The 67,225-nt window shown below is 43.9% G+C and overlaps 2 protein-coding genes and 1 long non-coding RNA gene across 5 annotated transcripts; 2 read left to right on the forward strand and 1 right to left on the reverse strand.

The window, feature by feature from the left end:
* The first annotated feature begins 3,934 nt into the window (after window positions 1-3,934).
* On the forward strand, window positions 3,935-20,929 carry COMTD1 (catechol-O-methyltransferase domain containing 1). The gene is made up of 7 exons (XM_081956533.1): window positions 3,935-4,082; window positions 8,968-9,110; window positions 10,509-10,614; window positions 12,501-12,619; window positions 13,301-13,355; window positions 16,544-16,677; window positions 19,861-20,929. Exons 1-7 carry the CDS (start codon window positions 3,998-4,000, stop codon window positions 20,011-20,013), a joined length of 795 nt encoding a protein of 264 aa, XP_081812659.1. The 5' UTR covers window positions 3,935-3,997; the 3' UTR covers window positions 20,014-20,929.
* Window positions 20,930-30,290: 9,361 nt separating this feature from the next.
* Window positions 30,291-60,623, reverse strand: VDAC2 (voltage dependent anion channel 2). Of its 3 annotated transcripts, XM_081956531.1 has the most exons (10): window positions 45,667-45,942; window positions 43,927-43,988; window positions 41,597-41,668; window positions 39,867-39,916; window positions 38,627-38,779; window positions 38,490-38,542; window positions 37,444-37,671; window positions 35,542-35,692; window positions 32,614-32,671; window positions 30,291-30,849 (listed from the first exon to the last, which is right to left on the reverse strand). In XM_081956531.1, exons 2-10 carry the CDS (start codon window positions 43,961-43,963, stop codon window positions 30,758-30,760), a joined length of 894 nt encoding a protein of 297 aa, XP_081812657.1. In that variant the 5' UTR covers window positions 43,964-43,988; window positions 45,667-45,942; the 3' UTR covers window positions 30,291-30,757. The 3 variants fall into 3 exon arrangements, with proteins under 3 accessions (XP_081812657.1, XP_081812656.1, XP_081812658.1); XM_081956530.1 differs by lacking the exons at window positions 43,927-43,988; window positions 45,667-45,942 and adding an exon at window positions 60,404-60,623; XM_081956532.1 differs by lacking the exon at window positions 43,927-43,988 and having other exon boundaries at window positions 45,667-45,939.
* LOC309393928 lies at window positions 45,295-47,888 on the forward strand. The gene is made up of 3 exons (XR_014175659.1): window positions 45,295-45,468; window positions 46,307-46,432; window positions 46,770-47,888. It is a non-coding gene; the product is annotated as an uncharacterized lncRNA (long non-coding RNA).
* Window positions 60,624-67,225: the final 6,602 nt, after the last annotated feature.

Here is a 67,225-nt window from a genome sequence, read left to right on the forward strand (position 1 = left end):
ACAGAGAGATAGACACCCTTCTCTCTTCCCCCAAATGAAGGTTTGGTTTGCTAGAATGTCACTAATCTCTCTTTTCTACTTGGGATATTTTTGGCTGTCACACATTTTTCATTTTTATTTCTAGTTTTCTGATTGCTCAGAATAGGTCAAATGATGTACAGATCTTAATGATAAAATCCAATTTTTGTCAGCGGAAAAGTTGGCTCCTTTAGAAATCAGACTGAACATTTTTTTAAAAGAAAACCCTAATAAAATATAATTTACGAAAATATACCAATGGGTGTGTGAGGAGAATGTATAGTTGAAGAACATTTGTAAAAACCATTTTAAGAAAGCTAATGCTGCATGCTACAAACACAAAAACATGAATTAGGCACACCCATTAATCAAGGCTGCAAAAATCATGCTGGCCACAAGATGTCAGGAAAACCCATCTTTTTCTGTACTTTGGCTGGATTTTGACCGCTCTTCTAGTCCTCATGAAGGAACATGTTTATAAATAATGTTTTTTTTTAAATAATCTAACGGCACAACCCAGCAATTAAATATTTAGCTGCCTCATTAGGGAGGGAGGGAGGGAGGGAGGGAGGGGGGGAATTCCTAAATATCTCATACTGAAATGTGGGGCAGGGGAGTAGCTTTTGCCTGAGCCATATTCGTCATATAAATTACAAGATAATATCTAAAGAAAATGGTTCTGCTTAGCCTGATGTCTCAAAAATATATTTTTTCTTCTATAAGGGCTGTAAATTTTGTTGGTAGGGCAGTATTCCAATCTTTAATTTTCCATTCATCGATCATTTATAATTTTATGCAAAATCCTTCAACGACTCAGCCAATTTATTATCCAATGTATAAGATCAGCTTTCAGGGATTAGAGTAATATATTGCATAAAAGGTTATCAATTTTTTTTAAAGCAGGGGGAAGGCTGGAAGACTGCGAAGCCTTAAAGTACAGTTGGAAAAAAAAATATGAAAAGCAGAATGCAGCCACCCACCAAACAGCAGCTTAGCGTTGAGGCAGAGATGTCGGCATTGGTTATCTGAGGTAATCTTCTTTCAAAAACAAGATTTGCCTCCATTGGGGACACGGGAGATCGATTTATAGCTCTGTTCTCGGACTTCCCATAGTTCAAGAACAGGCCACGGCCTCCATTTTGAATGTGGCCATTTCTAATCTCTCTCTCTATATATACACGTGTGTGTGTGTGTGTGTATGTGTGTTCCAGCATAACTCTGGAACGCCTCGAGCAATTTCAACCAAACTTGGTACACAGATGACTTATTCTCTGGAGACAAATACTATGGGGGTAAGACACCCCTCACACCCCTTGGGGTGTGTGTTCTGTTAAGATACAGCCTGTTGTGCTTTTCAATGACTTCTACTGTACAGCGCAGTAGAGTTGCCATGGTAACGGCTTCACAGTACTCCACGAGGGGGCTCTCCCTGTTAAGGGGGAAAAATCCAACATTAGAAATTGCATTTGGTCTGGACATTTCCCCCCTATAAATAAATACCTGGGTCATCAGCTAGTTATCGGCTAATAACAGATAGAGGCAGTGTGGTGTAGTGGTTAAGCTATCAGGCTAGAAGCCCAGAGACTGTGAGTTCGAATCCTGCTTCAGGCAAGAAGCCAACTGGGTGGCTTTGGGCCAGTCACACTCTCTCTGACCTAAGAAAGAGGCAATGGCGTACCACTTCTGAAAACCCATGCCAAGAAAACTTCAAGGACTAGAAAACGATCAGTGGGGCCAAAAAGGTCATTGCCCTAGACCAGGGGTGTCCAAACTTGACAACTTTAAGACTTGTGGACTTCAACTCCCAGAATTCCCCAGCCAGCTGGCTGGGGAATTCTGGGAGTTGAAGTCCACAAGTCTTAAAGTTGCCAAGTTTGGACACCCCTGCCCTAGACCATTTCAGACAAATAGCTGTCCAATCTCATCTTAAAAACCCCAAGTAATGGAACACCCAGACCCATAAGCCATTCCACTGATCACTTGTTCTCAGTGTCAAGAAATTTCTCCTAAGTTCTAGGTTGCTCCTCTCTTTGATCAAGCTTCCATTGATCACTTCTTTGTCCTGCCCACTAGTGATTTGGAGAAAGGCTCCATCCCCCTGTAATAGCCCCTCAAACCTTGGAAGACTGCTAACATGTCTCCTCTAGTCCTTCTCTTCCTTAGACCAGACATGCCCAAATCTTTTTAAAAAATCTTGTATTTTGTAAAATGAATGAATAAATAAATAAATAAATAAAATGGGGTGCAATGTAAATATGCAGCCCTCCCCCTTCTCTGCCCAGGTTAGCTTTCCAGTCTAATCCAAAAATTCCAGATAAGCATATTTTAAAACCCAGAGGGAACAATTCCAGGCCCTGTTCCATCTCCTTCTTGGGTCAAAGCAAAGTTCAGAAACCTACCCACAGGAAATCCTGCGCAGAGAGAGAAAAAGAGTTCAGGTAATCCTCAACTTATGACCACAACTGAACCGAACACTTCTGTTGCTTCCGTAAGAAACTTAAAACCCACCTGTTCAATTTAGCCGGCCTGGCCTAATCCCAAATTTTAGTCCCTCAAGTCTGCATTTTTAAATTTTTAGGGGTTCGCTTTTTAGATGATTTTAACTTTTATTATTCTGTACAGCTGAATTTAGGTTTAATTCGTTTTTAAGGGTATGTAAGGGTATTTATTTTTTTTATCTGTTTTTAATGTAATGCCTGTACACCGCCCCGAGTCCCTTCGGGGAGAGGGGGCGGTCTATAAATTTTGAAAAATAAAAATAAAATAAATAAATAAGTGAGAAATTTGTTCAGTGAGTTTTGCCACATTTTAACGACTTTTCTTGCCACATTTGGGCAGAAGTTGCCCAACAGAAATTGCCTTCAGAAGTTATGGGAGCTTCATCACTGGAAGCTTTTAAGAAGAGACTGGACTGCCATCTGTCAGAAATGGTGTAAGGTCTCCTTCATGGGCAGGAGGTTAGACTAGAAGACCTCCAAGATCCCTAATACCACTCTATAAAAGCCCTTGTAAAACCACACCTAGAGTACTGCTCCAAGTTTTGGTCACCATGGTATAAAAAAGATGTTGAGACTCTAGAAAAAGTGAGAAGAGCAACCAAGATGATTAGGGGACTGGAGACTAAAACATATGAAGAACAGTTGCAGGAACTGGGCATGACTAGTCTAGTGAAGAGAAAGAACAGAGGAGGCATGATAGTAGTCTTCCAATATTTGAGGGGCTGCCACAGAGAGGAAGGGGTCAAGCTATTCTCCAAAGCACCTGAATAATGGATGGAAACTGGCCAAGGAGAGATTCAACCTGGAAATAAGGAGAAATTTTCTGCCGGTGAGAACAATCAATCCATGGAACAGAAGTTGCCTTCAGACGTTGTGGGAGCTTCATCACTGGAAGCTTTCAAGAAGAGACTAGACTGTCATCTATCAGAAATGGCGTAGGGTCTCCTGCTTGGGCGGGGGGGAGGGAGGGAGGTAGGTTTGGACTAGTTGACCTACAAGGTCTGTTCCTACTCTGTTAATCTGTTAACTTCAAGGACAAAGACCCGGTTTTGCTAGCAAGTATCTTCCTCCCATCCCAGGCTCGCCAGAAATACAAAGTTGCCAAGGAAGCTCCGCGCAAAAATCCACCTGCAAAGTCGTACTTCGTCTTGAATCGGTCACCAGGACGCATTCAGACGTTCTTCTAGAACCAGGACATGTCACCACCTTCTGGGCTGCCCCCCCACCTGGACCCATCTGGGAAGAGGCCAGTCCGGGATATCCCACATTCGGCGGATCTCCCCACCCACCCACTGCACCCACTGCGCAGGTTACTAGTCCTCGTTGCGCAACGGGGTTAACATTCAAGTCCCAAGTTAATTCAAGTCCCAGGTTCAGCCGCCTGCAGGGGCCGCTCGCCACCCTCGGGACACGTGACGGGCCGGTCTCGCGAAAGCGGCCAAGCTTCGCTGCGGATCCCGCTTTGCCACCTTGCTCGGGGCATGGCTTTCTCCGGCTTCTCCCGCGAGACCCTCCTGGGGGGCACAGCGGCCGTCGGGGCGGCGCTGGCGGTGGGCTTCCTCGCGGGTAAGGCGACACGTGGGAAAGCCTCCTTCCGGGCAAGGGGCAGTCCCGGGCGATCGCGGACACGGGGGAAGGGGACGGGGAGGATGGGAAGCGGCAACCTGGCGCCTGCGTGGGTGGAAGAGGGAGCCCCCCCCCTCTCCTAGCGCTAGGGGGTGGGGGTGGGAGGTGGGAGGGCAAGGGGAATCCCCACCTGAGAAGGACTTTCCCATCCCCGAGATGAGCTCCCCCCCCTCCCCCAGCTTGCCCCGTTCACGACTTTGCTTCCCACAACCCTCCCAGTGATCGTCCGGGTTTAGGGTCGCTTTGGGAATGGGACTGCGTCCGTGGGCCACCTGATGGAGAAAGGAGGCTGGCAAGCAGGCAACTGTCCCCCTGCCGCCTAGCGGCGCTCGGGAGAATTGCAGCCTAGAACTGGCCAGCGCTGAAAGCGGGGCTGGTTAGAAAATAGTAGGATAGGATAGGATAGGATAGGATAGGATAGGATAGGATAGGATAGGATAGGATAGGATAGGATAGGATAGGAAAGGAAAGGAAAGGAAAGGAAAGGAAAGGAAAGGAAAGGAAAGGAAAGGAAAGGAAAGGAATAGGAAGTAGAATAGAATAGAATAGAATAGAATAGAATAGAATAGAATAGAATAGAATAGAATAGAATAGAATAGAATAGAATAGAATAGAATAGAATTCTTTATTGGCCAAGTGTGATTGGACACAGAAGGAATTTGTCTGTGGTGCATATGCTCCCAGTGTACATAAAAAGACAAGATACATTCATCAAGAATCATAGGTATCGCACTTAATGATAGTAATAGGGTACAAATAAGCAATCAGGAAACAATATCAATATAAATCATAAGAATAGAAGCAACAAAGTTACAATCCTGCAGTCATAAGTGGGAGGAGATGGGTGATAGGAATGAAGAGAAGACTAATAGTAATGCAGCCTTAGTGAATGGTTTGTCAGTGGTGAGGGAATTATTTGTTTAGCAGAGTGAAGGCATTTGGGGAAAAACTGTCCTTGTGTCTAGTTGTCTTGGTGTGCAGTGCTCTATAGTGTCATTTTGAGGGTAGGAGTTGAAACCATTTATGTCCAGGATGTGAGGGGTCTTTAGATATTTTCACAGCCCTCTTTTTGACTCGTAGAGTGTACAGGTCCTCAATGGGAGGCAGGTTGGTAGCAATTGTTTTTTCTGCAGTTCTGATTATCCATTGAAGTCTGTGTCTGTCTTATTGGGTTGCAGAGCCAAATCAGACAGTTATGGGGGTGCAGATGACAGACTCAATAATGTCTCTGTAGAACTGAATCAGCAGCTCCTTGGGCAGTTTGAGCTACATGAGTTGGCGCAGAAAGAACATTCTTTATTGTCCTTTTGGGGGGCAAGGGAAGGGGTCAGGACCTCTCCGCCTAAACTGGGGAGGAAGGGGGGATTAGATTGCAGGATCTCCAGCTTTTTAATTCTGCAGCCCCAGTCCAAAATTATCCTAAATCTCTGGCTGGGAGAGAATTCTGGGAGTTGAAGTCCGTCCCACATTAAAGTGTCCAAGTTTGATAAAAAGTGGGTGAGGGGATTTAAACACAGTGGGGTCTTCTTCCCACCATCATTTCCTGTCTCATAACTGTCTCTGATTCGAACTGTGTCCTGGAATTTCTCAGCTGCGTGATCCAAACAAGCTCAATCATCCTTTGGAGAGAGATACCTAACTAACTTTAAAAATTTAAGCAAATAATAATAATAATAATAATAATTTTATTTGTTAGCCGCAACCCTCTCCCGAAGGACTCGGGGCGGCGTACAATCAAAACAAATAAAATACAGATAAAGACAAACATACATACATAAGAACAAAGACATATACATGTGCATGTGCATGGAGGAGGTAGACTACTGAGTGAGCACAATTAAAAAACACAATTTAAAATCCCATTGAATAAAATTACCGAATTAAAAAAAACCGTCAGGAGCGTTATGAAATTATGGTTGAGCCAGGCCAGCTATTTGGAATAGGTGGGTCTTGAGCTTTACACGGAAGGAGCGGAGGTCAGTGGTGGTCCTAATATCCGGAGGGAGGTCATTCCACAGGGCTGGGCCCGCCACAGAGAAGGCTCTGCTCCTAGGCGCCGCCCCTTGGCACTGTCTGGTGGACGGCACCTGGAGAAGTCCCTCTCTGTGCGAGCGGATGGGTCGTAGGGAAGTGAAAAATAAATAGAAGTGAAAAATAAATAGGGACTAGTGAAATAAAGAATGTATGTTAAGATAGAGAAGTAAACAATATGATGATGATTATATATGATTGTTAAAAGGACCATAATATAATTTTATGTTTTCATTAGAAGATGTGTTAAGCGGGGGAAATGAATAGAGTTATTAATTAAGATTATTAATATTGTAAGATTAGGGAATTATCATTAATGCAATGAATATTGTAAATCTTGACTGTACAGGGACATTTGTACGCAGACGACACACTGTTTAATGGATAATGATGTGTTCAAATTTAAAAATAATTAAAAAATAATTTTAAAAAAACTTAAGCAGGATGGGAGACCAAGAAATGCAAGGCCTTTAGGGCCAAATGGAGCCATCTTTAAAATGCCGGAAGACGTTTAGGGGAAACCACTTGGGTATTTTTGACGAGAAGGTGCATTGTTGTGTCTGAGTAGCCATCAAAGCCGAATCAGATCAAAAGAAGCGGGTTGTTGGTGTTGTTTTTTGCCCTTCGGCAAGTGATAGGAACAGACTTTTTGACAAGGGTGCTTTGGGGCAAGCTGTGATCAAAACGTCACGGTGACAGGAAACTGGGCCTATGCTTAGGAGGATTGGAGTAGATTGGGCTAAGCCCCAATTAGTCTACTTAGTTCCCTAAGCCAAGATTCACCGATTCACCATTGTCCCATCCATCTTAATCTTCTGATAAGGCAGGGGTGTCAAACTCGATTTCATTGAAGATGAAATTTGAAAGATGAGTTGTGTTTGATCTGGGGGGGGAGGTGGGAGTGGCCAGCTCGACATCACTCATGTTGGGGGCACCCGTGGTGGCCCGAGCACTCTGCCAGTGATAAAGGGCTCCCAAGGGAGGGCCCTTGTCAGCTCCATTTTGGCTGCCACAGGCACTGCGGGCCAGTCCTTTACTGTTTCCATGGCGGCCTTACGGGTCTGATCTAAGCACCACATAGGCCGGATTCCCCCCCCCCCCAGCCTTGAGTTTGACACCCCTGTGATAAAGTTTTTTCTTCTGGGCAGGATGACATGTTCAACATACATGTTTTTAAGCGCTCATGCGTACCTCTAGCAAAAGATTCACACAGCATGCTAAGCTTGGTGTTAGTTTTGGTTAGGTTTTAACAGCTTATTGTCATGGATGAAAATGTATTGTATTGATACAACAAACAAACAAACAGGGGAAAGTGAGTTAATTTATTCCAGATTGCTGTTTTGTTTTGTTTTTTTGGACTCATACCTTGAGCAAGGGAGATTTCCAAGATCTCTTCCAGCCCTATGATCTATGACTTTCAACTCCGTCCCCCGAGTAAATTTAGAAACCAGGATATAAGTATGTTGTGTGAACAAGGAGTGATGTTCCTGACAGCCCCTCTTCTGAGCTTATTTCAATGTGTTCTTAGCAAGCATTTTAAAGATAGGTACAGATACAGATTAACAGAGTTGGAAGGGACCTTGTAGGTCATCCAGTCCAACCCCCTGCCCAAGCAGGAGACCCTACACCAGTGATGGCAAACGTTTTTCTGCCCGGGTGCCAAAAGGGTGTGCAATATCGCTTGTGTGTGTGTCCACAACCATAATACTATGCCCTTCCCCTGCACATGCACACACAACCCTCTTGCGCTCCCCCCTCCCCCGTGCAAGCACACAGGCCTCACAGAAGCCTCTGGATTTCCGGTAGGTCCATTGGGCCATTTATCACCCTCCCCAGGCTTCACAGGTTTTCGAGGAGCCTGGGGAGGGCAAAAAATGGCCCAACACGCAAACTGGAAGTTCAGGAACAGACTTCCGGATTGGCCATTTGGCCATTTTTCGTCCTCTGGAGGCTTCCCTGAAGCCTCTGGAAGGCAAAAAATGGGCCCAACGGGCAAACCAGAAGTTTGTTTCCAAACTTCCGGTAGGCCCGTTGGGCCCATTTTTTGCCATCCACAGGCTCCGGAGGCTTTCCTGAAGCCTGGGGAGGGCAAAAATGGCCTCTCCCCACCCTCTGTGTCACGATGTTAAAAAGTTTGCTAGGCCTGAACTGACATTCAAGAGTTAAACTAAGAAAGCTTTATTGCGCAGGTCATAAAAGTTCTTATCTGAAAGTGATTTATTGCGCATGCATCACACATTCCAGAGAACTAATTCCCTTCTTCTTTGTTCGGCTGCCAACTTGGCAACCAGAACTTTTATTATCAAAATGTAACCAATTAGTTATTTTCTGTTTCATTTACTTTTATTATTTTCGTATTAAAGTTTGTTTATTAATTAGAATACTTTTTAAAGACTTTTATTTCTTTTCTTAATATCTCAAAAGATATGCGGAAGGGAATCAGCCTCGGTCCATTGATCTCAGATTTCTCCAGGGTGTTTTTCCCCTGACACTCTGGAAGGTCAAAAATCAGCTGGCCAGCGTGCACATGCACACTGGAGCTGACATGGGGCAAGGCCTCGCGTACCCTCAGATATGGCTCCGCGTGCCACCTGTGGCACGTGTGCCATAGGTTTGCCATCATGGCCTTACACCATTTCTGACAGATGACAGTCCAGTCTCTTCTTGAAAGCTCCCAGGGATGAAGCTCCCAGAACTTCTGAATGAAAAGCTGTCCCATGGGTTGAATTAAATATTAACAAATATTAAAAGCATTTATTATATGGCTGAGGATGGATTGATTTGCTTTCGAAAGGCAGAAGATACCGTGGGTCGGATTTATTTACCTTTGGCACCTCCGGGCATTCCTGGAGCTTCCTGCAAGGGAGTGGCAACCTACACAAATACGTCCTGGATCACTCGGTACGAGAGCACCCTCTTTTGAAGAAGCTGAGATTGGTAAGTCCCAGATGTCAATGGATCATTAAATAAAACTAATGCCCCAAACTAATGCCTGTATTGTGTGCCTGGCGTAGACTTAGTTTAACTTTTTTTTAATTGAGTTATATAAGATAAAACAAGATACAAAATACCAAAGTAAATAGGAGAACGGTGGGAAGGAAGAAGGGGAAGAGAAGTGAGAAAGGATAGGGGGAAAAAGAAAACACACATTGACTTCCGACACTCTCTGTTGTGGTAAAATAAGGCATTAACATCTAATCACAACTTTTTTTTTCTCAATAATATAAAGAAGTCATTTCTATAAAGATCTATCAGTCTAATCGGTAAAACCCAAAATGAGAATTTCATGCTTTTCCACAAAGTTTAGACGCCGTCTCCATATGGAAACAAAAATACTTATATTCTTTTCTTGGATCAGAATTGTCGGTTTTGCCATTTCAGCCAATTCCATCAACCATTTGTCCAGGGTGAAGATCAAAGTGTCCTTCCATTTTTGTCATGGTGTAGACATATATATAGGGACGTGGTGGCTCAGTGGCTAAGATGCTGAGCTTGTTGATCAGAAAGGTCGGCAGTTCGGTGGTTTGAATCCCTAGTGCGCTCTGTGCACCTTCGACATTGAGTCATGCCAGCCACGTGACCACAGAGATGTCTTCAGACAGCACTGGATCTTTGGCTTAGAAACGAAGATGAGCATCACCCCTAGAGCTGGAAACAACTAGCACACATGTGCAAGGGGAACTGTTAACCTTTACCTTTAGACACATATATATGAACCTGCCCTCTCCCTTCCCCCTCCCATGTATTCCTCTTTCCCGCCCTGTCTACGATCCTGGAACTTTGCCCCAAATCAATCAGGCGCTTCCCCATTGGTCCACTGGAGAACGAACCTCATGGCTGGCTTTTCAGAGGAAGCTGCGATGGAACTGACATCACAAACAATTGCCGCTCTAGGATGCCGCACTCACTCTCCTGAACGGCCCAGGCGTTCCAGGGTTATGCTGGAACATACAGACACAGACACACACAGGGGTGTCTTACCTCACCAGTATTTGTTTCCAGAGGGCAAGTCATCTGTGTACCAAGTTTGGTTGAAATTGCTCCAGGTGCTCCAGAATTATGCTAGAACATACATACATACATACATACATACATACATACATACATACATACATACAGCCTTTTTTTTTTCAAGAGAGAGAGAGCCCCCGGTGTGGCCTGGGGCTCGAGGTCTGCATTAAACAATAGATTGAATTGTGGGATAGAGAGAGGACATGCAGGAATTCTCAGTTTCCAGAGGTCCTCCCTGCCAGACATGCTAAGGCTCTTTCAGGAATGGCATTCATGGAATTGCAGAAGAGTTTCTCATGTGGGCCCCTGTTTTGCTTTCTCTAGGCTGCATCTTCTACTCCTGGCAAAAAGCTGTGGATCTCTTCTGATCAGGCCCAGTTGGTGGCAAACCTGATCAGGCTTGTTGGAGCAAAAAAGGTAATTGAGATAGGTAAGTGAGATTGCCTACAACCAGGAAGATGCGGGATTCAGTCCCAGAATAAAGCGGCCACCTTACAGGTCACAGTCTAATCTTCTACCGGCAGTACTCAGATTACAACTGATCCCTTCCCTCAAACTCCCACACTGTGGCAAAATAAAACTGAAAGGCAGTTTGTTTTAAACTGTCTGTCACGGCTGCATCTCCTGTCCAAGCTTCATGAACTGACAACCTGACATTAGCAATGGGGGTGGAGTGGGGGAGGGAAAGATTGGGCTGTAAGAAAGAAGGGGGGGGGGAATGGCAGCCCAGCTGAATCTTATAAGAAGCTTCAGCCAGCCAAGGTCAACCATCTGCGTGCAGAGCTGGGAACCAACAACCTATCCCCTAAACAATATACAAGCACCTTAACTGGACATTTACAGATAACTTTACTTACTTTAATTTACTTTGCATTGTTGGCATGGCTACCTCTGCAACCATTGGCAAAAACAAATGGCCAGGAGTCTTTCTTTGCTAGATGACTGAGTGGGATGGTTGACACCATCCTTTTCTTCTGAGGATGTGTCTACTCTGGGATTCCTCAAAACTTAAGAGCTAGAGGAGGGGTGTCAAATTCAACTTCATTGAGGACCGCATCAGGATTGTGTTTGACCTCAGGGTGGGTGGAGTGGGCGTGACCAAGTGGGTGTGGGCAGCTCGAGTTGGGGATGCATGTGGTGGTTGAGCGCTGTGCCAGAGAAAACGGGCTCCCAAGCTTTGTTTTCGGCTGCCCCTCTGCCAGTCTCCTACAACCCTCTGCCAGCAAAAACAAAGTTCCACGGGCCAGTCCTTTGCTGTTTCCAGGGCAGCCCCGGGGCCGGATCTAAGCACCCCACGGGCTGGATTCGGCCCCCAGGCCTTGAGTTTGATACCCCTGAGCTAGAGTGTTGGAGGAGAAAGCTGATACTACTTTGCTGTTAAGAAGAATGGGGTATGAAATCAGTCCTTGATTTTGATTTAGTGATTGCTTGAAGTTACAATGGCACTGAAGCGTGACTTATAACCGGTGCTCACATTTTAGGCCATAGTAGTGTTGTGGTTAGAATGCAGAATTGCAGGCTGACTCTGCCCATTGCCATTAGTTTGATCCTGATGGCTCAAGATTGACTCAGCCTTCCATCCTTCTGAGGTCAGTAAAATGAGGACCCAGCTTGTTGGGGGGAACAGGCTGACTCTGTAAACAGCTTAGAGAGGGGCTGTAAAGCACAATGAAGCGGTATATAAGTCTAAGTGCTATTGCCCTTCCTTCCTTCCTTCATCCATTCATTCCCTCATCCATTCATCCATCCATGATGCACAGTGGCTAGAATGCAGAATTGCAGGCTGACTCTGCCCATTGCCATCAGTTCGATCCTGATGGCTCAAGGTTGACTCAGCCTTCCATCCTTTCAAGGTGGGTAAAATGAGGACCCAGCTTGTTGGGGGCAAGAGGCTTACTCTATATACACTATACAGCTTAGAGAGGGGCCGTAAAGCATGATGAAGCAGTATATAAGTCTAAGTGCTATTGCTATCCTCATGCTCACGAGATCAAAATTCGGGCACATTGGCCTGTATTTTCGGCAGGTGCAGTGTCCCAGCGTTACGTGATCCCCATTTGTGATTTTTCCAGCCGACATCCGACAAGCAAAGTCAATGAGGGAAGCTGGGTTTGTGTAAGGACTGCGTGATTCACTGAACAACCGCAGTGGTTTGCTTAACAACCACGGCAATAAAGGTTGTAAAATTGAGCCTTTAAAAAAAACCTTTCTCAGCAATGAACATTTTACAGTTGTAAGTGGAGGGCTACCTGTATGTTCTCATTCATTCGGAAACCGGAACACCCTTCAACCGCCTTTTTTGTCATTTCTCCGTAGGAGTTTCTGCTGGGTACAATACTTTAAGCATGGCTCTAGTCCTACCAGAGGATGGCAGAATTGTTGCCTGCGAGATCAATGAAGATTTGGCCAGTATCGGAAAGCCAGTGTGGAAAGAGGTAGAGTAAGGCACCCGGTGTTCTGACCCAGCCTTAGCAGAACCAATAAACAGAATCCTTGCCCCCAAAACCCCCTCTTTATTGAGCTTCTGTGAATTAATGGCATTCACCCCCACAAACAGTCCAGGCAAGAGTTAACTGCAGTGCAGACCTTATCAGTTGCTTGCGATAATTGCAAGGCCATGAGCTCCCAGCCAAAAGGCTGCAAATTAAGTTTTGGCAAGCAATCTCTGTGGCAGGAAACTTGATGAGCAAAATCTTCAGAAATACAAACTGTTGTGTCCTACGACAACCACTCCTCTTTCCTTTTATTTATTCCCCAGCCAGGGAGGGGCCATTCAGCATCCACGTGTGCCTTTCTTCCCGAGTCAGCTCCTTGTCCTCAGTTGTTCTCCTCTCCTGACAGCTCTGCGCATACGCGCATCTGGAACCGGCCCCAGCTGTTCTTCCTCCCCACTTATTTCCGACTCCGAAGACAGCTGGGAAATGTCGGACAGTCCTGGCTCTATCTCTGCTTCTGACACAGAGCTTTCCCCAGATTGCAGGAATGGCCAAAGTTCCTCCCCAACTTCCTCACACACACAAACGCACACACAAGGTGGGGAGGCTGAGCATCTGGGACCTCAAAACGTTGCCAATCCCTTCCTTGTGAAATCTTTGATCTGTTTTCTTTCCTTCCAGGCTGGGGTGCTACGTAAGATCGATCTAAGGATAAAACCAGCCATTGAAACGTTAGGTAGGTGGAAGCAAAGGGGTCTGACTGGAAGGGTTGGGGGGCTTGGGGGAGGTCTGTTCAGGCATCAACACTCCCTTGCTTTGGCCCATCACGCTCCCTGCCTGCCTGTTGCTAAGTGAAACATTTGTTAAATGAGTTTTGCCAGTGACGTGCAGTCAGGTGAGGCAAGTGAGGCACAGCCTCACCACTCTCATCATGAAAAAAAAAAAGTAAAAGGAAAAAGCTGAGCTAGTTGCTGCCTCACCGTGGATGACTCTGCTTAACCTCACTGGTGCTCTCCCTCCCCAAGTGTAGTGACTTCCTCCCCAGGCCCCCATTCATTTCTCTCTCTCACACACACAGCTGGATAAAACTATATAAAAATCTAGCCCAGCTTCACTGATTACAAGTTTGAAAAGGCAACGTGGCTCCATCTGCAATCAAACTACACTTGGGGAGGGAGAGCACAAGCGAGCACTGAGGAGACCACAGAAGGAGGCAGGAAGCCAGGCAAAGAGCCATGGTCCAATCCAACTTCTGTGTGTGTGTGTGTGTGTGTGTTTGAGAGAGGGGGAGGAAGGGAAGGAGGGGAAGGAGAAGAAAAAGAAAGGAGCAAAGGAGAAAAACAAATGCTGTCGCTTTAAATTGGAACTGAGCATGCCTGGCTGTGGAATTCTGGGAGTTGAAGTCCACAAGTCTAAAAATATTTGAAACCCAGCACTGTGTCAGTGCCTCACCAGTCATAAACCTCACCGCATGTCACTGAGTTTTGCCCCATTTTATACCTTTTTTGGCACAGTTGTTAAGCGAATCACCGCGAGATGGGTGGCAAATGAATGCAACAAATAAGTAATAAACAAATTGAGGGCGAGACTTCCTGAATCATTAAGGTAGTCCTCCACTTACGACCACAATTGAGCACAAAAGTTCTGTTGCTAAGGGAGGTGTTCGTTAAGTGAATCTTGCCCACTTTTTACGACCTTCCTTGCCACAGTTGTTCAGTGAATCACTGCATTTGTTAAGTGAGCAACACGGTTGTTAAGTAAATCCCGTTTCCCCCATTGACTCAGCTTGTGAGAAGGTCACGAAAGCAAATGGTGCGGCCCTGGGACAATGCGACCGTCATAAAGATGAGTCAATTGCCAAGCATCTGAATTTAGACCACATGTCCACGGGGATGCTGCAACGGTCATAAGTGCGAAAAATGGTCCCAAGTCTTTTTTTTTTCAAGGCTACTGTAACTCCAGTCACTAAGCAAACTGTCGTAAGTCGACGACTACATGTAATGAGATGGATTGTTCCATATTTTTAAAGAAAAATCAGAGAATCTAAAGTTCATGTCAATTAAAAAGATCAGCAAAGGAAGTTTCAGTTCTGTTGCCCAAAATCTTTCAAATTCCATCTTTTTCATAGTTGACGTGAATTGGGTAAAATGTTCCCTTTCTCGCTTGCATGGAATTATTCAACATTAGTGAAAGTGATGGAGGCCCTTTTGCTAATCCCTTTGATGCAATCAACCCTTCCTGAATTCTCCCAAGATGCAGGACACATGAAGACTTAGTTTTAATCCCGTTGCACGGGAGAGTTGGCATGTCAAGGAAAATGAAAACAGCATTTAAAACTCATCAGGGCAAGTGGCAAATCGCAAAATCATATTTCAACCCTGCAAAAGTGTCTTTGATGTTTCTAGACCTTAAGAAAGACCAAAAAAAAAAAGAGGAGATGGTTATATTGTTCCCCCTAGGGTGGCTCAGTGGCTAAAATGCTGAGTTTGTTGATCAGAGAGTTCGGAAGTTTCGCGATTTGAATCCCTAGCGCTGCATAACGAAATGAGTTCCCTTCACTTGTCCCAGCTTTTGCCAACCTACCAGTTCAAAAGCACGTAAAAATGAAAGTAGAAAAATAGGAACCACCTTTGGTGGGAAGGTAACAGCGTTCTGTGCGCATTCGGCATTGAGTCATGCCAGCCACATGACCACAGAGACATCTTGGGACAGCGCTGGCTCTTCGGCTTTGAAACGGAGATGAGCACTGCCCCCTAGAGTCAGAACAATTAGCACATATGTGTGAGGGAAACCTTTACAACACGCTGTCTTTGTTTTTTCTTTTGAAGATGTTTTGCTTCTCATCCAAGAAGCTTCTTTAGTTCTGACAGGATGGTGGGGAATGAAAGGATTTATATTCCTTGCCTGCAGCTGGTCATTTGCATACTTTTAGAAGGTTGTTGAAGCACTTGGAAGTTTATCTCTGTCCTCAGGGTCACCAAAAGAAAAAAACAAGAAAGTCCAGTTGCCTCCTGAAAAAGCACTTTTGGGCCAACCATTACCCTGATGACTGAGAATCTCTACAGACTTTTAGCTATACAATTTGGGATGAAGACCCTTTGAATGGTGTGGGAATAGGAATGGATTTCCAGGGGAAAAAATGGCAGACTACAGGAACCATTCAGGTAACCCCGAGGACGGAGATAAACCTCCAAGTGACCTCAACGAGCCTCTAAAAGGATGCAAAATGACCAATCGTCTGCAAGGAATATAAATCCTTCCATTCCCCACTATCCTGTCAGAGCTGAAGAAGCTTATTGGATGAGAAGTGAAATGTCTTCAAAAGAAAAAACAGGAAAGTCCAGTTTGCCTCCTGAAAAAGCACATTTGGGAGTGATTGGAACTCCATCCCCAAAACTTGTGGTTTCACAAATAGAATCATGTCTAAATAGCAAGGTTGGTTTGGCTTAAGAGGAAACTGGAATTCAGGATTCTCATCATTCCTCATCCCCTTCCCTTTGCAGTCTGGACTTGTCCGAATAGCAATAGCACTTAGACTTATATACCGCTTCACAGTATTTTTACAGCCCTCTCTAGGTGGTTTACAGCGTCAGCACATTGCCCCCAACAATTTGGGTCCCCATTTTACCCATCTCAGAAGGATGAAAGGCTGAGTCAACCTTGAGCTGGTCAGGATCGAACTGCAGTCAGTTGGCAGAATTAGCCTGCGATACTGCATTGTAACCACTGTGCATCATGGATGGATGGATGGATGGATGGGGGAAGGAGGAAAGGAATCGAATTGCAGTCAGGAGAATTGGCCTGCAATACTGCCTTTCAACCAGTGCAGATAAGAGTACAACGACAGAGAGAAAGTAGACAGAAGGGATTTTTTTGCATTTTAAAAAAAACCAAAAGCTTATTTTGATATTTTTTTTAATGTAGAGGAACTTCTGGCCAATGGTGAAGCTGGAACCTTTGACCTGGCTTTCATCCATGCGGACGAAGAGAGTTACAACGATTACTACGAAAAATGTTTACGGCTCATAAAAAAAGGGAAGATATTAGTGCTTGACAATGTAAGTACTTTGGAAAAAGTGGGAACAGAGCAGACCTTGGTGGTTTTTCTGGATTAGAACCTTTTTTATCTTCTTCTTTAACCTTCTTTTGGGTCCCTGGCCAGAGGGGAGAAAAGATCAGCTATAAAGCATATTCTCAAGAAAAAGTAGAAGGTTCAGCCTGAGGCCCAAATCCAAAACTACCCTTTGGAATCTAACTTTTCTTCTCCTTCAGAAGAACCAGTTCTTTCCAGACCTGCAAGATCCTCTAAATGCCAATAATCTTACGTTAATGCTAGATCATCTGGAGGTCAAATAGTCCAACTCCCTGCTCAGTAAAAGGATTCATTGAGTCACCCTAAACAAACCTATTTGTAAATCCATCCAGTAGGATGGAGGAGTCCTCCACTTTTCTAAGCAAAATCTTAAGATCAAAGCAAAATCTTTTAATATTCTCCCCGAATCTCCTTTTTTTAGAAACTTTCAGACCTCTAGGCCTGTGATAGGATAGAATAGAATAACAGAGTTGGAAGGGACATTGGAGGTCTTCTAGTCCAACCCCCTGCCTAGGCTGGAAACCTTACACCACTTCAGACAAATAGTTATCCAACATCTTCTTAAAAACGTCCAGTGTTGGAGCATTCACAGCTTCTGGAGGCAATTTGTTCCACTGATTAATTGTTCTAACTGTCAGGAAATTTCTCCTTAGTTCTAGGTTGCTTCTCTCCTTGATTAGTTTCCACCCATTGCTTCTTGTTCTACCCTCAGGTGCCTTGGAGAATAGTTTGACTCCCTCTTCTTTGTGGCAACCCCTGAGATATTGGAACACTGCTATCATGTCTCCCCTAGTCCTTCTTTCTCTTAAGCCAGGGGTGTCCAAACTTGGGAACTTTAAGACTTGTGGACTTCAACTCCCAGAATTCCCCACCCAGCCAATTCTGGGAGTTGAAGTCCACAAGTCTTAAAGTTCCCAAGTTTGGACACCCCTGTCTTAAGCTAAACATACCCAGTTCCTGCAAGTGTTCTTCATATGTTTTAGTCTCCAGTCCCCTAATCATCTTTCTTGGTCTTCTCTGCACTCTTTCTAGAGTCTCCACATCTTTTCTACATTGTGGTGACCAAAACTGAATGCAGTATTCAAGTGTGGCCTTACCAAAGCATTATAAAGTGGTATTAACACTTCATGTGATCTTGATTCTATCCCTCTGTTTATGCAGCCTAGAACTGTGTTGGCTTTTGGGGCAGCTGCTGCACGAATGGCGAACCTATAGCATGCGTGCCACAGGTCACAAGTTTGAACTGCAGCTGTGTTAGCCCTTCGAGGCAGGGCCAGGTCAGGAAACAGACAAACCAGCAAAACTAGTGATTGAAAGAGGCTACAGTGACAGAGTCTTGAAAACTGAGACCGTTTTCCCTTCACTGCCTTCATAACAAGGGGTCCCCAATGCTTGGTGCATGGACTGGCACTGGGCACAAACAAGCAAAGCCCCATTTGCAGGATGCAGGCAGCATACGAAACCAGACCCCCTTCAGTCCAAGAAAAATTGTCTCTCCACAGAAGTGGTCAGTTGCTCAAAAGAACAGAATGTCAGGGTTCCAAATAGCATCCAAAAGTAATAGCATCCAAGGCAAAGTATTGCTCAAAGTTCCAATTCATTAAGAGATCCATGTTGGCACATCTGGGAAAACCCAAACCTGAAAGCTTCCCAGTTTTCCCCACCCAGTTGAAAGTTCAAGATCTTGCCCCCACACCCACAAGTCCATCACATGGTCCAATCTTCCACTGCCATGCTGGCAGTTCCACCCATCCAATTCCGGTCAGGTGCAGAGGTGCAGAGACAAAGGATGACCTTGGCTTTCTAGAAAGAATTTTGTTATGGCTACATAGTATGCAACAACTTATAATCCCTCCTCCCATTTTCCCACGATAGAAAATGCATAGTAAGAATAATAGAAAGTGTGGCAGGCCAAAGATCCAAAGGAAAAGATGGCTGCAGGCCTGACACAGAACAGAGTTGGAAGGGACCTTGGAGGGCTTCTAGTCCAACCCCCTGCTCAGGCTGGGGGCTGCTGCCCTGTATCACAGAGTCCAGGTCAGGCAATGCTACTTTTGCTTTCCTAGATGTTTTGCTGGAGGCTAAAATGAAGAACGGTTGCAGGAATTGGGCATGTCTAGTTTAATGAAGACTCACAGACTCACTGGAGAAGAGCCTCATGCTGGGAAAGATAGAGAGCAAAAGAAGAAATGGACGACAGAGAATGAGGTGGCTGGATGGAGTCACCAAAGCAGTCGGAGCTTCAATGGACTCCAGAGGATGGTAGAGGACAGGAAGGTCTGGAGGAATGTTGTCCATGGGGTTGTGATGGGTCAGACACAACTTCGCAACTAACAACAAGTTTAATGAAAAGAAGGACTAGGGGTGACATGATAGCAGGATTCCAATATCTCAGGATCTGCCACAAAGAAGAGGGAGTCAAACTATTCTCCAAAGCAGCTGATGGTAGAACAAGAAGCAACGGGTAGAAACTAATCAAGGAGAGAAGCAACTTACAAATAAGGAGAAATTTCCTGACAAAACAATAAACCAGTGGAATGGCTTTCCTCCAGATGTTGTGGGTGTTGCAACACTGGAATTTTTTAAAGAAGAGACTGGAGAGCCATTTGCCTGAAATGGTACAGTTTTGCCTGCCTGAGCAGGGGGTTGGACTCGAAGATCTCCAAGATCCCTTCCAGCTCTGTTATTCTGTAATTTTGCTTCTGGCAAAATTCTGCTTTGGATTACTTTCTCCCCAGGAAGGATTAAGGTTGCAGTGCAGTCCACACTGACTTTGCAATAAACTTTCCTGTCTGTGTGGAATCTTTGCTTTAGCCTGGGTAGTTCATAAAACAAAGGTCCGATTGTAAACTTAAGTCATAATGGAAAGGTAGGGCAAGGCAGCCCTTTGGAACAGATTGTAGAGGCCCCAATTGCCTGCAACTCACTGAACCGGCCAGCAGTTTCCAGGTTTGTGTGGTTGCAGCAGAACACAGATGTCTTAGCGGTTTAGTCCTGAGAAAAGAGGTAGCTATTTTAATGAGCCTCAGCCAAGGGTTACATTTGGGTTTCCAGACCTTCTCTGACGGCTATCTCCAATGTAACAGTGTTGTAATACATGGCGTGAATCTTGCATGCTCTGTATGGTTATCTCTCTGTTTTCTAACAGGTTTTGGTATCGGGAAAAGTACTTAAACCTGGCAAAAGTGATCGCGCAGCCCAACATATTCATCAGCTAAACGAAAAAATCTTCCACGATCCTCGTGTGAACATAAGCATGATCCTGATTGGAAATGGGATGACTTTAGGATTTAAGCTATAGTTAAGGAGGGGAAGGAAGATAGGATATGCTGAGCACTCTCAGTCCTCAGGGATAATCATTTAGAGATGTGAAATTGTCTATTTTGTCCTTATTTCTTTAAATGTGCTTAGGGTGGCATTGTGCATTACATAAATTTAAAAAAACACCAAATCCTAAAATGTCCTTTCAGTTTTAAGCATCGCTTTATTTGTTTGTATCCTGTCTTAATTGTTTTTACAAATAACTCAAGGTGGCAAACATATCCAAAGGACATTCCTACTTCTGTTTTCCCCATAACAACAGCCCTGTGAGGTGACAAAATCACCCAGCTGGCTTTCATACCTAAGGTAAAGGTAAAGGTTCCCCTGCATATGCGTTCTAGTCGTTCCTGACTGTAGGGGGCAGTGCTCATCTCCATTTTGAAGCCGAAGAGCCAGCTGAAGACATCTCCATGGTCATGTGGCCAGTATAACTAAACACCAAAGGCACACAGAGCGCTGTTACCTTCTCACCAAAGGTGGTTCCTATTTTTCTACTTGCATGTTTACATGCTTTCGAACTGCTAGGTTGGCAGAAGCTGGGACAAGTAATGGGAGCTCACTCCATTATGCAGTGCTAGGGATTCGAACTGCTGAACTGCCAACCTTCTGATCGACAAGCTCAGTGTCTTAGCCACTGAGCCACTTCGTCCCTTGTAGGACTAGAACACAACAGTTTTCTGCTTTTTACCTGGTACCTTAAGTCGCCTAGATTGGAGTGGTGTATAAATAAATACATTTACTATATATAGATATACAGTATTTCCATTTTCATATTTTTCAATGTTTCGGTTTATTTTCTGCTGGGAGCGGGCATCCAAATTTCCTTTATTAAGGTGTGCCAGTGTGTTCACAGAAAAAGAAAATGACAATAAAGGTTATCTTATATCTGTCTCACATTTCCTTGTGAAGCTTGAGCTGAACTGCGTGGGGTGAATACTCCTGTTTATATTTCAGTTGGGCTGCAAGAGAGTGATGGGATCAAAGGTCACCCAGTCACCTCCATGGTTGAGTGAAAGCGGCCAACCTGGATATTTCTCCCAGGCTGATTCCAACATCCTAGTCACTATTCCATGATTTTCCCTTTGTTACATCTTGTACAACGGAGTACTTTAAAAAAAAAACACCACAATTTGGTAGGTTCTCATTGCTAGAATCAAAGTGAGACACGGGCTTTTTGTGCAAGATGCAAAAACATTATTTATTTTAACCTAAATGCAAATAACTTTAAAACATGCTTACTTTTTAAAATTGCATTATTTAAAATTGGATATCTTTTCACACACACACACAAGCTCGCACATGAAGTCATGTTCTGACCTAGGCTTCACAAAATCACGAAGCAGACTTCTTGTCCTGACAAAGCCCCTTTTTATTAAGCTAATGTGAATTCCTCTCATTCCCATCCAGCAAAGTCCCAGCAAAGAGTTTTTCAAGGGTGAATTTACAACCACAGACCTTATGAGGCTTGGAGAGCTGCCAGGCCGATCTCTTCCAAACGCAACACTGTACAAGAAAATACTTGGCAAGTATAATATCTCTGAGAGTCATGAGCAAGTCTTCACACTAATTAAGCAAATTGTCTCCTGCAAACTCCCCTCCCCTTTCGCTCCTCTTTATTCCCTATGGGAGGGGCCATTCACCGTCCAACTGTGCCTTTACTCCCGAGTCAACCCTTGTTCCTTAGCTGTTCCCTTCTCCTGGCAACTCTCACATGCACACATTGGGAACAGGTTCCAGCTGTTCTTCTGCCTCACTGATTTCCAACCCCGAAGGCAGCCGATAACTATCCAATGGCCCTGGCCCCATCTCTGCCTCCGACACAGAGCTCTCATCAGAGCCTTCCCCAGACTCCAGGACTGGCCCATGTTCCTCTCCAACCTTCTCAATGTCTGAGTCTGCCACCGGCTCCACTGGTGGCCACAACAACATGTGCTGGAGAGATAGATTTGCTACCCAAGCTAAGTTGAAAAGAGATGTATTTAGGAACAATCATTATCTGCCAATGTCTTACCTGTAGAGTATCAGAGGCTGCCCATTGGCCTGAATATTCTTCCAAATCTTGACAGCCAGTTCTTGGGGACGGTGGGTGGTGAGGCTCTACACCACAGGTTAATTTTCTAGATATGGGGGATTTTTTCTGAAGCTGAGCATTGATGTCACCCTCCTCAGCCAAGAAAACTAATCTATTACTTACTAATAGGCAATAACTTTCCTTGTTGTAAAAGGAATTGCACAATTGTGCCCAGCTGTACAATCAGAGTTATAAAAAGTCAGGAGTTGCCCTCCCTTTTCTGGTGATCGAAAAACAAAAAGTGTGATCCTTACACTTTGCCTGGGTGGATATCCCTGCCTGACTTCCTTCCCATTAACAAGAGCAATCAAAGGGCTGCACATAGATTGTGTTAATTAGAACACTTCTGGAAGGGACCTTGGAGATCTTCTAGTCCAACCCCCTGCTCTGATATTGATAGGTACCGTATCAGTAAACTGATGGCACAGCAAGAAACAATAATAACTGGCTCAAACTAGTTAAGTAAAATGGAGGAAAATGACAAAATACAAAATAAATTCTTTATTGCCACTGCCAGTAACATTGAAGAGTGTGATATAATAGATAGGAGGAGGAGGAGGAGGAGGAGGAGGAGGAGGAGGAGGAGGAGGAGGAGGAGGAGGAGGAGGAGGAGGAGGAGGAGAAGGAGAAGGAGAAGGAGAAGGAGAAGGAGAAGGAGAAGGAGAAGGAGAAGGAGAAGGAGAAGGAGAAGGAGAAGGAGAAGGAGAAGGAGAAGAAGAAGAAGAAGAAGAAGATCATCATGATTTATCACTTGTTGCTTGCATATACACATTGAGAGCTTCTGAACCGGAGACAAATTCCTTGTGTATCCAGTCACACTTGGCCAATAAAGAATTTGATTCCGTTCTATTCCTAATTCTATTCCATTCCATTTTATTCCATTATATTCCCTACTCTACTCTAATCTACTCTACTCTATTCTATTCTAAATTTTCTATGCCATTCCATCCCTAATTTTATTCTATTACATTTTATTACATTATATTCCCTATTCTACACTACTCTACTCTACTCTATTCTACTCTCTACTCTACTCCATTCCACTCCACTCCACTCCATTCCACTCTTTTCTATTCTATTCTATTCTATTCTATTCCTTGTTCTATTCTATTCCTTATTCCGTTCGGTTCCATTCCATTCTATATTCTGTATTCTTTTCTCTATTCTCTTCTAATTTTCTATTCCATTCCATTCCAATTCTATTACTTATTCTGTTCTGTTCTATTCCTCATTCCGTTCCGTTCCATTCTCTATTCTCTTATTCTATTCTATTCTAATTTTCTATTCCATTCTATTCCTTATTCTATTTTGCTCTGTTCTATTCTATTCCTTATTCTGTTCCGTTCCATTGTATTCTATTCTTTATTCATTATTCTATTCTATATTCTCTGTTATATTTTCTAATATTCCATTCCATTCCTATTCCATTCTATTCTATTCTTCTATTCTAAATGGGTAAAGCCCCCAAAAGAGTCTCTATGGCCATTTCCCCCCTATTGAATTAAAGCATCATTTGCCTTGTCCTATGGCAGCACAAATCAGCTCCATCCTAAAACTGGACATCCACATCACCAGACCTTGTATATTTGCACTGATGTAATTCTCTGAATTGCAATGCATTACAAGTAGTTCTCGTTTAGCAACTACCCCAGGGAGCATCCATTTGCAGTTATGGTGTAACAAAACAGGAGTCTTGCAGCAATCATCACATGTATGACCTTTGCAGCATCTCAGTCATGTGTTCACTATGACAGTTGATCTGTATATGTTGGCCTGACCCTGACCCACCAGCAATAGCAGACAGATTGTCTAAATAAGCCATTTCTTCTTGAGGTACTTGTCCCTACTGAGTAGCAAATCCCTAAAATGTACTCAATGAAAGTTAACGAGCTCAGCTCACTGACCTTAATTAGTTGATTAGTACCTGGTCAGCTCTAAGCTGCTGCCTAACATCAACAAGATCCTAATCAGTTCAGCTTTTTGCTTCCTAAGTAGCCTGCTAGGCAAATGGCCAGCATTTACCTGCTGCTCTCTGTGTGTATCTCATTGGGTGCATGCTTGCTCTCTTCTAATCCCTTTCTCTCCAGTGAATGAGAACGCAAATATCAATTCGCTTCTTGTTAGTAATCCCAGCATTGGGATGGGCACAAAAATGGGGGGGGGGGACGCTATAAGATTAGCAGCTTTCTCATGAGTCAGTTTTCAAAAACTTTCCCTGTCATTTGGGTTCACCTGGCTGTTTGGGAGCTGACGTGACGCAGTGGTTAGAGTGCAGTACTGCAGGCTACTTCAGCCGACTGCTAGCTGCAGTTCAAATCTCACCAGGCTCAAGTTTGATTCAGGCTTCCATCCTTCTAAGGTGGGTAAAATGAGGACCCAGATTGTTGGGGGCAACAGGTTGACTCTGTAAAACAGCTTAGAGAGGTCTATAAAGTACTGTAAAGTGGTATATAAGTCTAAGTGCTATTGCTAGTGCTATCCTTCTGATGCTCCAAAACAAAGGAAAGCTAAAGTTGTAAACACAGTTGCAGTCGTATGATTCATTTAGTGACCACTTGTAAGGACTGAGTCACTGGTCCCCATTGTGGTTGCAAAATGAGGACTACCTGTAACTCAATGTAAGGTACTCTCATGATATCCCTTCCCTGGATGTCCATAAATTACGTGAAGATAACAAGATACCTGGGCATTTGATGTACTTCTAGGATGCTTTACAAGCTACTGGTGGGGTGGAACTGGGGCTCCGGTCCTGTTGGTTTTCCCAATCTTTACAGGATTAGCCTTCCAAGGGAGCTGCTCCCTCATTTGCAAGGTGTTGTTGTCACACTTGATGTTGTTCTGGTCTGCTGGGGGAAGTAACCTGTTCTCACCTAGGCTTCCTGAGAAAGCATACATCACACTCTTAGTCCCTCTTTTATTTAAACAGCTGTGAATTATGGTCATTCACAGCCCCTAATGTTTCACAAACAGTCTGTGAAGAGTCCGACAGATGTCTGCTTGTGTTGCTACAGTCTTTCAGGGTAATGTTGATAAGCACCCACCTTTATCTCCCTTGAAACGCTGCCAGAGACCTAATTGCCAATTAGTTTTGTAAGGCCAAACATAGCACAGAGTCCAACTGAGCTTCTCAGAGTTTGAATTGACCAGAATGAACTGCTTCCTGCAAAAGCTCACATCCATTTGCTCCTCTTCTATGTCTTATGGGCGGGGCCAATCATCTCCAAGCCTTAGTCCTGAGTCGCCTCTTTGTCTTAATTGTTTTTGCCTTCTGGAAGCTCTGCACATGCGCACACTGCGAACAGGCTCACACTGTTCTTCTGCCTCACTGATGACAGGCTCCAGAGGCAGCACATCACTACCAGATGACCTTGGCCCCCTCTCTGCCTCTGACACAGAGCCCTCGTTGCGCTGGATGCAACCAAGGTTTTTAGAAAGAAATTGATTAGCTTTCTGATGTATGGTCTCTGAATTGCTTTCATAAAGATCTTGGACTCCTTGAGTGAAAATAGAAAAAACAGGGGTTTTCTCTGTTGGGGAGAGACACTGGAGGTCTTCTAGTCCAACCCTAATCCTATATCAGCGATGGCGAACCTTTTGCTGAGTGCTCAAACTGCGCGTGCGTGCATGCCCAAACTGCATGCGCAGCAGAGACCCAAAGACCAGCTGGCCGATGGGAGGCGGGGGCATCCCAACACTGGCAGCACAGCAAGAAGTAAGATGTTTTTCTTTCATGAGCTTCTGTTTCATCGTTAGCAGGGAAACAAGCTCACGGAAAAAATGCCATGGAGATCTGACAGCGTGTGTGCCAGCAGAAAGGACTCTGCGTGCTACCTATGGCACACGTCCTATAGGTTCGCCATCATGGCCCTATGCCCGGGATGACTAACCTATGGCATGCATGCCACAGGTGGCACGTGGAGCCATTTGTCAGAGCACACGAGGCTGAGTTCAGCCTTTTTAAAAGCCATTTTTCGCCCTCTCCAGGCTCCAGAGGCTTTATAGGACCCTGGGGAGGGCAAAAAGAGCCTCCCCCGCCCCCCAGGTCCTCCAGAGGCTTCAGGAAGCTCCGGAGTGCAAAAAACCAGCCCTACGGGTAAACTGGAAGTTTGGGAAAGGACTTCTGATTTCCAGTTTGCTCGTAGGGTCGGTTTAAGCCCTCTGGCAGCTTCAGGAACCTTCAGGCGGCTTCCCTGAAGCCTCTGGAGGCCTTAAACCGGCTCTCCCAACAAACCGGAAGTGACTTCCGGTTTGGTTGTAGGGTCCTTTTAGTCCTCCGGAGGCTTCAAGGAAGCCTCCTGAAGGTCCCTGAAGCCTCTGGAGGGTCTCCGGAGGGGGGAGACTGTTTTCGCCCTCCCCAGGCTCCTATAAAGCCTCGGAAGCCTGGGGAGGGTGAGAAAAGCATGCAGGAAATGGGGGGAGGGAGCCCCTCTTATGCGCACATGCACACTGGGGGGGTCGCACATTGTATTATAGGTGCGGCACGCCCGTGCATGCCCCCCCCTGCACTCACCCCCTTATGGCACGCGAGCCAAAAAAGGTTCGCCATCTCTGCCCTATGCCATTCCAAATGGTTGTCCAATCTCTTCTTAAAAACCTCTAGTGTTGGAGTACCCACAATTTCTGGAGGCAACTTGTTCCAAGGATGAATTGTTTCTAATTGTCAGGAAATTTCTCCTTAGTTCTAGGTTGCTTCTCTTCTTGATTAATTTCCATTCACTGCTTCTTGTCCTGCCTTCTGGTGATCTGCAAAATAGGTTGACCCCCCTCTTCTTTGTGGCAGCTTCTCAAACGTTGAAATATTGAAGAATTTTGAGACGTGGCATGGAGGGACACCTCCTTGCCACATTTTATAACCAGCTCGGTGCGTGTCTCTGAGCTTTTCTCCCTGAAGCAGAAAACTCACATCTGAAACGTCTGAAGTCCTGTTCTATGACCCCTCTGAAAGCAGACTTGGCTTCTGTATGGCCCTTAGGTTTTTGTTTTTTTTAAAATCATTATTGGTAACTTTGGTTTTTCACAAAAGACTCGTTAGCTCGGTGACTTTCAAGAATAACTTTTATTTCACTTAGGGAAAGGATCGAATTCAACTTTTGACAAAATGGCCTCTCATTTCAGTATAGGGTTGTTAGGGCTGGAGAGCACCAATCTGGATTCAAAAGAATTCGGATTCTCACTGTGACTGGAAGGGACCTCGGAGGCAATCTACTCCGACTTCCTACTCCAGTGATGGCTAACCTTTTTGTTGTTGTGTGCCAAAAGTGCTTGTGCAACCGTGACTACCCACACCTATAATCCAATGTGTGGGCAGCACCCCACCACATGCCCCACCCCCCCTGCACATGCGTGAGTGACACCCCCCCCCCCGGCAGCCCATTATGGGCCTAGCAAGCCTCCCTGCTCCCCCTGCCTCCCTCCTCTCTGTGCATGCGCGGCAGACCTGAAAATCAGCTGGCTAGGAGGTGCATGCGCAGTGCAACTGATCTGGGCGACAGCTCACGTGCCTGCAGAGGGCTCCACGTGGCACCTGTGGCACTCGTGCCATAGATTCGTCATCACGGTTCTACCCTGTCACAGAATCCTGCCATCCTAGACAAAGTTATCCACAGTAGCCTAGGAGGAAACCTCATACCCTGACAAACGAACCACCCAACTTCCCTGCCCTTCTTGCTATTAAAAGGGACATATTATAATATAGAGGTATCCAATCTTGGCAAATTTAAGGCTGGGGAATTCTGGGAATTGAAATCTACAAGATGCCAAGGTTGGACACCCATTACAATGCCTGAATCCAAGACTGATTAATTAGGAAACTGGGAGACACTGAATCTGTTCCCTGTGTCTTATTATGTGGGCCTTTTTATGCAGGTTGGCATTTAGACTTAATAATCCTTTATTTTCAATTCTTTTGCCAATGTCCTTTGTGCAACACCCAAGAAGGTAGCTAAATCTTGTGGAAGCGCTATTGCCATTTGAAGGCTAACTATTTTGATTTTGTTTCATCCATTTTCCCCTAAAGAGAGTAAAAATCTGGGTGCATCTTATGAACTGGGGGCTGGGGAGCAGAAAACGGACCATTTTTTGCTCATCCCCCCCCCCCCCCCCCAGGAGCACTCTACAAGCCTCCTAAAGGCTATGCATGCCCTTTTTGGGGCAAAAAACCAAGCCTGTTTTCCCCCAAAATGGGCCATTTTTTTGCTCATTTTGGGGGAGGGGGCAGTTCCCAGAAATACTTTGCAGGCCTCTCAAACTCTCTGCATGCCCCATTTTTCATAAAAAATGAAGAGTGCAGAGGGATTGGGAGGTCTGCAGAGTACAAATACTTTTTAAAATTTACCTCTTCAAAATCTTGGTGCGTTTTCTACTCCGGTGTGTCTTCTATTCCGAAAAGTACGGTAATTAAATCCTTGCATTGTGGCAGTGCCCGCAAATAGATTTAGAAACAGGGATGAACTGCAATGCAGGCTTTACTTCCACCTCCTCCTTCTGGCCCCAGATCAAGTTTTTTTCCCCTAAGGACATTCTCCCCAAAAGCCTTGTTTCCCCTCAACTCACTCTGGGTGTCTCGTTTCGTGGCCATTTGTAAACCAGGGAGAGAGAAATGAAATCAAGTTTCCTCATTAGAAACATTGCAACTATGACATTTTTTTTCTTTTACAGCTTCTTTCTTGATGCAATTTCTGAGCAAGTTTGAAATAGCCCTTTTGCACAGGCCCTGGGGCAAATTAATAATGTATTATTATTTCCTACGGCAATTGAGAAGCTGATTTTCTGGTTCTAAAGTTGTCAGGTAAAAAAGCCATTTTTCACACACAGTTACTAAACTGTCATTTATTTGCTTTCACTTCATGTGAGGTGCAAAGCCATTCTGAGCAGGCTCATGCCTGCTGAACCACATGTCAATGTAGGCATCAGAAAAACAAACACAGCTATGGGAAATTCAGCTCATAAGTTGAAATCCCTTTTTTTAAAGCCTTGACATTAGAAATAAACATGGAAACAAAGTGGCTCCGTTTTAAATAGTTACATATTCCCAAGCTCCATAAAGAGTTTCCTAGTTCAAAGCTTGCCTCAACCATATATGTAAATTCTAAACAACTAGCTATTCTCAGCTCCCCAGCTCACATTCCTGCAGTAATGAGATAATGCTTAGCTACCTGTCAGTAGTACGGCAGTGATTATTACACAACTGAATATGAAGTACTCTCATCTTTTCCCATTTAGGCAACTACGCAGCAGTCGCCCATACAGTAGACAAAACCTGGGAAGAAGATTGTGATGAAAGGATTGGGAATTTACACAAGAATTTTTCCTATCATGGCAGAGGGCTAGTATATGGAGGACCAGTTTAAAGTGCAAGCCTGAGAGGTTAATTTAAAACACAGCAATGGACCATAAAGACAAAAATTCAGGTAATAGTGAACAGAACTCAGGTTATTGAGTACAGAAGTCGAAAGAAGCCGCTCAGGGCTAAATAGTGACCTAATTTGGTTTGTTCCTGGTTTCAACCCTGGTTAATAAAAAGTTGGGAGATAAACTCACATGTATTTAGATCGTACTCAGCTACAGCTGCGCACAATTAGAGGGAAAACTAGTAATCAAGGCTTGAAAGACCTGGTCACTTCTGGCCAAGGTAAGTCATTCATACCCACGATCAATTAAGAGATGGAGTCCATATTCTGTGGGTTAATTGAATGGCTAAAAGAACCACCAACAAATCAGTTCTTCCTTTTGCCACAAATTTACAGCTTAAGAGTCACTCTTGGCTTTGTGGGTTATATGCAGTTGGGAAGTCTCAACAGGCTAGCAAGCTAGATAATGCATGTGAACCTCTAGGCACTACACAGAAATACTTATGGTTATTTTAAAGGTATAAACTTCAGCAGAATGAACTTACCACCCCTTGTTGTGTACATGAACTCTGGGTTGAATTCTTGTGCACACCTAATCTAAATCCAAGACTCCCCCAAAGCCTACAGTAGCATTGTCAAACAGTGCCCAGTTACCTCAAGAGCCCCCCGAGTGGACCTGAACTGCTTAACCAAACTGCACTTCTTAACAGAAATACCTGAACACTGAAAACCAAAGGTGTGTTGAGAATAACAGGCAGCTTTACAAGCAAATCTTACACGGGTGGGTGGGTGTTTCAGCTTTACATTTCAATAACTTAACATATCTGGAGGCACGAGCATGTGTGTGTATTTGTTTATTCATAATTCTGAATTGCCTTGGGATACCAAAAGTCATTCTAATTTAAGGTGATTTAACAAAATTGCTGGCCTCGCTTTTCAGAACATCCATTGATCCATTTGTTATTTCAATGGGCTACCATGTGTTAAAAGAAACATAACATGCACACATGTGTACAGGTTTCATAAAGTCTATTTCATTATTTGTGGGTACCGCATCCAACAGTTAAATACATTTAAATAATGTATTATGTAGTTACTGCACTAATGCAGAATTGAGAACTAGATAGAGAACCAATTTAACTAAAACCAGCTAACAAGGAACTGCCTAAATATTCTTAATACAGTTCTTGTTCTAGGGCATCCCACTGAGGAGGGAAAAAACCCCTCCAAGTCATACTGGAATTACATTTTTAAGGCCATATTCTTCCGCTATCCCATTTTCTGCAGCAGTTTTCGTCACGCCTTTAAGCCTCCAATTCCAGGCCAAGACCAAGTTTGTGTCCACCGGCATTGATGTTCTTCCCATCGACCAGGGCAGACAGTGTGAGCTTCACACCTGCAGAGAAAGCACAATTAAAAGCAGGCTCCATCACGTCTAATTTTCCCCTTAGCAGATGCTGCTGCCCAAACCTGTCAGTCTACTCCTCCCCTTCAACCTCCTAGCCTCCCCTTTTTTTGCTGGTTTTTTTTTTCCTCTTTCCATCCCTTGCATCAGCCTGGAAGTTCCTTTCATTCATTCAAAGGGCATCCAGAGAGGGGGGGGGGGGGAAACAAAACTTAGTATCACTTTGAGGATACAAAAGAATAGTTTGAAAGAATGCCAGCTCTGCGGTTATCAATAAAATATTCCCTTACCAACATATTTATTTACTAAGCTCTACATGCTACTTAAGGGACGTGGTGGCTCAGTGGCTAAGACGCTGAGCTTGTCCATCAGAAAGGTCAATAGTTCAGCGGTTCAAATCCCTAGTGCGAGTAACTGAGTGAGCTCCCATTACTTGTCCCAGCTTCTGCCAACCTAATAGTTCAAAAGCACGTAAAAAAATGTAAGTAGAAAAATAGGGACCACTTTGGTGGGAAGATAAGAGTGTTCCGTGAGCCTTTGGTGTTTAGTTATGCTGGCCACATGACTACAGAGACATCTTCGGATAGCGCTGGCTCTTCGGCTTTGAAACGGAGATGAACACCACCTCTAAAGCCGGAAATGACTAGCACGCATGTCCAGGGGAACCTTTACCTTACATACTACTTGCTGAGGATCCTGGCAGATTACCCAAAAGAATTATGACCTCAATTCATTGAAGGAGGTATATGGGACTATGTGACCAAAATATTCAGGAGACTCAGTGTTGGCTTGTATAAATGACACAACCCCAAAAAAGTGAGGAGGAGGAAGTGCCAAAACAAAGCAGCTGAAAAATGAAATGGGCTCTTTACACAGTTGTTTTACAAATTTCTGAGCATGAATTGGAGCACTTCAAATTCTAAATGTTTCATGTATCATTTATTAAAAATGCAAAAATTTGGCAAAACTCTGAATCAATGGTATTTATTGATCTGTATGAGAGGGATGAGCCATTTAGAAATGGGAATATGAAATTTAAATTCTTGAAAAGGCAGAGACACAGAAATATTTGCAATACTTTCTTTGGTCTTTTTCACAGACATAAATACTCTTGCCAATATTTACCCCATTTTTGGGGCTCGGGACATGGCAGGAAACAGATCCCTCCTCCTCTCAGTCAAGAGGAAACAAGGTACTGAGCAAGGTACTTCATAAGTCCTTTGTCTTCTAAAAAAAGGCAAGATTCTCTAGCAGAAGAAGGGCATTCCTGTTTTTATAGCTGTGGGTTCTCCTGCAGAGCAACTTGCACAGAAATATAATGAACTAAGAGCTGTAAATAATTTTCCTGCTGCATAAGTTCTAGAAATCATCTCAGATAGCAAAAGCTGGGTTGCAATAAACAACCATTTTAATGGTTTTAGGTGTAAACATAGAAGGACATATAGAATAGAAAGCAAAAAGGTCCTAGAAGAAAAAATACCCACTCTGCTGTGTCTTCACACAATGGTGGCCCACTTTCTGGTAACAAACAGCCTGTCTTTTCAAATACAAGGAGACCCTTCAAACAGATGGATCAATATATGGTGTCTTTAAGTATGAGGTGCATTTAACAAGAAATTAAGCCTATGTATACATTAACAGTTATTTCACCTCCACATTGGTTAACATCTACATCCAATTTGTCAGAGCTTCTCATAACACAGACATTAAGACTGTCATAGTGAAAAGTGCAGTCTTATTTTCGCAAATATTTACCTGGCCTCAGGGACTGGGTGTAGCCAATTCCAATTAGACTAGAGTTGTTCACTTTTGTCTGCAAAGCAAAGGACAAGCATAGTAACATCTTTCTTTCAATTCTATCATATTTAAAGTAACCTACAGAATTCAGGGCAAAGGTTGAAATTTACCATATTTGCAAGGCACACATATAACGTCACCCATATTTGCTTGTTTTAGATATGCATGAATGAAGATCTGGGCATTTACATCTCATAAACTTTGAGCCAGTTAAATACCATTCTATATCAATTCCAGCCAGTGTTATTCTTGGGCTTGTTAATAATATAATCTGGATTGGGCCAAAACCTGTTCTGAGATGTATGCGCTCAGGATCCCATCCATTTCTATGGATATCTTTGTTCTTGTTAGCAGGAGAGTAGCATGCCTCAGGTGTTTTATCAATGGGGGAGTTCCTATTGGGTTGAAGCATGATTCTTCCCCTATTTATAGTAACATAAGTCACCAATGACGCCCTTAAAAGTCCTCAAGTAGGCTGACCAGCAAGCCACAAACATTCAAAGTTTCCAGGATAGAATTCCCAGGATGGAAATTTCTGCTTTTCCTCTGACCCATGCTTATCCTGTGGTTATGGGAATGGTTTAATAGTTTTCCAAAGCACATTTTCTAAAACAGGAAATAGTTTGTGGCATTTAGCTCCAAATGGGCAAAATATTCCATCCCCTAAACTCTCATTTTACACAGTTAGTAGTCCACTCTGAATGATACAATCTAAAAATTAGCCAGTTTTTTTTTTTATTAAAAAGTGTTAGAATGCACAAAATAAACAAATGTAAGCAACAAACACCTCTTCTGCAACATATACCTGCAAAGAAAAAGAGAGCTGTACCAAGCACAAAATAGTAGCAGAAGGTTCCCAATTCCACACACAGCATAACTTTTCTTTTAAGAGAGTTCAAATCTCTGTTCATGTCCTTCCTCTACCTTTCCTTAAGTTGCTAATGGCAGGAGGAATGTGGTTTTTGTTTGCTATTTGATTTAATAGCACACAATTAAAAAAATCCATTAACGTAATGGCTCTTTGAAACAATGTAGATCAAAATAACCTTATTTGTCCCCCAAAAAGTTAGGCGATGTTGTTCTAAATTCAGGAAGAAAGCCTTCAATCTTGACTTTATGTAACTTATGCTAATGGAACAAGACAGCCAAACTCTTTAGCAGTGATGACGAACCTTTTTGTTGTTGGGTGCCAAAAATGCAAGGGCGTATGCACAATAGCGTGTGTGCCACCACCCATAATGCATGCGTGCACCCCCCTCACACGTGGCCTCCAAGCTGATCTTGATATTTCCTCCAGGGGCCTGGGGAGGCTGTTTTTGCACTCCCCAGGCTCCAGGAAAGCCTATGGAACCTGGGAAGTGCAAAAAATGGGTCCAATGGTTCAACCGGACGTTCGGAAACAATCCATTTCCGGCTTACAGGGGGTTGGGGGAGGCCGTTTTCACCCTCACCAAGCTCCAGGAAAGCCTCCAGAGCCTGGGGAGGGTGAAAACAGCCATCCCCAGCCCTCCGGAAGGCCAAAAATCAGCTGGCATGTGCTGGAGCTGACGGCTCACGTGCTGGCAGATATGGCTCCATGTGCCACATAGGTTCGCCATCACAGCTCTATACTGTATAAAGCGACCTTGAAATTCGTCCCAACACCTGAACTGCAGAAGGAAATAATAAATCCCAGATCCTCTCCTGACCCAACACCCCCTGGCCACAACCGTAGCTCTGATTTATGTACAACCCCTTCTGCTTCTTCTTTTGGACTCCAAGTCACAGGAGGAAAGCAGATACAATGGATTGCCAAAAAGACTGGTGCCCCTGTTGCTCTGTCAAGGGAATGGGGAATTTGTGCTAAGTGTTCAACAGATGGTTGAACAGCACATGCCCAAGGCAGAGCCTGCAGATTGCTACCAGCCTGGCTAGCTAACTTGAATACTGCTCTCTAATTTCAGAGAGGAGGAGACAGCTGAGATCCTGGTTTGGAAATAGTTACAGGCTGCAGTTTTAAAATGCTTCCTACAGTCAGGATAAGCAGCCATAGGTTTTTGATGGCTAATCATCATGGCTGGCCCAAAATGCCTGACTCCTATATAAAACAGGAAAAATTATTGGCACAGCTCAAAATGGAGATGCAGACATTAAATAAAGCTCATTTTCTATTGCTTGAATAGAAACGTGTCAGAGTTTCTTACACCTTGAATTTACAATGGCAATCATGTATGTTTAATTTATATAAAGTCAAAAGATAATGGCATACCTAAAGTGAGCCCACATGTCAGGAAATCTCAATTCAATGCTGCCAAACACCCAATATTTAAACATTAATTTAATCAGACATTAATAGACACATAGAGATTAACCATATATACACACCATTCAAAAAAGACAATAAAAAGCTAACAACAAAAAACTAAAACACATCCTTTCCAGAAGCCTACACCCACATAAGTAGATGCCAGATGATTAACCAGAAAATGCAACAATTAAGGAATCTCACCCTCATCAACACTGACAGGGTGCAAGCTATTATATACGAACAAGGAGCAAACCCCACACTCACCAACCCTGAAGTTAGCTGAAGAATGAAACACGCAACTAAACTCAGTACCAAGGACCCTGCTTAACATTTAGATGTCACTTTTATTGGTTCAAGGGTCTAAAACTTAAACATTTAGATGTCACTTTTATTTATTCAAGGGTCTAAAACTTAAAAAGCAAGATTGGGGAATTACACAAAATCAAGCACAAACCCTGGATGAGAAAGGCGTACTGGCTGCTTCACACCACACTGGCATCTTTTCAATGTGAATGAAAGAGGAATCAATAAAGGAGAACATTTGTAGGTCAGGGTTGAAATGAGGAATTTAGCACTGGGGTTGCAATCAGTTTACTTACAGAAATGGATGCAGTAGGATCCAGCTGATATTTTGCTGCAATTCCAAAACGAGTGCTATTGGTGCCAGATACCCAGTTAAGATTTATGGCGGTTTCAAGGTTCTCGCTGACCTTCTGATAAATGGAGCCACCAAATTCTGACCCATCATTGCTGAAAAATATTTTAGCCACAAAAGGATATGATAAAACAAAACACAATTCAAATGAAAGAGTACCCATAATTTCCCATTTACCATACTTTTCCCCACCAAGCTTTGGGGGAAAAAAGTTACTGACAAAATCTTTCCTAAGCAGTTTATAAAAGCTGCTCTGGAATATTAGTACAGTAATGCTAGTTTCCTAGAAAGTCCATACAGATATGTGTCAAATATAGATCTATATTGCCAGGTTTTGCCAGAAAAACTGACAGCAACAAAATAACCGCACACAAAATGCAAACAGGATGGGATAGAAGTACTTTCTATAGTCTACACATATGTAAAACAGGAGAAAGAAGACGACTTTTCAAAGAAACAGCTCTGCAAACATCCATCTCATGATTATGTCAATGCCATGGACTTGTCCAAATATGTACAAATCCATAAAATGCATAATCATTGGGAGTAAAGCCCAAAGACATACCGTGTTTCTCCAAAAAGAAGGCCGGGTTTCATTTTCTTTTGACACCCCCAAAAAACAGCTAGTCCTTCTTTTTGGAGGGTTCTAATTATTGACTCACCTCGTGGCAGTGGCACCGACAGCCCCGCCCAGGAGGAGCCTGTTGCTGGCCCATTTTTCTTCTGCCGCTTGCCATCACTCGCACGCATCGCCTTGGCCCCCGTTTTGGCTTTAGATGCCTGCCGGAAGGCAGCTGCAGTCAGTAACAGAGCTCCGGATACGGAGGGTGATGCATGTGAGTGGCCGCAAGCGGCAGAAGAGGTAGCCGCAGAAGAAGGCAAGGCCTTGTAAGTAAAGCAGCTTATTTTTTACCTGTGTGCCTCACCCCACCCTCTGCACCCCTGGGTGGGTGGGGCCTTAATTAAAGCTAATTTTGTGGGTGGGACCTAATTTGATCGCATGCGCTCAAAAACATGATAGGGCTGCTTTTCAAGATGGGACATCTTTTTGGAGAAACACGGTATATACACTAGAAATTAAATATAACAATGTTTTCCTTGAACAGAAAGTTATGAGCTCAACTTGTTAGTTTTTTAGGTAAAAATACTCTTATTTTCTAAAGGAACCCATTATCAAAGTAACTGAAATTGCTGTGTCCATGTTTATTTGTCCAAATATAAAGGTTTCAACTGTTCAGGGGTTTCTATGCAGTGTATAAATATATCCATCAAATGAACAAATGCATAATATTGGTCCAGAGTAACTTAAAAATATGAAGAATTCATAAAAATATGTTTCAATTCACAAAAGCAAAATATCCATTTTAGTTTATTTCAAGGTTCGGTTACGACGACGTGGAAAACTGCAGTTTGCTACTTAATAGAGTTAAAGTGCCAACTGCAATTTATACTCCAATTTCTTTAAAATGTGTGTCATTTCTCTTTTTAAAAATCCAGAAGTGGTTCACAATAAAGCTTCAGTTTGAGGTAAAAACTAAAGATCCCTTATAAAACCAAACCACATAACAGGATTTCCCATGTGTTATTTAGCTTCCCTGACTGACAGAAGGAATCAGTCAACTTCTCTGTGTTTCTGGATAACACATGAGAACAGGGCATGTGATTTAATTCACTTAACTTACTAACTGTAATGTTGATCACCCTTTCTAATAATTCAGCAATTAATCCCCATGTACTATAGGAATACTTAAGGATATCAGCTTCAGCAAACTGACCTTACTTCGCCAAGAGAAGAGGTTTAATTGTCTGGTTCTCTTTTGTGAATAGCAATATGGTTTAAACTTACACATTGGTATGCAATTGGAAATCTCCTGTCTTGTAACCCACAGAGAAGTTATTTCTTGTCAACTTGGATTTGGCACTATCAAAGGTCATCTGGTAACCAGCGAGCCAGCCCTCGTAACCCAAGACAGCGGAACCATGGATGGCCGGTCCAGCAAAATCAAAGTCAACGTCACACCCAAGATTTATGCATTCACGCTTATAAGCAGATTTGATTTTGCCACTTTTCTTTCTGCAAAGAAAAAAAAATCTACAGTAAGATTTATTTTCCTGTCTGATGTAAAATATCCACATCTTATCTTTAGCAGAGAAATAAGAAAAGGCCAGCTAGATCTCTTCTGAGTTGTGGACAAATAAGACAGAACTGTCATCAAAAAAGCAATGGCATCAATGTGCTAAGGAACAAGGAGGAGGAAAAAAAATGTTTGCTCAATGCCAAAACCTTGCTATGTCTACAGGAAAAAAATTAAAACTGAAGAGAGTTCCATCCAGTTGTCACAATCAATTGAGCAAGCTGGATCAAGCAAGTGATTCAACGAACAAACCTAGACAAAACTGCACATCATTTATATAATATAAAAATAAACATGTACTATTTCTCTCCATAAGCCAGGCAGTACTAAAAACAAACAAAAATGTGAATGTAAGAAGTGATCCTGCACATCAACCCAAAATGTAGAAATCAAAGCAATTCAAACAGGCTTCTTTCCTTTTTCTTTTAAGCCAAGAAAAAATGCATCACTACATTTTATACCTACTTCTAGAGAAAGGAAACTGGGTATTTCCACTGGATGTAGACATTTTCAGGAGTTAACAATGTCAGCTATGCATGATAAGGCATCACTGTCTTGGATCAACTAGTTTCTGACATAAATTCTATTTCCCCCTCAGAAAGCAGGCACTAAGCCAAATAGCCACACGTTGTATGAACATGATTTTAACCCTGTCATAAATAACAAGCCACTAACATTCTTTTCAAATCTTCTTTTTCTCACGTTGCAGGTCTCATACCTGAAATGTGTCAGATAGAGTAAACAAGAAAACACTCACCCAGTGTTTGGCGAGAAAGTTGTATCAAATGTTAATTTCAAACCTTTGGCAATCTAGTTTAGGAGAGAGAAAAAGTTAGCTAGGAACTATCTGCATTTTCTCTGTAATTTCTTCTTAAATCTTCAAACACAAGTTACCTGGTCTTCAATTGCCATTTCTGTTCCCAGAGTATTGTCTGTGTTCCATTTTTCTGTGAAAGTCACACCATATTCAGCCCACTTGTATTTGGTCTCCAAGCTTCCATTCACTTTCCCTGTATCTGTGTTTGATGAGCCAGATGTTGCGAATTCCTAGCAAAGCAAGAGACACAAAGGAAAAAGGAGATATATTTTACCAATAGTTCCGATTCAATTCCATTTTATTTCAGCATCTTTTATTACAATTTAGTAACCAATTTGGAAGAATCGGGTACTCTATATTCAAATAGTCCTGTCAAATATACAGAGCAGAAAATAGCCAGGATGGGACCAAGGAGTCATGACTCTAAACCAGAGTTTGGCAGTTGAAGAATGAGCTCAGTTAAATCCTCAGGATCATCATGCTACATCTTTAACCGGTAATCTCTGATTCATGTGTGAAATAAAATGTGATGTATTTTCACCTACTTTTTAAAACAATGGTAATTTTTGGCCCGTATATGTAATGCAATGTGATTTATTTCGTCCAACAGAACTGTGGACAAATATCAGAAGTTTCTGAGGACATAGTCAACATGCAGGCTTAAAGTTTGTGCAAGCTCTTTCTTATAAAAAGCATTACTGTACATCTGAATAGTCACTTTACAGAAGCTCAATTATATGGGGCCCAAATTAAGATTTATAATAGTAAAAATCAGTAACAATAAACATCCTGGCTTAAATTAAGATTCTCTCTCAACCATGAGTTGGAAAATAAGAAAAATGTTCCATAATCTATTATTGGATTGCTCTAACTGCAATCCAATTGGTACTAATAACAATGCAGCTCATCCTCCAGATTTCTGAATGTTATTTCAAATTATGACCAGCTTTAATTTGCCCCATTAGGACACCATTCAACTAAGATTAGTGCAGACTGGGAAATAATGAGATGAGATCCATAAAGGAGAACAAGAAATGGACCCAGAGCACACTTTCTGACATGACAGCTCAAGTAACATGATCTTTCCCTTTCATTTCCATCCATCTGGACTGTCTCATTCTAAAGGAAAATGGGGAGGGGAGGACCAACAGAATACCCTGGGGAACCAACTTTAGTCTCTCGTATTCCTAGAGGTTTCTTGAAAGCTGTTTCTCATGTTTAAATACTTCTGACTAGGGTTCAAGTGTCCCATTTCAAGATAAAAGATAAATCCATTTACAGTGTAGCCATTATTTGCTATTACAGTTAAGTACTTACTACTCCACTTGTGGATTTAGTTTTTACATCCAATTTCACCAGGCCAAAACCTTGACAAAATAAAATTGAAGTTAATACACCAATCTTTCAAATAATTAACACCGTAGCCAAGTATTAACTTTAGAAATTTTAGTATCGTCCCTGGTTCACTACCACCATTGTAATGGAGCTCTGATTTTAGAGCTGTACACAGAAACACACATATATTCTAAGTAATAAACAGAAGATTTAAGATACTCGATATCCTATTTTTTTTTCAACTCCAAAACTCCTTCCAACATAGCTAAGGAAATAACTGCTATTTCTTCTTGAACTGGCAGACACATCTAGAGTTTTAAGAGCGTTATCACTGACACTTGTAAAATGGGTGCAGAAGTTGTGGCTAGGCACAAACTAATTTACAAGGAACTTGATGCATTATAAAAAAACTCCCTACTGTTATAGCTTAAAGTTGTGCTTTTTTTAATTGGGTAGCATACCCACCATTAAATATTTTAAGGGTGCCTGTGGGGCTTCCACAATATATGTATATTACGCATACTGTACATTGGCAGCATGCACCTTTCCATTTATATATTTTAAATTAATTTTAAAGTAAAACAGATGAAGTAAGGATTCTGGCAAACATTGAGGAAAGTTTTCATGGGAATCAGATTACTTAATTCTTCTCTACCTGCTGACAGCTACCCTGTATAGGCCAGCTAACATGCAGATGCAAATGCTTTTAATAGCCCAGTGAAGACAGCTGTCTCCACACTGCATCATTAAAAACACTTCCATTTGATAACAGACGTATATAAGCTCTACCAAAAAAAAAGTCCCTCTAGGGCTCAATGGTATTTGGAGATTTATTTATCTTCCTCTCTTTTGTCAGGCTAAACATGTCATTCATATAGAGATCTTTGAACATTAGGAATCTCACTACCAATTTTTTTAAAGAGAAACAGATCAGTTTTCCATTCTCTGTGTACTACTTATACTATATTCAGGCAAATCATATTTAGTTCTTATTTGTTAAATCGTTGTGACATAAAGCAGCTGTAGAGTGCAACGAACTGAAAAATTCAAGTTCGATCTTCTGTCAAATGGTATTTGGATCTCAAATGCTATTTTTTCTTGTAACCAAATAACTGGCATCTTCCTCCTGCATTACAAGTGCCAAGAAAAAATGATGCCATTTTGCCTACTTCCATTTGGTAGTAGTTCAAGAACCTCACCCCTCTCCTCCTCCAGTCAACACAAAGGGCAACCCCTCGGCTGCGGTCCACTAGCGGACCATGAGTTGTGTGCAACCAAGCCGTGAAAACAGTGGGCGAGTGCGCATCCATTTGCATGAACGACTGGTGTGTGTGCACACTTGCTCACGCAGATGGAGAAATCCAACATCCCAGTTTTTCAGAACACTAAATTGCTACAATGTTAGGTTTCCTAAATCCCCATTGGTTGACTATTACAATCAAAATAATTTCTGTTTTCTTCTGATCCTGCATAGAACTTCTCTATTCTAAGAATGGCAAATGTTATTTTGAAGTAAAAAGGCAAAACAAACAATCTTTATTCAAAACATCTTTGAGCACATCGGTTATGAAAATTCAGTAGCAACTACAGAGAGAAAAAAGACCTGAGTAATATGGATTAGGGTTTACTGACAACAACAGCATAAAACCAGTATTATCCCAGGGTCAAGACAATTCTCTAGTCAAATATTCTTCATAGACAAAGATGCATACCAAATCCTTTGTTGAAGATGTCTCGGGCAGACTTGCCAAGGTCCGCGTAGGCTGGTGGAATAGCCATTGGCGCTATGGAAACATAGTAATGAACAGGTTAGTACTGCAGAAAAGAGAACAGACAGGACAATTATTTGATTGCTAATTCACAAACATTAGCCTACATATTTTAAAAAGAAAATTTGTTTCAGATGCAGCAAAATGGCTTTGTTAGTAGTCCAGCATCCTCTATTTTTCACTACTAGGAACTACAGATTAATATATTCAGAACAACATCCCAGGTAATCAAGTCATACTTTTCCAGACCAATATGTTTGGGCATTTTTTTTCAACTGCAGAGAAAGGCATGTTTAGTTGGCTGAAGCTTTTTCCAAATCTTGAAAACAAATGCAGATTTATTCACATAATACCAGTGAAATCCAATATCCTCTTGATTTACAAAGTTTGTATAGTAAGAAATCTGCTTATTCACTCATGAATCTGAGCTATATAGAGAAGCAATAAAGAACATTTAAATCATGGACAAAGAAATTAGCTGCAATGTTATTAAACTTGCAACACAAGTCTAATGTTAAATTTAGGATGCATATGTTTTAAGTACACATTTGTTCTTCAAATCCTAAAATGCAGATATTAAAACATTACTTCCCCACACATTCATTTTTAAGCACAACAACTTAAAATCAAACTAATTGCTTTCTACTGAGCAACTAATAAGATTACACACAAATCAGCAAATTTCCCATTCCACAAGGAGTTTAAAATTCAGTTAATGTTTTGAGTGATGCACGTTTCAATAGAAGAGATTATCTGTAGCTCAGGGTTGAACTATGGGATCCTTAGTGCTCTCTCAGTTTGGTTAATTTCTTGAACATTTCACTACCTAACTAGGTAACATCATCAGTGAGAGGTAGCACTGATTATGTTACCTAGTTAGGTAATGAAATGCTCAAGAAATCAACCAAGCTCAAAGAGCATCAAGGATCCCACTGATACAAGTTTAGAACAAACTCCAAACGCCAAGGACATAAAATAGTTTTAAACGCCCTCCAGTTCCAAGGGTTTACAACCAACTTAAATTCAGTTTACATATAATAATAATAATAATAATAATAATAATAATAATAATAATAATAATAATAATAATAATAATAATAATAATAATAATAATAATAATAATAATAATTTTTATTTGATTAGCCGCAACCCTCTCCCGAAGGACTCGGGGCGGCGTACAATCAAAACAAATAAAAATACACATGCCCTCCAGTTCCAAGGGTTTACAACCAACTTAAATTCAGTTTAAATTCCAAAAGTGCTTTGGAGCACACCTTGGACTGGGAATATAGCTCCTGCCCACAACTTTTTAAAGTAGCCACATCTTCTCCAAGTATCATGTAATTGTGGAAAGCAGCCATGGAATCCCAGGAAAAAACACTTTTAATGAATGGCAGACAGGTATAATATTTATGTCTCTGCACTCTCCAAAGCACCTTTTTTGAACTATTTCCAAATCAACATATAGCCCTACAAATAATTTTGTGACATAACAATTCAACCTATACATCCACTTAGCAGTATTTATATTTTCTAGCAAGTACTATAAAAATATTGGTTCTATTTCCACATTTAAATGGAATGCATTTTCATATCCTGATTTTATTTCTTAGGAGATAAAGAGACTAAATGGGTTCAATAACCTTAAGAGTAACTCCTGACCAGCACCTTCCAGTCACAAATGAAAATGTACTTTTTTCTCTTTGCCTTTCTGTCACCACCCTCAAATGTTTCCAGTTCACTGGTTTATAAAATGTATATTTGCAAGCAAAAAGCACAATCTGCCCAATTAAATAATTACAAAGGAATTAGAGAAGCAGCTGTACTTCTCTATTTTGAATATGTATTGCTTGTAGAAACAGAAAATTAAAGAGAAAAATCATTTAGAAACCTCAAATCTAAGCCCAAAGGCTAGGAAATGTAATTAAAACTTAAAGTAGTTAAATTGCATAATTATGTTCCACCTTTCCCTGAAGTTCTTTTTAATATCTCCACCTCATCTTAAAAGTGCTCATAAAGAACTGTTAGAAAAGTTCATATGTATCTACAACTTTAAATATTAAAATAGATCATACTGAGGAACAGACATTACAGAAAATTCCTTTAAAGTACTCATTTAAGATGGGTCTAGATTTGTTTTGAATAACTAAATAAAACTAAGAATTATCCCTCTATTAGATATCAGTCTTCCCTCCAAACCTCTACATAGCTTATAAAATGATTAGTTAAAATGGTTACTTCAACATCCTTCTGATAACTCTTTCCCTACTTACGTCTTGGTGGGCGGTGACATGCTGGATTAAAATTCATAGCTATTTAGTCCAATTTACAGTATCTACAAAATGGGGAAGGGGGAGATTACATCAAAGTTAAGGTTAGTGTCTCTTACAGATCATTTCAACAGTTGCATTGTTTTAAATAAAATTTCATTGTCACAATTGAAAATATGTGTGTAACTCTTTTTATAAGCCAAGCACCCCCTTGTTTGGGGAACCTGCCTCAGCCTGTGCAGAAACCAAGAGGCTGTCTTAGCTTCGTATATATCCAGGTAGTCCTCGATTTACCACAGTTCACTTAGTGACCGTTCAAAGTTACAACGGCACTGAAAAAAAGTGACTTATGACCATTTTTCACACTTAACTTCTGCAGCATCCCATGTGATCAAAATTCAAACACTTGGCAGCGTTACTTAATGACCCTTTAGTATCCCAAGGTCACGACTTTTGTGACTGTCTGATAAGCAAAATCAATGGGAAAGGCAAATTCACTTAGCAACTGTGTTACTAGCTTCTCAAGTGCAATGATTCACTTAATGACTGCGGCAAGAAAGGGAACAAAACTCACTTAACCAATGTCTCGCCCTAGCCACAGAAATTCTGGGCTCAACTGTAATCACAAGTCGAGGACTACCTGTCTGATGTTTTCTCAGTAGGGATAAAACACAGAACAGAGTAACAACAAAATGTGTACATAAAAGAGGGGAGGAAATTGCCTCAAACACCCAACATTAAACACAAACACGCGATTAAAAGACTGGGGGGCAGAGCCCTCCCTGTGGCCATTTTGCAGGTGGCCACCCATCCCACCATCCTCTCTGGCAAACTCCCCCTGGAGGGAAGGAAGGAGGCTCGGTTATCCCGGGCCAAAAAGAGAAGTTACAGAAAAGGGCAGGGGGGAAGGGCAAGGTGAAGAGGGTGCAAGACCTCCCCAACTTCTTGGCTGGCAACCCTTTATATATAAATATAAATATAAAAAATGTATAAATAATAAATATAATAGATAATAATAATAGATAGGTAAGGGAGCAGGATACCCATTAAATGGCTAGTATGAATATATGTTGTCATATGGGGTATTATTATTTTTCTTTTATTATTTTTCTTTTCATTTCTTTCATATTGTGCTTTTTATATCCTATGTCAGTAGGAGGGCAATATATATATTGCCTCCCACCCAAAATAAAGGTGGAAGCCACCCAGCCCCGTCCAGTTCCCTCCCCCCCCCCCACCCGCGAGGGGAGCCACGAGGAAGCCCCGGCGAGGCAACGCCCCAGGAAACCGCCTCGCTCTAAACCCCTCCCCGGGGCCCCGCGGTTCCTTTCTCGGAGGATCTCCCCCACCCCAATGTACCACTCCCCACCCTCCAGGCTTTGTGAGGCGGCCTCCTCTTCCTCCCGGGCGGAGGCGTTCGACGCCGGCCATCATCTCTCCCCCCACCACTCCACCCCAGGCTGCCACGTTCCGGGCGGCTCCAGCCCCTGCGACCCGTCTCCTCACACGCCACCCACCCCAGGGCGTGGAAGTATGGGGGGGGAGGTAGGTGGGTGGGCGGGCGGCCTGGCCCACTCCGCAGGGCTGTTTTTCAGGAGGGGCCGGAGAGTCTTCGAGGGGGGAGGGGGAGCCACCGCCTCTGCGCCGCGAAATGTCACGAGAGAAAAGCCCCCCCTCTCTCTCTCTTCCCGCCGCCGTTACCGTGGCAACGGCGAGGCCCGGCGCCCCTGCGGGCCTCCTTACCTGTCTGGGCAGGAAAGGGGCGAGGAGGGAGCCTCTCTCTCTCACACGCTCTCTCAGCCAGGCGCGCGTGCACCGCCGCCGCTTCCACTCAAAGGCCGCGCTGGAGGGCGAAGTGAAGGAGACGCCGCGCGCCAAGACCTCCCTGCCAAACGGCGGGGCGGGGGGGAAAGGGGGCTGACCCGAGCCGCGCCTGATCGAACCCTCCTTTCCCCGCGCCGCCCGCTCGGCCTCGCCGCCCTTCCCGGAAAGACGCGAGCTTATCGAAAGCGGGAAGGAGTCGAGATCCCACTGAGCCGGAGGGGAAAATATAGAAAGACAGCAAAGGGAGTAACCTCGTCCAGTCAGGCACCGATTTAGACAGCCCCGGCTGAGGGAAGCGAGGAAGAGGGCGGGGCTCAGGGAGGGAAGAAAGTGGGAGGTTGGGGTGGAGAGGGGAAGAGAAAGTGGCCCAGGCGAGTCGGGAGCCGGTGCGCATGCGCTGGCAGAGGCGATGGGGGGGGTGCTTAAGGCAGGTGGTGTGGGGTCGTGCCATTTGCTGAGCGCTTTGTGGCGTGTTTTTTCTTTATAAATAAGCCTGGATGTTATTATCGCGCGGCACGCATAATGTTATTTAATGATTCTCAAATATTTGTTCTTGCAGTTGCAGTTGAAATGCAGGAGAGAAAAAGACGGTTAAAAGGCAGGTTTATACAGCCAGAGCCCTGTAGATTGCCTTAGGGCTTCCGAGAGATGAGGTTGCAAAAAAAAAAAATCCACAAAAATGCAGGTGTGTCCAGTGAAATGAAAGATCCATGCTGTTATATTAATTTTTAATTAATTTATTTTGTCAAGCACATATAAGATAACAGATATAAGTATAAAGATGATTATGAATACAGGAAATGGATACGAATAAATGTGCTAGGCACATTGGTGCCCTTATGCCCTACTAGAGACTGACATGTCTTCTACCAGGTGTTGGAGAGTGCCAAAATATGCAAGATAATAGGCATGGTTTTGCAAACAAAGCCCCCCCCCCCCTTTATTTATGCATGTATAGGAGGCTTTTGCCTGTGCAAACAGGCTGAGGCTTCAAACAATGACGCACACGCATTCCTTTGCAGATTTTGGCACTCCCTGCGGATGCCACAGCCTCCAGGAAAGATCAGAATCTGGATTCGCTTTCGAGTCTGTGGAAGGCAAGCTAACGGAGGAACACCGCTTGCAGAAGGAAGTTATTGCAGTGCAAAAGGGTACGGGAAAAGACTGGTATATCTCTTGAGTCCAGAGATATTTCATGAGAAGAGTCCTCCACTCCTCTGCTCGCAACAGAATATCTTATGCCACCAGGCTTGAAATTTTGGGCTTGGACAACCTAGAACTACGCCGCCTACGGTCTGACCTAAGCGTAGTACATAAAATTATCTACTACAATGTTCTATCTGTCAATGACTACTTCAGCTTCAACCACAACAACACATGAGCTCACAATAGATACAAACTTAAGGTAAACCGCTCCAAACTTGATTGCAGAAAATACGACTTCAGCAACAGAATGTTCAATGCCTGGAATGCTCTGACTCCGTTGTTACATCCTCAAACCCCCATAACTTTAATCTTAGACTGTCTCCTGTTGACCTCACCCTATTCCTAAGAGGTCTGTAAGGGGCGTGCATAAGCGCACCAACATGCCTGCCGTCCCTGTCCTAACAACCCCATTTATTCGTATCCCTTTCATGTATTCATAATCTTGTACGTACCTATATCTATTATCATATATACACACTTGACAAAACATATGAACCACTGTAATATTTGCAAGCTGGACAATGGAAGAGCTCAGCAAGGGAGGCTGGTTGTCGGCCTGGTTCACAGGCACCCTGGGCCAGGAGCCACATGACCAGCAACAGGAGACGCATCACAGATACGAGAAACAAGCCAAAGGGAACATTTTCTTGGTAAAACCGAAGTGGGGAAAAATGAAAAAGGAACCGCGAAATATTCTACCATTCCCAGTGTTAAACAAGAGAACCTAACAGGAGACAGGCTTCATCTCTTCAGGTCTGCAGAGAAACCTAGGTTATGCAAAGCAGCCACAAATGGCTTTCATCTGTACTTCAGGATGAAGAGTGTCACAGGAGCACCTCTGAATGCAATCTTTCGCGGGATCATTTGCATTGATCGGAATCAAAAAGAGTGATGGCATCTAGCCAGGGGGATCTCCAGGAGAGGAACGCTGTATTCCAGGGGATTAGGAGGCAACTCAGCCCAGATATGGGTGAGAAAGAGGGGGAAGACAGCTCCTAATAGTTTACAGAATATATGGCAAATTGGCAATGCAGATGGCGGAGTCCTCAGCCTGGCAAAGTTTTATCTATAGCTGCGAAACAATACAGAACTCTGCTTGGAAGAATTGCCATGTGTCATTCTTGGTTTGGGGCCTGGAACAAAGGAATTTACAAACCCCAACCCAGTGGTAGAGTTGGAAATATATCATATTGCTGAAACACACCCACTGTGCCAAGAGGAAGATAAGCAGTGTGTCACTACCCTCGGGGTCAGGGGTGAAATCCTCCTGGTTTGGCCAAAGTGGTAGGGACAATTGTCCTTTGTTCTGTGAACCAGTAGTTTTTTTAAAAAAAAGCTTCTGAGGATCGTGCGGCTCAGCTTTGAGCCGCACAATCATCAGAAGATTTTTTCCCCTTTTTAAAAAAAAAGTGGGGGGAAAAAGTTGGCCATGCCCACCCTGTCACATGACACCCCCCTACACCAAGCCATGCCCACAGAACTGGTGGTGAGGGAATTAGATTTCACCACTGCTTGGGGTGCAACCAGTCATTCAGCAGCCATTCAGAGTTACGATGGCACTGAAAAGACATGAACTTGCACCCCATGTTCGTCGTTCCCACAACTGCAGTTCAGGTGCTCGGCACCCGGCACACACTAACCACAGCTGCAATACCCTCTGGTCACATAATTGCCCTTACAACAGGGGTATCAAACTCAAGCCTCGGGGGCTGGATCCTACTCGCGAGGTGCTTAGATCCGGCCTGCAAGGCTACCCTGGAAACAGCGAAGAACCAGCCCATGGTGCTTCTGCCAGCAAAAATGGAGCTTGGGAAGGCTGCATGCCCCCCCCCCCAGCTCCACTTTCGCTAGCAGAGGGTTGCAAGAGACTATTTTCACTGGCAGAGTGTCCAGGCCATCACAGGCACCCCTGACAGGTGTGACGTTGAGCTGGCCATGCCTCCCCTGAGGCCAAACAGAACCCTGATACGGCCCTCAATGAAATCAAGTTTGATATCCCTGCCTTACAACCTTCCCTGCTAAATATTAATCGGGACTGGGCGTAACTTCATGACCATATCTCCCCAGCAACAAGAAACCCCAATGACCATTGTAACCCATGGGCTAAAGCCGCCGGAGCCTGTCAGTCTGTCTCTTGGAGCCGATACACAACCATTTGTATAGTACAATAAGGGTAATGATCCTTGCCTGCTGGGAATCAGTATTTCATCACCTTCACTGACAATGAAAAGCATATATATATATATACCAAATGGATTGCATAATTGCAAAAATAGGAGAATGGGTAATCAAAGATGTGGTGACATAGCAGACAATACATTTTGGTGCGATCCTAGACATCTCTTGAGCTAACAGTGAAGAGGATGGGACCAAAGAAACAGGAGTGCTTGAACGGACCGGGCCATGAACACCAGACCTCAAGGCCATACAAGAAGTCCTCAAATTACGGCTGAGGCCTTCATGGAAAAAAACAAAGTCCTCCTAGATAAATCTGATGACACTACACGGGACACACAGGACACGGGAGGTGCCGGAGCCCTGCTGGAGGGGGGAGAAGAGGCAACATCGAGAAAACTCAGATCACAAAAATGAACTAGAAAATCTGTTTGATATAAAATGATTGAAATTATTTGAAGATAAAAGGTTATATGCTGACAAAATAGTATTAAGTAGTAACAATTTAATGTAATAATAAATGAAAGTTATGAGAATGGGGGGGGAGGGCCATTTCCTGCATAATGTAGCTGTCAAAATTTGTAACTTTATCCACCATCCCTTTTCCTGATTATTTTTTGTAAAACCAATAAAAATTTTGTTTAAAAAAAAAAAAAGAAGTCCTCAAATTACGACACTTGAGCCAAAAATTTCCATTGTTAAGGAAGACAGTTGTTAAATAAGGATTGTTCCATTTTTACGACCTGTCTTGCCACGGTTGTTAAGTGAATCCCTGCAGTTGTTAAGCTAGTAACTTGGTTGTTAAGTGACTGGCTTCCCCGTTGATTTTGCTTGTCAGAAGGTCGCAAAAGGGGATCGCGTGACCCCTCCGGGACACAACAAGAGGAATCAGTTGCCAGGCGTCTGAATTTTGATCAGGTGACCACAGGGATGCGGCAATGGTTGTAAGTGTGAAAAATGGTCATAAGTCACTTTTTTCAGTGACTGGCTGGGGAATTCTGGGAACTGGAGTCCACTTGTCTTAAAAGTGCCCAAGGTTGAGAAAGAAACACTGTGGTAGAGGATTTGCACTGTGACAAATATGGGGATGCAAATAGACATCCGTGGATATAGGAGAACATTCCTATATGAAGAGATCAATGAAGTAGTGTACCTGAACAACTATGAGAGTGATGGCTAACCTTTTTGCCATCCCGTGCCAAAAGCGTGGGGAGTGTTGGGGGTTGTGCACGTGCGTGCCCACACCCATAATTATGTGCCCTCCCACTGTGCATGTGTACAATCCCCCATGCATGCGCGCAACCGCCTCCCCCATGCAAGAGCGCATGGCCCTCCCCCAACTTTTGGCGTGTAATGGCACGATGGACTTGTTTTTCTCCCTCCCCAGGCTCCAGAGGCTTTCAAGGAGCCTGGGGAGGGCAGAAACAGCCTCCCTGCACACACCCCCTCCAGAGACTGGAAATGGCCCAGTTTCCAGCTTCCGGTTTGCGCACTGGACGGTTTTTCGCCTTTAGGAGGCTTCCCTAAAGCCTCTGGAGGTTGAAAAACCACCAAAAATCAAGGCCAAAATCAGCTGGCCAGCGCATACACGCGTGCTGGAACTGACAGGACAACACCTCGCGTGCCCTCAGAAATGGCTCCGTGTGCCACCTGTGGCATGCGTGCCATAGGTTCACCATCACGGAACTATGAGAAGGTAAAAACCAGGTTGCCTTTTTTTTATGGGCAAAGAGGAGGGGAGGGGGTTTCCCACAGAAGCATCCTTTGAAGAAGCAAGGCATATTTACGCTGCTAAAGTAAGAGAAAATATAGTAGAAGAGTCCTTACTATGAAAACATTTGGGATCCAAAAATCGTAGGACAAAGCATATGCTTACTTTGATTTCCTTTTGGTGTAAAACATCATGGTGGTGTTCCATACGTTGGAATCTTAAGAGTAGGGGGAATAGTAAGGAATAGAATGTGATGTTGTCAAAATAAAATTCCTTTCTAGAATCCAAGGTCATCCTTTCTCTTTGCACCTCTGCACCTGACCGGAACTGGATGGGTGGAACTGCTAGCAGGACAGTGGAAGATCGGATCATGTGATGGACTTGTGGGTCCGAACTCTTAACTGGGTGGGGGAAACCCAGGAAACTCAGAGTTGTGTTTTCCCAAATGTGCCATCATGACTCTCTTAATAAATTGGAACTTTGAGCAATACTTTGTTTTAATTTTGGATGTTATTTGGAACCCTGACATTGAAGACTTTGGAAAAAGTGCAAAGAAAAGCAACGAGAATGATTAAAGGTCTGGAGACTAAAACATACGAAGAACGGTTGCAGGAACTGGGTATAGCAGTCTAGACAAAAGAAGCACCAGGAGTGACAGGATAATATTTGAGGGACTGCCACAAAGAAGAAGAGGTCAACCTATTTTCCAAAGCACCTGAAGCAAGATAAGAAATAATGGATGGAAACTAATCAAGGAGAGTAGCAACCAAGAATTAAGGAGAAAGTTCCTAATGGAGAACAATTAACCAGTGGAATGGGTTGCCTTTAAAAGTTATGGGTGCTTCATCATTGGAGGGTTTTAAGAAGACACTGGACAGCCACTTGTCTGAAATAATATAGGATCTCCTGCTTGAGCAGGGGGTTGGACTAGAAGATCTCCAAGGTTTCTTCCAGCTCTATTCTGATTCAAAGACTAATTGTAAGTCAATCTATCGTGGAACACCTTTTCCTGTTAGGTGGTAGAACTGTTAGCTGGGTTGGAAGGAAACAACTTGTGTTTCCTTCATGTGTTAAATCATGCATTATTTAAATTACTATTGTATCTTGGCTACCATATTTGAACTACTGTATCTTGGCAGGGTGGATAGATTTTAACTAGGTTAGAAGATATGGAAAAGATTCCGTGTATATACACATCAAAGAACAGATCATGTATAAAAATGAGAAAAGGAGGAACAATGGAAAATGAGAAGATGATTATGGGGAAAGGTGAATTTGGATAGTTATCAATCAGAATAAATGCTGGAGGCCTTCTGGTCCAGCCCTCTACTCAAGCAGGAGACCTTATACCAGTGATGGGAAATCTTTTTGTCACCGAGTGCCCAAACCAGAATGCGTGTGCATGCACACCACAGCGCCAGAAACCTGAAAACCAGCTTATCAGTGAGCATGCGTGCGCTAGCCAGCTTTTTGGATTTCCAGCGTGCACGCTGGCCAGTTGGTTTTTGTGTGCTCTGGAGCAGTGGAAACCTGAAGACCATCTGGCCAGCATGCGCATGCCTGTTTTTTGGCTGTTTTTTGGGGGGGTCATTTTCAGGACATTTGTAGGCCAAAACTGGACTGGAAAATAGCCTGAAAACGGCACAGAAAATGCCTGGAAAACGGCCAGAAAAACGGCCTGGTTTTTGGTCCATTTTCCAGGCCATTTTCAGGCGGTCTGGCGCCCATGAAGACCATGCACGCCAGAAACCAGAGGAGCAGCTGGTGAAGGTGCACATGCCCACAGAGAGAGCTCTGTGTGCCACCTCTGGCACACATGCCATAGGTTCCCCATCATGGCCCTATATCAGCGATGGCGAACCTTTTTTGGCTCACGCGCCATAAGTGGGGGGAGCGCAGGGAGGTCGTGTGTGGGCGTGCCACAACCATAATGCAATGCGCAACCCCCCAGTGCGCATGCACGCACAGGCGCTCCCCCCCATTTTTACAAGCTTTTTTCGCCCTCCCCAGGCTCCAGAGGCTTTATAGGAGCCTGGGGAGGGTGAAAACAGTCTCCGCCGCCGCCCCGGACGCCCTCCGGAGGCGTCAGGGAAGCCTCCGGACGGTCCCTGAAGCCTTCGGAGCACTCAAAATGACAGGGACCGTCCGGAGGCTTCCCTGACGCCTTTGGAGCACTCAAAACGACCCTCCGAGCAAACCGGAAGTCCACTTCCAGTTTGCTTGGAGGGTCGTTTTAAGCGTTCCGAAGGCTTCAGGGAAGCCTCCGGACGGTCCCTGAAGCCCTCGGAGCGCTCAAAACGATCCTCCAAACAAACAGGAAGTGACTTCCGGTTTGCTCGGAGGGTCGTTTTGAGCGCTCCGAAGGTGTCAGGGAAGCTCATGAAGCCTCCGGAGGGTCTCCGGGAGGGGTGGGGACTCTCTTTTCGCCCTCCCCAGGCTTCTATAAAGCCTCTGGAGCCTGGGGAGGGCGAAAAATGGCTTCAAAAAAAGGGTGAACTCAGCTGGACAGCACGCGCATACGCGCTGGCCAGCTGACAGGGCAGCACCTCGCGTGCCCTGACAAATGGTTCCGCGTGCCACCTGTGGCACGTGTGCCACAGGTTCGCCATCACTGCCCTATACCATTTCAGACAAATGGCTACCTAGTCTTTTCTTTAAAATCTCCAATGATGGAGCACCCAAAACGTCTGACAATTCATTACTGTCAGTGTTGTATTCTCGGAGCGTCCACCAGCAGGTGGCGCTAGAGGAGGCCTGTCCACGCGCGCCCAGGATTGGTCGTTTTAAACAGGTTCCAGGGCGGCACGAGCATCAAGCCCCTATTGGCTACCGGCTTGACAGCTGGAGAATATAAATAGCTGTCAACCGGCTTTCAGTTCAGTTCAGTTACTAAGTTGAATAAATCAGTTACTGTTACTGGTTGTCTGTCAGTTATTACTGATACATAATACTGGCGACGAGGACGGGCGGATCCAACCCAGCAAAACAAGTTACAATGACAACTTCATCGATGTTCGCCCCATTTCGTGTGGAGGCAGAAACCTGGGAGGCGTTTGTGGAAAGGTTTGAATGTTTCCTCCTGGCACACGACTTAACAAGCCTTTCCCTGGAGAGGAAAAGAGGCATATTTTTAAACTACTGTGGACCAGAAATGTTCGCAACTGCCAGAGCTCTCTCAGCTCCCACCCCTGTACACACGGTGCCTTGGGAAACATTAATGGCAAAATGAAAAACACATTATGAACCGGCACCTTCACGTTTTGCAAGGCGACAAGATTTTCGCCACTGCATTCAAGGAGAGGGGCAATCCATAAGCCACTACGTGGCTGCGCTCCGTGCGGCTGCTATTCCTTGTGAATTTGCTGATTTGGACGAAGCCCTGTTGGAACAATTTATTTATGGTCTGAAAGACGTTAAATTACATCGCCAAATTCTATCCCGGTCAGACCTCACTTTGAAAATTGCCGTTGATGAGGCTCGCGCAGCGGAGATGGCCGAACAGTCAACCCCTGACCGTAGACGGTTGCCACAGCCGTTGCCAACGGGACAACAGTTTCCATCGCCTCAAGTAAATCATCAACAACTAGCCTCCTCTATACAATCAGAAATTGACTTAGCAATAGATCGTCTGCAATCATTAAATTTTAGAGACAGTCGCGCCTGCATGAGCTGCGGCGGCAAGCACGCACGCTCAACCTGCCGTTTTAGGGCAGCTATTTGCCGGAAATGCGGGAAAAAAGGACACTTAGCAGCAATATGCCGCTCATCCGCTCCTGACAACCGGCCACAAAATCAAAATGCTGCCTACCGTTTTTCTGCACCTGCCCCACCAAATCGCCGCCTAAATTCTCTATCCCTGGGAGACATCCAAGAATACAACCCCGAATGGGTTGTCGACTCAGCATCCGCATCTGCAGGAGGTCGCGGTAAGATGCACCTGACTATCTTCCTCGAAGGCCGGCCTTGCTCTATGGAGCTAGATACAGGCTCAGCTCGCTCAATTATTTCTTGGCAAACATTATCATCTATTCTACCCCACTACAAAGTAAAGCAACTCAGCCCTGCAAACTGCCGCCTGAAAGACTACCAGGGAAACTCCATCAAGCTCCTAGGCTGCGCTAAGCTACTAGTTACTTATGGCTCCTTCACAGGCCACCTACCATTATTAGTGGTACAGGATCCCCTGGCCTCTTTATTGGGGCTCGATTGGTTCAGTGCTCTGGGTTTGTCAATAACTGGCATCCATGCAACGCAATACTCTTCCTTACCTACTAACAATTTCACCTCACTAATTGCGGAATTCAAAGATGTTTTTTCACCATCATTAGGCTGCTACAAGGGCTCCCCAATATCTTTAAACCTCGACCCTTCAATAGCTCCCATCAGGCTTAAGGCCAGACGTCTACCATTCGCCTTAAAGGCGAAAGTAGACGCGGAAATTGACAAACTCCTGGAACAAGGAGTTCTACAACCAGTTGATTTTTCCCCTTGGGAAACTCCAATTGTTGTTCCCCTAAAATCTGACGGTTCTGTAAGGATATGCGCAGATTTTAAAACAACAATTAATAAAGCCCTCCAAGCACATCCCCACCCAGTACCGGTAGTCCAGCACGTACTACACACATTAGGACGAGGTAAGATATTCGCAAAATTGGATCTAGCCCAGGCCTATCAACAGCTACCTGTTGATGAAGCCACAGCACTGGCACAGACAATAGTCACCCACCGCGGGGCTTTTAAATGTCGTAGGCTGCAATTCGGCGTCAGTGTGGCCCCAGGAATATTCCAGGGATTGATGGAGCGGTTGCTCCATGGCATTCCTGGGGTCACACCCTATTTCGATGATGTGCTCATCGCAGCCAAAGACGCCCCCACGTTAATAAAATCCCTACGTGCGGTCCTCCAAAAATTCCGGGCTGCAGGCCTCCATCTTAAGGCATCAAAGTGTAAATTGGGAGTCCCTGCCGTAGAATTCCTGGGATTCCTAATAAATAAAGATGGAATCCACCCATCACCAAAAAAAGTGGAGGCAATCCTTTCCGCACCAACCCCAACCAATAAGGTTGAGTTGCAGGTTTTCCTAGGCCTCCTCAATTTTTATTCGTCGTTCATTCCACACAAAGCGTCGTTAGCAGAGCCCCTCCATCGACTTTTAGACACTTCAGCACCATGGCTCTGGACCAGCCGCGAGGCGCAGGCGCTCGCGGCTGTCAAAAAGGCTTTGACAGCTCCACCAGTGCTAGCGCAATACGACGAGAAGTGGCCCCTGCAGCTAGCTTGCGACGCCTCTCCATTTGGAGTTGGCGCAGTGCTGAGCCATGTATATCCTGACGGCTCAGAGGCCCCCATAGCGTTCTACTCCCGCACCTTGTCCAAGCCTGAGCGTAATTATAGCCAGCTGGACAAGGAGGCGCTGGCCGCCGTTGCGGGAGTAAAACGTTTCCACCATTACCTGTATGGCCGGCCATTTACCCTCCTAACGGACCACAAACCACTTCTAGGCATTTTAGCTGGCGACCGCCCCACTCCAGAAATTTTATCTCCCCGCATGTCCCGTTGGGCGGAATTCTTATCAGCCTATAACTACACGCTGATCCATAAGCCAGGCATAACAATGGGCAATGCAGATGCTTTGAGCCGCTGCCCTTTACCGATTCCGGTATTGGACCCAGCTCCTACAGAAACAATCTGCCTTTTAGATGAATTGCAACTTCCACTGTCTGCATCAGACATAGCAATACATTCCAAAGCAGACCCCATCATCTCAAAAATAATTCATTTCGTCCGCAGTGGATGGCCTAATTCTGATATAGACCAGCCACTACTGCCATTCTATCGCCGCCGAACGGAACTGTCATCTCTCCAAGGCTGCCTCCTCTGGGGACACAGAATAGTAATCCCAAGCAAATTGCGCCAGGCACTGCTATCTCGTCTCCATGAGGGCCACCCTGGCATTGTCCGTATGAAGTGCCTGGGGCGCAGCTACATATGGTGGCCCTCCATGGATGCGGACATTGCGGCGTGGGTACAGGAATGCCCCCAATGCCAGCAGGTCCGCCCCGCACCACCAGCAGCCCCATCCAGAGAATGGGAACAACCCAGATCGCCGTGGAGCAGACTCCACGTGGATTTTTTAGGACCAATAGAGGGAACCACCTTCTTCTTGGTAATTGACGCGTGGTCAAAATGGGTAGAAATGTTCCCTATGCATTCCACTACGTCTGCAGCCACTATAAAAACCTTAGACAACTTATTCACAACACATGGGTTACCTGACATCATAGTGTCGGATAACGGGCCCCAATTTACTTCACAAGAATTTCAGACATTTCTCCAACGCCAAGGCATTCGCCACGCTCCCGTGGCTCCCTTCCACCCGGCGGCTAATGGAATGGCAGAGCGCGCGGTGCGCACGGCCAAGGAATCACTGGCACGCATGGCTCATTTGCCAATGCAGCAACGAGTAGCCACATTCTTAAGATGCCAGCACACCACCCCTTGCCCAATAACTGGCAAAGCCCCTTCCGAGTTGTTAATGGGAAGGAAACTACGTACGACGTTAGACAGATTACATCCCTTTTACGCTACCCCTTCCTACCCATCCTCTCCCCCCCCTAGGGTTTTCATGGTAGGGGAAAGAGTGTTCGCTAAAAACTTTGCAGGGGATCCTAAATGGGTGCCTGGTGTTGTATCGGAGCTAACGGGGCCCTGTTCCTACAGGGTCCTCCTTGGAGATGGAAGAGTGTGGAGGAGGCACATAGACCAGCTGAGGCGAAGAGACACCGGTGCAGCGTCAAACAACTCAAATGTTCCAAATGTTATTCCAAGTTCACAAAGACCTGTTGACGCCGCCCATCAGCCCAGATCTGAGCGAACAACTAGCTCCGGCGGCCAAATCAATGATCCGATACCGGCAAGCTATCTACCTGGTGAGTTGGGAGGAGTTCCACGGTTTGGCCCTTCATGGACACTTCCTCGAAGCGATCCTCCCTCTACGGCGGCAGTCACTCCACAGCTAAGAAGATCGCAGCGCGTGCGCAGAAGGCCAACCAGGTTCCAGGATTACGCATGCGCGGACAAGGGGGAAGGAGTGTTGTATTCTCGGAGCGTCCACCAGCAGGTGGCGCTAGAGGAGGCCTGTCCACGCGCGCCCAGGATTGGTCGTTTTAAACAGGTTCCAGGGCGGCACGAGCATCAAGCCCCTATTGGCTACCGGCTTGACAGCTGGAGAATATAAATAGCTGTCAACCGGCTTTCAGTTCAGTTCAGTTACTAAGTTGAATAAATCAGTTAGCCTCTGTTTCGCTATTTGCTTTCGGCTGCCATTGAAATGGGGAGGGGGGGCTGGTATTGGGAGGGGAAGTTTAAGTACAGGAGAGATTGTAAAAAGGGAGCTTTGTTCTCACCGTCTACTGCGCATGCTGGAGATTAGTGCCTGGTGTCGGTCAAGGCCAACCGTCCTGCATGCCAACCTGATGATGCTCCTTAAAGATGGAACTCACATGACACCTAAGGGATTTGCAGATTGGACAGTGGGATGAGGGTTACCAGGGGGAGGGGGTTTGGTCACATATGGTATGTATGATTTCGCGCGCTTTTGCCTCAGATCTTGCTTTGCTTAGCTGCTATCTTTTCATAACCAGTCAAAGTACTCTTAATTCGGCAAAATGGAGTTAAGCGGTTTCTTTCTTGGTTGCTGAGGGAGGCCGGCTTGACATTAAGCAAGATCTCCTCGTCGGCGTCCTGCCAAGCAGCTGCCGGCTGCCAATGTCGCCTTGTGGTAACTCCAGCCGGAATTTCCTCAGGGTCATACTTCTGTCCCACTCCCAAAGACCACCTGGGGCGGACGGATCGTTCCTCCAAATTCAGATCCGCCATCCGCTCCGGCTCCAAGGGACATGAGGATGCAGCCGCCCCCATGTCATCCTCCTGGTAGCTGCCTGGGTAAGACATTCCTTTGAAGGTTTTGGTTTTATTTACATCCCCCTCAGAAGGTGTTAGCTCCAGGATGAGTGCGAAAGTGAGATCTTGCTTAATGTTGTGACTTGACGGCTCCATTGGTTAATTGTCCTTCCTGTCAGGAAGTTTCTCCTTAGTTCCAGGTTGCTTTTCTCCTTGATAGGTTTCCATCCATTGCTTCTTGTTTTGCCTTCTGGTGTTTTGGTAAGCAAGTTGTCCCTCACTTCTTTGTGGCAGTCCCTCAAATGCTGAAATACTGCTATTGTGTCCCCCATAGCCCTTCTTTTCTCTAAAGTAGCCACGCCCAAATCCTGCAACCCTTCTTCATATATTTTTGTCTCCAGGCCCTCAATCATCCTAGTTGCTTAGTTGCCTACCTTACTAATGAATGAGGCAGGTAATTGCCTACAGTTGAAACACTCTTTGGTTTTATGATGACTATTCTACCACTTAACCTTAACTAATTTTTAGAATTTAAATTACAGTGACTCTCAACCAAAAATCATTTAAAGCCTGGGTATATATCTAGCCCATTTCCCCCAAAATAAGACCTAACCGGAAAATAAGCCCTAGCATGATTTTTTTCAGAGACACAGTGGCTCAGTGGCTAAGATGCTGAGCTTGTCGATCAGAAAGGTCAGGAGTTCGGCTGTTCAAATCCCTAGTGCCGCATAATGGAGTGAGCTCCTGTTACTTGTCCCAGCTTCTGCCAACCTGGAAGTTTGAATGCATGTGAAAATGCAAGAAGAGAAATAGAACCACCTTTGGTGGGAAGGTAACAACGTTCCGTGCACCTTCAGCGTTTAGTCATGCCGGCCACATGACCACAGAGACATCTTCAGACAGCGCTTGCTCTTTGGCTTTGAAACGGAGATGAGCACCGCCCCCTAGAGTCAGGAACAACTAGCACATATGCGTGAGGGGAGCCTTTACTTTTACCTTTGATTTTTTCAGAATGCTCGTAATATAATCCCTATCCCAATAAGATCCCCAGCTAAGATCATCAGCCAACCAAACATATTTAGTACCATATTTCCACAAAAATAAAACCTAACTGGAAAATAAGCCCAAATGCGTTCTTTTGGAGCAAAAATTAATATAAGACTCAAGTTTTGGGGAAAACACGGGTACGTCCTACTCATAGTAATGGCATCTGCTAAGTCACTCAGATTTAAGAATGGTGGCTTCAGGATAGCAGCCTTGCTTATGCAGTTTATTCTGCCCATATCTCTGTGCATAAAAGTGTTCTCAGATCTACAGAAATCTAATTAGACTCTTATAAAAACCCTACCGAGGATTGTTCATAAGCAAATTCTAAGATACATTGGGAAAGGGATTTTAGTGAATAACAACCCATTAAAGAAGACAATCAGCTTCTTTTGATGTGCCTTTGAAAAGGAAGACTAAGGCTGTTGGGTGTGACCTATGAAAACCCACATTTGATTTTCTACAACAGTTCACACCAAGTGGAGAAAAATGTAGAATGAATCTTCATATTCTAACAAACACCGAGAGCAATGTTTTAGCGACTCCCTCTCAAACCGACCCCACATAGTAAAGATCAGAAGGAAGTATTCTCTGTTGTTAAAAAGAAATGATACTCACGTATATATTTGCTTTTGTGTGAGCGTTTGTGTCCTTTCTTTTTCTTCTTTTTCTTCTTCTTTTCTACCTCTGTTTCCATGTTTGGCTCCATAAGCGCCAGGGGAGTTTACACCTTTTTTAAGCCTCAGCTGACAAGATAGAAGTCCACCCCTTTTTAGTAAAACAATAGACAATATGTTTGCAGGTCAAAGGCTCTCCTGCTGCTTCTATCTAATGAAGGAGAAATTCTTCAAACACTCTGACTTAAAGGGGGATTTAAGAAGCTGCCATTAGTGGACTAAAGGTTAAAGAGCCCCCACTACCTCCTACAATTTACAAATCAGTGGCAGGAACATACTTCTAAACTCCCTGGAATTATAGAAAGAAGCTGTAATCCTAACTCTAAGGCAATATAACCAGAGTTATATTTGCCCAATCCAGAATCATTTAGGATTTGGACAGTACCTAAATCAAATAAACAAACTCCCTTTTTGGAAATAAAACCAGTTGATTGCCAGAGGACTTACTTCAGAGCAAGCACATTTACTCACTCATATTTAATCAAGACTTGGTTTTATACGTTTATAACTTTTGCTTTAGGATTATCAGTCCCCAGATGGGTTTTGTAATTCGCAGGATGAAATTCTTAATTTGCGTAGCTGAGAGAATATCCCAAATGAATGCTACAGGTAGTAAGGATCATTGGAAAGTAAGTATGTAACGCATCAGGCTACAATTGCTAGTAGGCTTGCTTGAAAGCAAATACCAGCAGCATGTTGTCAATTTGGATGAAGGACCAATCTTGACATTTAGGATAATTTGGACAAATGATTATCTGTCCATGGTGTAAAACAGATGGTTGCAACCTGGGCTGTTACAAAGCAAATGGCTAAGCCAAGCTCTACACTAGATCCATTGCTCTAACGTTTTGCAAATATCAGCTACAGTTGTAAGCTCCCTCCCCCCACAAAAACACACCCTATAATGCATAAAACTAAGGTTTAAATACAGTTTTACAAGCTATGGTTCTTCTCTTTCAAGCATGAAAGCATTCATAGGTGAGGCTTTGGAGAACTTGTCAAGGCTACTCCCTTGGGTTACAGTGAAAGTAGAAGGAAGGGGGAAGAAGGATAAAAATGCATCATTTTGAGCATGAGAAACTGTGAGTTGACCAAACTCTCATGCATGTAGGAATGACGGTATATCCCTGGGAAGGTGCATACTTTGAATCTGGGATTTTCTTCATACAGTCAATGTAAAAAAAGATGTGGAGACACTAGAAAGAGTGCAGAGAAGAGCAACAAAGATGATTAGGGGACTGGAGGCTAAAACATATGAAGAACGGTTGCTGGAACTGGGTGTGTCTAATCTAGTGAAATAAGGGGCGTGGTAGCCCAGTGGCTAAGACGCTGAGCTTGTCGATCAGAAAGGTCGGCAGTTTGGTGGTTCAAATTCCTAATGCTGCATAACGGAGTGAGTTCCCGGTACGTGTCCCAACTTCTGCCAGCCTAGCAGTTCAAAAGCATGTAGAAATGCAAGTAGGAAAATAGAAACCACCTGTGGTGGGAAGGTAACAGCATTCTGTGCGCATTTGGTGTTGAGTCATGCCGGCCACATGACCACAGAGACATCTTGGGACAGTGCTGGCTCTTCAGCTTTGAAACGGAGATGAGCACTGCCCCCTAGAGTCAGGAACAATTAGCACATATGTGTGAGGGGAATCTTCACAACAGGACTGTCTTTGTTTTTTCTTTTGAAGATGTTTTGCTTCTCATCCAAGAAGCTTCTTCAGCTCTGACAGGATAGAGGGGAATGGAAGGATTTATATTCCTTCCATTCCCCCTAGAGTGGGGAAGGACTAGCACTTCCAGTGTTGGAGCATTCACAACTTCTGGAAGCAAGTTGTTCCACTGATATTTGTTCTAACTGTCAGGAAATTTCTCCTCAGTTCTAAGTTGCTTCTCTCCTTGATTAGTTTCCACCCATTGCTTCTTGTTCTACTCTCAGGTGCCTTGGAGAATAGTTTGACTCCCTCTTCTTTGTGGCAACCCCTGAGATATAGGAACACTGCTATCATGTCTCCCCTGGTCCTTCTTTTCATTAAATTAGTCATACCCAGTTCCTGCAACCGTTCTTCATATTAAAACATAGTCAGTCAAGTCAAGTCCTGTTGATGTTGCCTAAAACTGTATTGGCTTTTTTGGCAGCTGCTCTGCACAGCTGGCTCATATTTAAATGGTTGTCCACTAGGACTGCAAGATCCCTCTCACAGTTACTACTATTGAGCTGAGTGCTTAATTGTTTCACACCTATAGAGAAAATCTTGCCAGACAGAGAACTCTACTGTCTGCATCTACAATGTACTCTGAACTGTTAGCGAGGGAATTTCTTCACCTCCTTTCTCTCGCACAGAATACGCAGACTGAGTTACCTTTTGCTCCTCTGGAATGGGCTTCCAGGTCCACACAACCACTGACTGAAAGTAGGTCTTCAGGATTGCAGACGTGACTTTTGCTTAACTGGCTGGACACAGAATAGAATAGAATAGAGTTGGAAGGGACCTTGGAGGTCTTCTAGTCCAACCCCCTGCTTAGGCAGGAAACCCTACACCACTTCAGACAAATGGTTATCCAACATCTTCTTAAAAACTTCCAGTGTTGGAGCATTCACAACTTCTGGAGGCAAGTTATTCCACTGATTGATTGCTTTAATTGTCAAGAAATTTCTCCTTAGTTCTAAGTTGCTTCTCTCCTTGATTAGTTTCCACCCATTGCTTTTTGTCTTGCCCTCAGGTGCTTCGGAGAATAGCTTGACTGCCTCTTCTTTGTGGCAACTCCTGAGATATAGGAACACTGCTATCATGTCTCCCCTAGTTCTTCTTTTCATTAAACTAGACATACCCAGTTCCTGCAACCTTCATTTGTTCTTCATATGTTTTTAGCTCCAGTACCCTAATCATCTTGGTTGCTCTTCTCTTCACTCTCTTCACATCTACATGGAGGGAAGTATGCAGTGGAGTACCCCAAGGCTCTGTTTTAGGCCCAGTACTCTTCAACATCTTCATCAATGATTTGGATGAGGGAATAAATGGGGAACTCATCAAATTTGCAGATGACACCAAGCTGGCAGGAATAGCCAATACTCCAGAAGACAGGCTTAAGATACAGAAGGATCTTGACAAATTTGAACATTGGGCACTATCTAATAAAATGAAATTCAATGATGAAAAGAGTAAGGTTCTACATTTAGGCAATAAAAACGAAATGCACAGGTACAGTATAGGTGGTACCTTCCTCAACAGTAGTAACTGTGAGAGGGATCTTGGAGTCCTAGTGGACAACCATTTAAATATGACCCAACAGTGTGCAGCAGCTGGACTAGATGGCCTACAAGGTCCCTTCCAACTCTGTGTAATCTGCTTGGAAGACTTGCCACATGTCATTCTCGGGTTTGGACCTGACACTTGCATAGAACAACAAAATATCTTCTGCTTTTTTTGCAAGTTTTATCCTTTGTGTGTGTCGATTACTGGAGGTCTAATTCAGGCTAGCAAAATCCTCATGCCTCATCTTTGGTTGTTAATAAAGTATGTTATTAAAGGGCACATATGCAAACCAACGACTACTGTATTTTTTTGCATTATATGATGCACCTGACTATAAGACGCACCTAAATTTAGAAGAGGAAAACAACAACAAAAAAAGGTTTCTGGCCTCTCAGCATCTCATTTTCGGCCCTTTTCCAGTCTTTTTTCTACCCATTTTTGAGCCTGGAAAAATGGGCGGAAAAAAGCTTCAAAAATGACCAAAAAAGGCCTAAAAAATGGGCCGGAAAAAGGAGCGTATGGAGGGCAAAAAATGGCTGGTGGGTAGGTGGGGCTTTTGCAATATTTGGTTTATAAGATCCACAGACATTTTCACCCCCTTTTGGGAGACAAAAAAGTGCATCTTATAGTCCGAAAAATACGGTAACTATACAGATATTAATAGAGCGAGGGAATGGTGCAGTGTTGTGGCCGATAATTGGTATTTGCTGAATTAATGGCAAAAAGATAATTCCTTGAAGCATTATCTGTTCCTTCAGGAGAAAACTGTGCAATTTGCTTTCAGCAGGCAAATGTAATTCAGAGCCAGGATTAAAGGTGTCCCCCCCCCCCCCCCCAGCAGGTAGGAATTTCCACTCGCCTTCATTACACATGTGATTTCTGTAGTTTGGAAAAAATAGTGATTTCTGGCTGAAGGAAGATGAGTCAGATTTGTGGAATTGCTTTTGGAAAAAAAAAACTCCTTGCCAAAGTAAAATGAGGACAGCGTGATTTGCATGGTGATTCACCTCTCCTGTCCTTGGAGTCTCAACACACACAAGAGATCCATGCTGGATCAACAGATCTAATTACCTGATTCCCTTTGAGTGGATTCATGTGAAGATTCTGAGAATAATAGCAATAGCACTTAGACTTATATACCACTTCATAGTGCTTTACAGCCCTCTCTAAGCAGTTTACAGATTCAGCGTATTGTTCCCAACAATATGAGTCATTTTACCGACCTCGGAAGGATGGAAGGCTTGAGCCTGGTGAGATTTGAACTGCCGAATTGCAGGCAGCCAGCAGCCAGCAGAAGTAGCCTGCATTATTGCACTCTAACCACTACATCGCCACAGCTTGTACTGTCAACTTCTAAAGTTGACATAGTGAGAGAAGGGGGGGAGCGCATTCCATGCATACTTTTGGCTAAAATTGGATCTCAGATTACTGCAGCAGGCTTGGGAGGGGTGCACCTCACTGGGGAATGTGATTTATGACACAGACTGAGTGGAGGGAAGGAACAGGGGTAAAGTTCAGCTATAACTCAAACAAAGCTTAGATCTAACTGTGAAAAGATCTTGCCAAAAATAAATGCTCCTAATAAATGACTAATTTTCTTTTGAAGTTTGGTCGGAGGCTCATGAATCAATTAGGGCATTTTTTGGAAACCTGACACATACATCTGTTGGGTGTGCCCCACCTTTAAAAAAAACTACAAAGTGATGTACTACAGATAGTCCTTGACTTACAACAGTTCATTTAGTGACCGTTCAAAGTTACAATGATGCTGAAAAGAGTGACTTATGACCCTTTTTCACAGTTACAATCAGTGCAGCATCCCCGTGATCATGTGATCAAAATCCAGATGCTTGGCAACTGGCTCATACTTATGACACTTGCAGTGTTCCATGGTCACGTGATCTCTGTTGCAACCTTCTGACAAGCAAAGTCAAAAGGGGAATCCAGATTCACTTAACAAGCAGGTTACTAATTTAACTGTAGGGATTCACTTAACAACTGTGGCAAGAAGGGTCGTAAAATGGAGCAAAACTCACTTAACAAATCTGGGAAAGAAGAAAGTTGTGTTGTGCTAGCACAAATCTGCCTCTGTGATGTTGCTTCAATTTGTTGCCTTGATCAGTTCATTAAATGTGTGTGTCCTCCCAAATCCTCCATTATTACTACGTACTTTTGGGTTGTTTGATTGTGGGGTGAAACATCAAGTAGAACCTATAGACATTACAATAAGCTACAATTCAGGTTATTTTCATCTTAGCTGGTTATTTAATTGTTTGACTTATGAACTGTCTCAGAAAATCTAGATGACATAACAAATCAAAACAATATAGAGTAACAAGTTTAAAAATCAGAAGGTTGAAACAGTGGCGGCCCTCCTTGCCTTGGGGAGTGAGCCCCAAGAGTGCCTGTCTCCATATTCCCCCCTATTATATCTACTAATAGGAAGGGTCATCAACAGATACCCCCTATAAGATAAAGATTTAAGAGAGGAATAGGGGAGGCAAGTCAATAGAAAAAGCATAGCAATTAAAGTATTGAAGCAGGCAAGAGATGATGGATAGATGATTTTTCTTTTTTTTATTGTTCTGATTTGCTTTTCCTTTTCTCTTTCTTTTAAAGCGTAGCAATTAAAATATCAAAACGGGCAACAGATGATGGATGGATAATCCTTTTTGTTGTTATGATTTGCTTTTCCTTTTAACTCTCTCTCTCTTCTAAGTATTAAATATAAGTATAAGTAAAAACAGATAAAACCCCTATTATTTGCTCAGGTTGAGCAGGTAGAATCCACCTGAAATAGTCTACAAGGAACTTGGATCCCGAGTCCAGCAGAGCTTTATGGATAAGAAAAAACACTTCGAACTTGGAAACAAACTGATAACTAGTGCAATTTCTATAAGAGCACTGGTGTATGAAAATACCAGTAAGGTCAAAGATAGCTACAGTTTGTACCAGTTAAAAGAGTTCCCAGGTATTCAAGAGCAGCCCCATACAGAGCAAAATGCAGTAATCCAAGGATGAGGCATGAGGGCATAGTCTTCAGAACATCCTATTTTAGGAGAAGTCACAAAAGTAGCCAAAGCTGGACATAGGCCCACCTGGATTCCCGCCCCTCCAGCAGAAGTCCAGGGGAACCCTACGTTGCAATGTTGCAAAGTTGATATGACCTCAGAATCTGTTAGCTTCTCAACTTCTTCACTTGGCTTGGTGCAGCCTGAGCAACGTTGACAGTACTCCAGGCTCTGGTCAGGATTTCCATCACTTCTTCCACTCACTTGAATTCCAAGGAATCCAAGGAGAGGAAGAAAGGAGAAGAAAGAGACGGAGAAAGAGAGGGGGAGGGGGAGGAAGGATGAGGAGAAGAAAGACAGGAGGAGGGGGAGATGGAGGAGGAGGAAGAGGAGATATAGGAGGAAGAGGAAGAGGAGAGAAAGAGGGAGGGGAAGGGGAGAGGAAGGAGGAGGAGGAAGAGAGGGAGGAGGAAAAGGAGAGGAAGAAGGAGAAGGAGGAAGAGAGGG

Source organism: Natrix helvetica (genome assembly GCF_964273705.1).
Source record: "Natrix helvetica genome assembly, chromosome: 5".
Classification (NCBI taxonomy): Eukaryota; Metazoa; Chordata; class Lepidosauria; order Squamata; family Natricidae; genus Natrix; species Natrix helvetica.

What these genes read in the sequence shown, in the direction of transcription:
- VDAC2 (XM_081956530.1), bottom strand. Translation starts at nt 60,494, where the DNA reads ATGGAGCCAAACATGGAAACAGAGGTAGAAAAGAAGAAGAAAAAGAAG. An exon ending in ACACAAAAGCAAATATATAC is followed by an intron (nt 41,669 to 60,403) that starts GTGAGTATCATT and finishes ATGTTTCCATAG; the next exon opens with CGCCAATGGCTATTCCACCA. An exon ending in ATCCTACTGCATCCATTTCT is followed by an intron (nt 32,672 to 35,541) that starts GTAAGTAAACTG and finishes TTTGCTTTGCAG; the next exon opens with ACAAAAGTGAACAACTCTAG.
- COMTD1 (XM_081956533.1), top strand. Translation starts at nt 3,998, where the DNA reads ATGGCTTTCTCCGGCTTCTCCCGCGAGACCCTCCTGGGGGGCACAGCG. An exon ending in GAAAGCCAGTGTGGAAAGAG is followed by an intron (nt 12,620 to 13,300) that starts GTAGAGTAAGGC and finishes CTTTCCTTCCAG; the next exon opens with GCTGGGGTGCTACGTAAGAT. An exon ending in AGATATTAGTGCTTGACAAT is followed by an intron (nt 16,678 to 19,860) that starts GTAAGTACTTTG and finishes GTTTTCTAACAG; the next exon opens with GTTTTGGTATCGGGAAAAGT.